Raw genomic sequence first — 71,201 nt, 5'->3', positions numbered from 1 at the left:
TCGCTGTCACCTGCGCCGTCCTCCAAAGACCATTCCTCATCTTCCCCATCGGCAAACATCGAGGAGGAACTGTCCCGGTACACTATTCCGTCCTCGGAGTCCACCGTCACTGGTGGGGCAGTGGTGGCAGACCCACCTAGAATGGCATGCAGTGCCTCGTAGAAGCGGCATGTCTGGGGCTTGGCTCCGGAGTGTCCGTTTGCCGCTCTGACTTTTTGATACCCTTGTCTTAGGTCCTTGACTTTCACGCGGCACTGCATCGCATCCCGGCTGTATCCTTTGTCTTTCATGGCTTTCGAGACCTTCTCGAAGGTCTTTGCATTCCGCTTGCTGGAGCGCAGCTCCGAGAGCACAGACTCCTCGCCCCACACAGCGATCAGATCCATGACTTCCCGATCAGTCCATGCTGGGGACCTCTTTCTATTCTGGGATTGCCCGGACTCCTCTGCTGGAGAGCTCTGCATCGTGGCAGGTGCTGCGGAGCTCGCCCCGATGTCCAGCCAGGACGTCAGATTCAAAGTGCCCAGACAGGAAAATGAATTCAAATTTTCCCGGGTCATTTCCTGTGTGGCTGGTCAGAGAATCCAAGCTCCGACTGCTGTCCAGAGCGTCAACAGAGTGGTGCACTGTGGGATAGCTCCCGGAGCTACTAAGTTCGATTTGCATCCACACCTAGCCTAATTCGAGCTAGCCATGTCGACTTTAGCGTTACTCCACCTGCCGGGGTGGAGTACCAAATTCGAACTAAAGAGCCCTCTAGTTCGAATTAAATGGCTTCCTGGTGTGGACGGTTGAGCGGTTAGTTCGAATTAACGCTGCTAAATTCGAATTAAAGTCCTAGTGTAGACCAGGCCACAGACTTTTTCTCCCGGCTGGGTGAGGAGGAGGGTACCATCTTCGGGTTCCCGGAGATGGACTTGCGGGCGGGGGGGGGGGTTAGTGAGGCTGAGGGGCCTCCCTCCAAGCGGGAGAGCAAGGGATGCTTACATGCCCCTTGGAGGGTGGAGCCTAGATTGCCCTCTCCCCTTTGACAGAAGTATCGGGGCAAGGCCAGAAGTATAAAAGGCTGGCCCTGCAGCACAGTTGGCGAAGAGCCGGCAAAGAAGGAGGACGCTCGGCCTGTTCTCCTGAGATCCCAAGAGGAACCCGTGCCTGGCTGTTCCCGATTCCTAGATGGAGACAAGGACTAGCCAAGAGTACCTGCTGCGGTTTACCCCAAAGCGCCGGAAGAGGCCTGGAGGCCTGTGGACGGGTTGGACTCACCCCTGCGGTGCCTCCTGCTGGTGACTCCGGGAATTAGCTCTGTTCAGCGCTGGAGCGCCCTCTGCAGGCCGGTGATCCGCCTGTTCTCTGGCCCCCATGTCCCTCCCTGGACCTGATGCACTTTTACATGGGGTGCTGCCCCCTGGCAGTAACCCCTTTCTCTCTGGGTCTCCCCTCCTTGGGGAACCCTCACCCTCTATCCCCACCTTGCCTCAGTATTGGCTACTGCCAGTCATTGTCTAGCCCCACACTCTGGGGCAGACTGCAGTATCAGCCTACTCATCACAGGCAAAGTTGGGTTTGGGCCTGCTGCCTTGGCCTACACCTGGGCTGCCCTCTGCAACTCCCAGTACCTGTTAGCCCAATGCTAGGCTGCAGCCTGAGGCTTTCCAGGCTGGAGCTCCCCCAGCTCCTCAGCCTTTCCCCAGCCCTGCTTCACCCTAGGTACCTTATCTCGGTTCCCTGCAGCCAGGCCCTTCTCCCTCTGAATGCAGAGAGAGACTGTCTGCCTCTGGCCTCCCTGGCCTTTTATAGGGGCCAGCTGTGGCTCAGTTTGGGGCGTGGCCTCACCTGGAGCCACTTCCTAACTCAGCCCAGCCTTGAGAGCCGACGCTCACAAGCCCTGCCAGGCCACTTTCAAACCCCTCAGGGCAGGAGCAGGGGCCGCCCTGCTACAAGGCCACAGGTACCAAACCCCGGGGAGGCAGGAAGTAGCCTGGGGCAGCCATGGAGCTGCAGAGCCTGGCGTGGCTCAGTCGGCGTGTTGTGACTGGATCCCTGCCAACGCAGGGGCAGCCAATCCCGCCCCTGCCAGGGCCCTGGGCCGGGACGTGGTGGAATAGGTGGGCCTGCGTCCCCCTGCCACCTCACCCCAGGTGGCTGACCCCCTGCACGGTGCAAGAAGGCTGTAGCCCAGGACAGGAGCTCCCTTATCACTCACTTGGAGAGACTGTTTGCTGGCTGCCTAAGCCCCGCCCAGGCTAAAGCCTGCCCCTGTAAAGACTGTTTGTTTGCTGGCTGCCTGAGCCCTACTCCGGCGAGAGCCAGCCCTGTGAAGACTGTTTGCTCACGGGTTGCTTGGGCTCCACCCAGGCCAGAGCCAGCACTTAAAGAGTGTTTGGTTGTTGGTGGCTTGGGCCCTGCCCAGGCCAGAGCCACCCTGATAGACTGTGCTGATGGGCTGACTACTTGAGCTACCCCAGCCCAGGCCGAAGCCTGGTAGTGATGGTTGGTCGCCCAGCCCTATTGTGGGCTCCGGCTACCCCGCAAACTCTGGTGCTGACCAGTCTGGGCCAACCTGAGTGGCCTCCCTCTGAGCGGGAGAGCGAGGGACGTCTACACCTGTACGAGGGCTGGTCAGGAATATGGACTTTTACAATCTATGACAATTCCCATGCTGCTGAGAGAAGACTAAGCCAACCATGTGAGGCTAACAAAAAGGGTGGGGACGGTCACCCGCAGCCAGGCTAAACAGGCCTCCATGCCTAACTCCAATCCTGAGCCTCCTATAAGGACGTAGTCTGTGCCCCCTGATACCACGGGCCAGGGGACCCAGCCAGAGGTGGTGGAACCAGACTCCAAACTAGAGTCTATGGCAGCAGTTTTAGATCCAGTTCCTGGGACCCAGCTAGAACCAGCCCAAGGATCAAAACTGGACGAGCAGTCAGCACCAGAGCCCGTGCAAGCAAACCCATCGGAGTCAGGGGAACAAGCACCAAAGGGCTCCACAGAGCCTGCACCTGTAGCAGCAGCTAAACTGACGCAAGAAGCTCAACTGGAGCCTGGAATACAACCTGGTGCACCAGCAGAGAGCGGTTCACAGTCACCCCCATCACCTGCATCGCTTCCAGTGGAACGAAGCCCAAGTCCACAACCCAGCGAGGCACTAATGTCTCCAGCATCAAGGGAGCAGTTCCAGGCAGAGCAGGAAGTGGATGAAAGCCTCAAGGGAGCTTGGACGGTGGCACGGAGCAACCCACTGCTTCTCAGCTCTTTATAGGTTCAGGTTTGTTGTAGAAGGAGGACTCTTATACAAGGAAACCCTTTCTGGTGGGCACAAGGAGGACTGGCATCCTCAGAGACAGTTTGTAGTTCCCACTAAGTATAGGGAAAAGCTCTTGAGATGAACCCACGATCACCCTAGTGGCCATGCTGGGGTGAATAGGACCAAAGACCATCTGGGAAAGTTATTCCACCGGGAGAGAATGGGCACGGCCATTTCTACCTATGTCCGGTCTTGTGGGGTGAGTGATCTCCCATGAGAGCGTAAACTGCAGCGTAGGGACTGTCTGATTCCCTGTTGCCCTGTGAGGGCACCCAGCACACTGCAGGAGTTACAGAAGATAATAAATAATAAAGGGCCCATCTCCTTAGTGGGATCGGTTACTGACTTCAGTGAGGTGAACATGGCCCAAAAACTCTGTTTCCAGAGACCGGAGACAAAGAGTCTAAAGGGGAAGATGCTGTGGCTGGATGTGGGTCGGTTTTGCTTTTGATCTTGTTTCTGGTTAACAAGGAAGCTACAAGGGTCAGAATCCCAGAGCTTGTCTTCTGAGCAGTCATGAGACGCCGAGGCTTCGCATTTCCTCCAAGTAAGTTGTGACGGTGCTGCCCGTGGGAGCCAGCTGAGGTCACTCAATCAGGGTGAACTGCAAACCAAATGGGGCAGACAAACCCCAAACGCTGGTGGTTATTCCAATACTTAGATTTACCAACCAGCACAAAACAGCTTCTCTAGTACCTCACTGGTCACTTAGAAGTCCAAACCACGCAGTTCCCTTAAAGTGCCCAGCCTCAGGCCTCCGTCCAGACACACCTGTCAGATATGATGATGATTCCTAAAAATCTGATCTCATCATATAAAAGAAAAGGTTCTTCCAATCCCAAAGGATCAGCCACATACCCAGGTCCAATTATAACTTAGATCTTACCCAAAATACACGCTACAGCCAATTCTTATTAACTAAGCTAAAATTTATTAAAAAAGAAAAGAGAGAGACTGTTGGTTAAAAGATCAATATACAGACAGACTTGAATTAAATTCTTGAGGTTCAGATGCATAGCAGAGATGAGTTTGTAGTTGCCAAAAGTCCTTTTAGAAATAGTCCATAGGTTATAGTCCAATTTCCATATTCAGGGTGGCTCCAGTCAATGACTGGGGATCTCAATCCTTATGGCTTAAGGTTTCCCCCTCTTGAAACCCAAAGCAGATCTGAGATGAAGCAGGATCAAGTCCCAGGCTTCTTATACATTTCCAGCAGCCTTTCGGCCTGAGAAAACAATAGGCTTAACTCCTTCTCCCAAACATCCTGGCAATTAGCACAGAGTAATTTACCCATTAAACAGTTCAGATACAGGTTAGCACAACCTTCAAAGAGACACATAGACAATAATACTATTTCACTCAAGTATCATTCTAAATGTTAATATTCCTTTTTTGATCTTTGAATTAAAACTATAGCAATAGACAAGACTTGTTTGCTGACATCACAAGACCTGAGCAAACATCTCCCCTTCTACCTCTAACAATGCAGACTTGCATTTCAAAGCTCTAGTCATTTACATATCTTCCTAACCAGTCCTCAGGGTTCACCCATGGGTCAGGTCAGTTTATGAGTTAATTAACTCTTTCTGGCCCTGCCACCTTTCAATGAGATATTATATCACACTCATAACGTCACACATAGAACCGAGTTAGTGATGACAGAGCCATGATGTATGGGAGAGTGTGGCAGGCAAGCCGCTATCCTCTGAATAGCTGGGAGTAGCCAGCTGGCAACTTATTGGAGATGCAGAAGTTCCCTGGCCTATCCAGAGGATTCAGGGTGCCTGGGGCAAAGCAATTTCGGGGCCCCTTCCATTAAAAAAAAGTTGCAATACTATAGAATACTATATTCTTGTGGGGGCCCCTGTGGGGCCCAGGGCCTGGGGCAAATTGCCCCACTTGCCCCCCCACTCTGGGCAGCCCTGGGCCTATCAGGGGGCATCTACACAGCTGCAGTAGTAAAAATTTATGTTTGTATTTTGTATACTTTAAAATAAAAAATAGAGAATAATAATGTAGCATGCATTAAATGTACTGGTGTGTGATTTGACAATATCCTGCCAGCCACCTTTTCTGAAAGCAGAAAGGAATGGCCTAATGGGCCATCGGTAAAGATGCATGAGCCAAAATCTGTGTCTGAAGCTGATTTCAAGGCTGTGACAGACCTTTAGAGTCACCACTTTGTTGTAGGTTTAGCATTTTAAAATAAGTAAAGGATGCAATAATTGTTTTCTCCTGCATTGCAATTTGATGTTCTGTTCCAATGCTCTATGTAAATCAATCCTGTTTTGTGTGTAAATAAGGAATGTGTGTGTTAAAAAATAAGTGTAAAGGCCATCAGCGGACCAAGTGTTCTAGGAAAGAACCAAGGACAAATGTAAGAGCGCCAGGAGATTGCAACAGGCCCCTATTAAAATGTCAGAGGAGGGGGAATTAATTACTCTAAAAAGAAGACAGGCACCTAGCAATAAAGACAAAGTTATGGTGATCAAAAGCAGCATAAAATAATGCCCTAAAAATTAATTAAAAAAAAATACAACCTCCCCAAAAAACCCCAATTTAAAAAAAACCAAGCACTTGTCAAAGAACAATTATAGCATAAGGGTGCAAAATTCATTGGTCCCAATGAAAAAAATCACTATTTAAACAGGGTTCATCCTGCCAAGACTTCCCCAGAGCATTGTGTCGCAACCAACAGAACCTGGCTCCTCTCTACCTGTGATCAACCTGGCTGGGCACTAGATTGATCCGGACTCTAAACTTATAAAACATCGACTGGCAGGACTCTGGGTGTGCGTGTGTGTGTGTGTGTGTAATTAAATGCATATGCTAATTGTTGTATTTCCAATTAATGCGGCATATTGCCTTTTCCCCTGAAAAAGATCCCGTGTGCTTCTTATAAGCATAACATTTTTGGTGGAGAATTGTGAAAAGAAGAAGACATTCACCATAATTGTTAAAAATACTGCTAAAAGACATACCATACGTATAAAGTGATCAATCATTCAGGTGTGCACACTCCCGGTCGTAGAGATACCGGGCAATAGGAGGAGAATTAGAGTCCTCGCTGCTCCTACCCATCTGTCCGGGAAAAATTGCATTGGCGAATATACCGTCAGTCGTGCAGGATCAAACCCAAAAGGTAGGGAGCTTAGCATTCCCCACTCCTGCTCTGTCAGTCAGGGTTTTGAGTGAGTATAGACTTTTTGTGTCGTGTATGTCCCAGCACAAGCGTGGGCATGAAAAAGTTATAAGGGTAAAAAAAAATATCCAAGCGAAAGGAGTCCCCTAAAAACAATGCTCAAAAAACCCCCCAAAAATTACCATTCATACAAAAAAACTATTCTAAATTTTTTTTGCAAAAGTTTGGGCACAGCCCCTGAACTAAACAAGCATTAGCCTAGGGATCGACAACCTTTGGCATTCCACTCTCTAGGGTAAGCCCTCTGGTGGGCCGGGCCGGTTTGTTTACCTGCCGTGTCTGCAGGTTCGGCTGATTGCAGCTCCCACTGGCCATGGTTTGCCGCTCCAGGGCAATGGGGGCTGTGGGAAGCGGCGTGGGCTGAGGGATGTGCTGGTCACCGCTTCTCGCAGCCCCCAGTGGCCTGGAGCGGCGAACCGTGGCCAGTGGGAGCTGTGATTGGCCGAACTTGCGGACATGGCCAGTAAATAAACCGGCCCTACCTGCCAGGGGACTGACTCTGGTGTGCCACATGCCAAAGGTTGCCGATCCCTGCATTAGCCAATGTCCCTACTACAGCTAACATACAAAAATTAAAAAAGCCCCTCAGTGCCTCCTTATCAAAATTAGTAATAAAACAACAATTATTTTCAAAATACTGCCAGTAAAGCAACAGCAAAAAAGGCAAAATCAGGCCCAAACAAGCAAACAGGCAACAAAACAAGTTGGGAGCCCTAAGGGGCATAGTGGCAAACGTAAAAAAAAAGCAGTAAGTAAGCACAGGCATGGAGAGTTCAGATCCCTGGGCCAATATCTGAAATGGGAATAACTGGGCTAATAAAAGTGTCATTTAGAAAAATAAGCAAGTAATTAAAAAATAAAATAAAAAGTTAACTCTGCAAAAGCTGGAGGGAATTAAGCAGTTAAACGTTGTAAAAATATATATTTTTAAAAGGGTTATAAAAATATTTCTTGGTTTCTTTGCAGCCATTCTGTAAATAATCCACACACAAAAAAAAACAATCTAAGTTAAATAATTTGACTATGAACAATTTAGTCAAATTTGCTAAAAAAAGGGATTTTTATTAAAACTTAACTGCCCAAAATATATTAAAACAAAGTAATCTATGTACAGCTGTGTAAAAATTATTAAAGCAATATAAATATGCAATATACAAATATTTAAGTGTGTGTGTGTGTGTGTGTGTGTGTGTGTAAAATATATTGTGTAAATACAGTAACTCCTCACTTAAAGTCATCCCGGTTAATGTTGTTTCTTGCTGACCAATTAGAGAAAATGCTTGTTTAAATTTGCGCAATGCTCCCTTCTAACGTTGTTTGGCAGTCGCCTGATTTGTCCACTGCTTGCAGAAAGAGCAGCCTGTTGGAACTAGCTGGTGGGGGCTTGGAACCAGGGTGGCCCGGCAGCCCCCAGATCAGCTCCCCGCTCTCCTAAGCTCCCTGTGCAGCAGCCGCTCAGAAGGCTATCAATTGCCTGGCAGTTCATCTGTCCCTTCCTCCACTGCCATGTGCTGCTCCCGGGAGCCTCCTGCTTGCTGTGCAGAGGTGGTGGTGGGGGGAAAGGGGTGCTAATGTCAATGTGTCCCCCACCCCCTGCTCCTGCCTCCCCCGCTTCTGTACCTTATCTCCACAGAGCGGGCCGGGGGGGAAATGACAGGCCTCAGGACTGAGGGAGCTTGCTGGCAGCAGCTGCTGTCTCAACTTGCTGATCTACTTAAAAAGGCAATGTACTTAGAGTTGGGTCAGCATACTTAAAGGGGAAATGCACGTCTCTCTCACACACCTGGTGTGTGTCTGTCTTTTTGGTGACCAGATGTCCCAATTTTATAGGGACAGTCCCGATTTTGGGGGCTTTTTCTTATATAGGCACCTATTACTCTCCACCCCCTGTCCCAATTTTTCACACTTGCCGTCTGGTCACCCTACTCTGTCTCTCTCTGCCATGCTGTCTCCCCTCCCTCCATTCGTGCTGCTTTGTAGAGTGAGTCTACATTAACAACAATGTGTTAACCCTTGAGGGCTCAGCCAAGTGCTAGTTCATCATTTAGCAGTAAGGCATTCCCTGAGAAATATCCCACCCTCTTCCATCCTGTGACTTCACCACCTCTACCAAGCTTCACAATCATTAAATTGTTTGTTTAAAACTTATTTTCTCTCTCTCTCTCTGTGTATATATATATATATGTGTGTGTATATATATATATATATATATATATATATTAGTCTTGTCTGGTGAAAAATTTTTTCCTGGAACCTAACCCCCTCATTTACATTAATTCTGATGGGGAAATTGGATTTACTTAACATTGTTTCGCTTAGAATAGCATTTTTCAGGAACATAACTACAGCATTAACCGAGAAGTTACTGTATGTAAGGTTTTAAAGACCTAAATTAATACTCCTACTTTGTAAAACTCTTGTTTTGTAAGTTTAAAATAAATTGGTTTTGTTTTATTTTTAAATAATACCACTAAAATCCATTTGAATCTTTCATTCAAAACTGCAAAACTAACTCATACTTTTTGCCAAACACAAATAATTAGTGTTGTTTGGCTTTGGTATTTAGCATTTAACCCTTAAGGAACAGTACCTCAATGCTTTATAAAGTTCAATATCTTTTTAAAGACCAAAGTCGTGGCTGCAGCAAGGCAGTCAACCCCCCAAAAATAAAATAAAAATCTAAATTTGTTTTTTGGTAACAAAATAGCAAATAAAAGCTATTATAATTTAAAAAAAAAATAGTATACCCTTCTGCAGCAACAGCAGTGTAAGGTGCACAAAACAAAAAAAGCAACATTACAAACACTGAGTCTTAAGGTGGCTCTTTGTAATCAAACTCTCACTTTAATAAAAGTACATAAAAACTCGGTAAGCACAAAAACCCCCAAACAACAACAAAAAAACCCAGTTACACCTTAAGTAAAAATTAATATGGCTAATATAATGTTAAAAAAGTTAAACTATAAAAAATGTGCATTTTGCCCAGAACATGTACAGGGTATATTGTAAAAAAAAGTTTAAAAAAAATGCAAACAAGCATACTACTTAATTAAAATACTATGAAGGCCCCAAACGTTGTATGTTCTTTTTCAAATCGCTATGTATTATAAAAGCAAAAGTTAAAAATAAAAAGTAATCAAAACTCTAGTGGAAGTTGGCTGTGTCCCTTTTAAAACAAAGTCTCTAAACTCTGCTAATGGCTTTAAATCCAAAAGCAAGCCAAACAAAAGCGTCTGTGTTAATGCAACAAAAACCGCTCCCAAAAACTCCAAATTATAACCCGCCAAAAAAACCTAAAAAAATCAAACCTAAAAATAAAAACAAACAAATCAACCCTAAATATAATTAAAAATACTTTGTGTGTATGCAATGCTTAAATTTAAAAACAAATACAAAAAATCTGCTTATATGTATAACCCCCCTACCTTTTAGTTAACCAACCCCCGCCCCAGATATAATTAAATTAAAAAGCCTATTCAAAAATTTCAAAAAACCCATTAAGTACACTGGACTCTAAAACAAAATAGTTTAAATAAAAAGCATAGTACACCTCTACCCGGATATAACGTGACCCAATATAACACGAATTCAGATATAACGCAGTAAAGCAGCACTCCGGGGGGGGGCGGGGCACGGCTGCGCACTCCAGTAGATCAAAGCAAGTTCGATATAACGCGGTTTCACCTATAAAGCGGTAAGATTTTTTTGGCTCCCGAGGACAGCGTTATATTGGGCTAGAGGTGTATAACAAAGTACTTTTAATACATTTATTCTTAATATTAAACATTAGGATAAATTTAATGTTAATAAGTACCCCATAATAATGTATAGTATGTATGATTTTTTAAAAAAACCTTTAAAGTCAGATATCTGAGGGGTAGCCATGTTAGTCTGGATCTATAAAAGCAGCAAAGAATCCTGTGGCACCTTATAGACTAACATATAGGCACTTTATTGGCCTATATGGTTTCAGGCACTTTATTGGTTTGCCAAAGTCTCCTCGTACAAAAAGGGGTAAAAACATGTTCTTTTTGTCTTTCAAAAAAATCAAAAAAGCTCATACCAGCTAAAAAGCAACCCAAAATAGTACAAATTTACTGTCACAACAAAAATTGTTGCAAAAGCATCATATTGCAACCAACAATATCGCAATCTCATCCCTACCCATAATCAACCCAGCTAGCCATGGAACTAATTCAAACTCTAAACTAGTAACTATAACATGTGGCAGGGACCTCCGAGCCCACCTTGACAGACTCGGGTTTGTGCTACCGTGATAAAAATAGGTGTGTAGACAGCACTTTTAAGTTGTGGTTTGGACCAGCTGAGGCCCATCCCCCGCCCTACATTCAGAGCCTGACCTCCCGTCCAAGCCACAACTTAGAAGCTCTGTGTACGCAGCTACTTTTAGCACAGTCGCATGAGCCCGAGTGTGTCGAGCTGGGTTCTGAGCCTTGCTGCTGCAGTCTGCTGCGCGGTCAGGGCCGGCTCTACAGTTTTCGCCGCCCCAAGCAGCGCGCCGAATTGCCCCCGCGGGTGGGGGGGGGGTGCGGCAGTCCCTGTGCCCTTAGGGCGGCAGGCGCGTTTCCGCGGAGGCGGCAATTCGGCGGCAGCTTCTATGTTTAGCTGAAGCCTCCCCGGACAGCTAAACATAGAAGCTGCGGCAGAATTGCCCTCACTGCAGAAACGCGCCTGCCGCCCTAAGGGCACACGGACTGCCCCCCCTGCCCGCGGTGGCAATTCGGCGCGCTACTTGCGGGCAAAATAACAGGGACTGCCGCCCCTTGCAGAATGCCGCCCCAAGCACCAGCTTGGCATGCTGGTGCCTGGAGCCGGCCCTGTGCGCGGTGTAGATGGACATTCTGTTACCTGTTGAGCTTCACAGGCCAGCAGAGAGCAGCTGCAGCACCAACTGTTGGCTAAAGAGATTAGCAAGATACATGCTCTCCTGCAAACCTACTGTGCATGTTGCCCCTCTCTAGGGCATGTGTTTGCTTCCTTGCTTAGCATTAGACTTGCTGACCCATGAGGAACAGATGCGAGAAGTTTATATCTGACAGAACCCAAAATTACAAGGGCCCTGTATGGTGATTGTGTGAATTTTGGTAAAGATTTATGATTCCTGTGGATGCTTCAGTTTCCCTCTGGCCTTTGCAGTTCTGTGCATTGAGCGTAAAGGGATATGATGTGGTATTTGACTCAGCAGTGTGGTTGGAGACCAGAGTTATTAACAAACTAAGTAAAGAAAATCTACACATGTGAATGGAGGGTCTGGAAGAGACAATGGAAACCCCAGTGGCCGGGACATTCACTCCTAGCGACCAACAGCTGAGAGGAAGGAGATTTCCCGGCCCCTTGCAGGGCAGCAAACCAAACACCCTGAGTGGGAGAACAAAGGGGAAAGGTGACAGGTGGCTGGGTTTAGAGCTGAGCTTTCAGAGACACAGGAAACACGCCTGGAACTAAAGGAACAGAGCCAGCGAGAGAGAGCCAAGATGGTTTGTTCCTACAGCAGCCTGGCTCATGCGAGCCCTGGCACTGGTCAGCAGGGACCATGTCCTAACCTATGCCCCTCTATGTTAAAGTAAGGTCTGTCAGATTCTGGAGGCCAAGTGACTATACGTGTGCGTCCAGACTACACGCCCTATCGGCGGGTAGCGATCGATTTATCGGGGATTGATATATCGTGTCTTGTCTAGATGCAATATATAGATCCCTAAACACGCTCCTCGTCGACCTTGAAACTCCACCACAGTGAGCGGTGGTAGCGGAGACGACGGGGGAGCTGCAGCCGTCGATCCTGCGTTGTGAGGATAGGAGGTAAGTCAGAAGGAGATACGTTGACTTCAGCTACGGTATTCCCATAGCTGAAGTTGCGTATCTTATATTGCCACCCCCTCCCCCCCAGTGTAGACTAGGCCAAATACCTTGTTTTGAAAAGACTGCCTGGCATTACTGCAAATACTCACTAAGTGCATTGTTCCCTGAAGGAGTAAAGAACAAACCTCCCACTGGAGTTTGGCTTTGCTGGACTTACTACCGGGAGCCTGGAAAATGACGGGGGTTGCTGGCACCCAAAGGCCTAGTTTTGGAGGCCAAGGGTCTGCCCCTGTGGAACTGTGTAGCTCTTTGGGGCCCAGCAACTACAGGGATGTCTCCAAAGGGACTGGTTACAGGCTGCGGCATAGACCAGACCCTGTGAATCCATGACACCTGCCCCAGGGCACTGAGAAGCCACTCAGACTCCGGCCTCCCAGGTGCCTACCACCAGCAAGCGCCCAGAGGACAAACAGAATTGGTAAGTTCTCCGGTTAGTGAAACATAATGCCTTGTGTAACGTTTCTGTGCCCATAATAAGTGAGTCCCATGAAGAGTGTCTGCAATGAAGCTGGTATTGGCTTGGCAGCTCTCAGCAGCACTATCTGGACTCTAATGTGGGGGTTCACTGCATCTGAGTCACTAGGAGAAGCGGAATGTCCAAAGGGGTGGGTACAGCTCAGAGTCTAAACAGGCCCTGAAGGGAAAACCCAGAATTTTAAGAAGAAGAAAGTTTGGGTGTCAGGGATAATTCCTCCTTCTCTGTGTTTGTTTATTCATTCACTCCCTCTTTCTCCCTCTGTCACTCCTCAGGGTGTTCTGGTTTTCGTCTGCTCACACTCTGTCCCATGGTGGACAAGAACCTCTTTCTGCTGCCATGTCCCACTGAGAGGTCTTTTAATAGTGTCACTAGGCCACACTGAAAAGCCAGAGGTGGGCTCAGAAAGCAATAGCTTGGACTGCAGTACCTGGAGGTCTGTCAGAGGAGCGAGGGAAAATGAAGTAGCAGTAACTCTGGGTCTGTCTTTTTGGCAGCTTTCCCCTTAAGAAGCTGTTAGCATTACAGAATTGCAAATGAAAATTGAGATCATGATCAATTTAATGTAGAAACTAGAAGCACTGGGAAATCCTACAAATGGAACTAAATCCTGAGAGGCGCTGAGGACCGGCAGCCAGGGCCGGCCCTAGACCAAATGGTGCACCCTCCCCTCCTCCATTTGTTAAACATTTAAATACCTTATTTTTTTTATTGCATTTGTATCCCATTTCATGACTTTGATGCATGATTTATCCCTGTCTCATAAGACTAACTGGTGATACTAGGGTTCCCAGGCATCAGGTTTTTGACCGGAACGCCCAGTCGAAAAGGGACCCTGGCGGCTCTGCATAGCCATTAAAAGTCTGGTTGGTGGCGCAGTGGGGCTAAGGCAGGCTCCCTGCCTGCCCTGGCTCTGCTCAGCTCCCCGGAAACAGCTGGCACGTCCGGCCCCTAGGTGCAGCGGCAATTAGCAAAGCTCCGAGTTCTGCTGCCACTCCCAGTGCCAGCTCCGCAGCTCCCGTTGGCCTGGCACTGTGGCCAATGTGAGCTTTGGTGCCAGCAGCTGCAGGCACGGGCAGCGCACACCGTGCAGAGTCACATGACTCTGCCTAGGGGCCAAACATGCCGGCTACTTCTGGGAGCAGCGCAGAGCCAGGGCAGGCAGGGAGCCTGCCTTAGCCCCACTGCACCACTGACTGGGAACAGCCTGAGGTAAACGCCACCCGGCAAGAGCCCCACCCTGAACCCCCTTCCCCAGTCCGGAGCCCCTCCTGCACCTTGAACCTCTGGAGCCCCCACCCTCAGCTGGAGCCAAATAAGTATCAGGGAGGGAGAGGAATTATTTAAGCTTAGTACTGATGTGGACACAAGAACAAACGGGTATAAACTGGACACTAGGAAGTTTAGACTCGAAATTAGATGAAGGTTTCTAACCATCAGAGGAGTGAAGTTCTGGAACAGCCTTCCAAGGGGAGTAATGGGGGCAAAAGACATATCTGGCTTTAAGACTAAGCTTGATAAATTTATGGAGGGGATGGTATGATGGGATAGCCTAATTTTGGCAATTAATTTGGCAATTGATCTTTGATTATCAGCAGGTAAGTATGCCCAGTGGTCTGTGATGGGATGTTAGATGGGGTGAGATCTGAGTTACTAGAAAGAATTCTTTTCTGAGTGCTGGCTGGTGAGTCTTGCCCACATGCTGAGGGTTTAGCTGATCGCCATATTTTGGGTCGGGAAGGAATTTTCGTCCAGGGCAGATTGGCAGAGGCCCTGGAGGTTTTTCGCCTTCCTCTGCAGCTTGGGGCATGGGTCACTTGCTGGAGGATTCTCTGCAGCTTGAGGTCTTCAAACCGCAATTTGGGGATTTCGATAACTCAGACATAGGTTAGGGGTTTGTTATAGAAGTGGATGGGTGGGATTCTGTGGTCTGCATTGTGCAGGAGATCAGAGTGGATGATCATAATGGTCCCTTCTGACCTTAAAGTCTATGAGTCTATTAGCCTTCAACCCCTCCTGCTCCCAACCCCCCTGCCCCAGCCCAGTGAAAGTGAGTGAGTGTGGGGGAGAACGAGCAACAGAGGGAGGAGGGCTAGAATGAGTAGGGGCGGGGCCTTGGGGAAGGGGTGAGGCCTTGGGGAAGGGGCGGTGCCAGAGTCTTCGGTTTTGTGCAATTAGAAAGGTGCCAACCCTAGGTGATTCCTTGCTCTTTATATAGTTGCGAGGGCATAGCTGACAACATTCTTAGAGGCTGGAGGAAAATGTAGTTCTCAGAAAATCTGGAAGGTGCCATGAGATCCTATAAAGGTCCAGAACATTCTAGGAGGCTAGTGAAAAATGAATCCACATATGGATTCTCCCTTCTGTCCCATTACTTCCACTGACTTCAGCGGGCTTTGGAACAGACTGCAACTGTCATCTCAGTATCCATCCAGGGACCAACATGATGCACATGGCAGAAAAGTATGTCCCATGATGATCCTTTACTGCCGTAGACCTCTCCTCTCTCCTAATCTGAACCTTCAATTGCCATCCTGGCTGTGCTGTGTCTAATTTAAGGTCCGATACAGCATACCCTTATTCATGCAAATTGTCCTTATTTTGGCTGATGGTCCCATGATGTGAGTTAGGGTTTCTCAGCTCCTTGGGTCGTGAGACTATTACTCTCTTATCAAGCAGAAGGTCGGCAAGATAACCTGGAAACCCTATAGTGCTCAGCTGTATGGTAGCAGCATGGCATGTATGGCATGTGCTCAGTTGTATGGTAGCAGCACTCTGTGCAGAATCCCACAGGAATTCCCCATACAGGAGGCTCACTGGACCCTTCTAGTAGATTTAGTGCTGTCGTACCTGGTATCTTTAAGAGTGGACACATCTTCATTAAGGGGGAGAGTTTGTCTCTCAGGATCCAGAGGGTTACAAGAAAAAAAGATAAATGTATCTGTGGAAACAGCATGAAAGATTCCTTGTAAAACATGCCAGCCAAGGCCAGTCTGGCTGCAGAACAGTGACTGCTCGTCAATGTGGCCCATATTGCATTCTCTGCCAGATCTTTGTCCCAGGCCATGCAGGGAACTGTTGGCATAAAATCATAGAATATCAGGGTTGGAATATCAGGAGGTCATCTAGTCCGACCCCCTGCTCAAAGCAGGACCAATCCCCAACTAAATTATCCCAGCCAGAGCTTTGTCAAGCCTGACCTTAAAAACCTCTAAGGAAGGAGAGGTTTCAGAGTAGCAGCCGTGTTAGTCTGTATCCGCAAAAAGAACAGGAGTACTTGTGGCACCTTAAAGACTAACAAATTTGTTAGTCTTTAAGGTGCCACAAGTACTCCTGTTCTTTTTAAGGAAGGAGAGTCCACCACCTCCCTAGGTAACCCATTCCAGTGCTTCACCACCCTCCTAGTGAAAAAGTTTTTCCTCATATCCAACCTAAACCTCCCCCACTGCAACTTGAGACCATTACTCCTTGTTCTGTCATCAGCTACCACTGAGAACAGTCTAGATCCATCCTTTTTGGAACCCCCTTTCAGGTAGCTGAAAGCAGCTATCAAATCCCCCCTCATTCTTCTCTTCTGCAGACAAAAGGTGAAGAAAGAGCCAGCCAGGTGCAGCTAGCAGGGGAATTTCAGAGAGCACAGCTGCAGAGCCTACACTTGGAGGTAGAGGGACTTGGCGAGTTGTTTGGTGGTGGTTTGTTTGTTTCCATGTAGCTGGAGTTTGGGGCCCCTGGACAGGTCAGGTGAGAGAAGTCTGCTTATGTCTCTCTGGGGGGCAAAACAAGAACCAACATATAGAAGCTGAAGCCAGAAAATGAAACTGGAAATAAGACACCACAGCCAGAGCGATTAACCAGTGGAACAAACTCCCAAGGGAAGCAGTGGATTCTCCAGTGTTACCATATTTGCCCCTTACTTTGGGGTACGCTCATTTATTAGGGTTACTCTTTTTGGGGGGGGGTCTGTAATTTTATCAATGTGCTGCTTGTGTCTCTTGTGTGTTCATATGGAGCTCTACTTCTCCCTTCTGCAAGTCCCCTCCCAGGAGCTATCCTGGTTCCCCAGGGCTGGGTTCTTCCAGATGAATGAACACACACACACACACACACACAGAGCAAGTCTGAGTGGGCCGGATCAATCAGCACTCTCAAGCTGAAACCTTATATGCCCCTGGACCCAATAGGCTGGTCCAAGCAGCACTTCCAAGCTGCCACCCTTATATGCCACAGGTACCGCACCGGAATACAGTAAGCCTGAGCAGGCTGGGTCAAACAGTCCTTCCAGACTGCCACCCTTATATGCCCCTGGACTCAGTAGTCTGGGTCGAGCAGCACTTCCAAGCTGCCACCCTCATATGTCATAGGTTCAGCATGTGTCCGTATCCCCACTTTCACATTGCAATTGTATTGTTAGTAACCCACTCGATGAGCAAACCTCACAGCATTTTTGGGCACTACAGGGAGCTTTAGCTTAGGTAAGAATCATAGAATCATAGAATCTCAGGGTTGGAAGGGACCTCAGGAGGTCATCTAGTCCAACCCCCTGCTCAAAGCAGGACCAAACCCAACTAAACCATCCCAGCCAGGGCTTTGTCAAGCCTGACCTTAAAAACCTCTAAGGAAGGAGATTCCACTACCTCCCTAGGTAACCCATTCCAGTTCTTTACCACCCTACTAGTGAAAAAGTTTTTCCTAATGTCCAACCTAAACCTCCCCCTCTGCAACTTGAGACCATTACTCCTTGTTCTGTCATCTTCTACCACTGAGAACAGTCTAGATCCATCCTCTTTGGAACCCCCTTTCAGGTAGTTGAAAGCAGCTATCAAATCCCCCCTCATTCTTCTCTTCTGCAGACTAAACAATCCCAGTTCCCTCAGTCTCTCCTCATAAGTCATGTGCTCCAGCCCCCTAATCATTTTTGTTGCCCTCCGCTGGAGGGCATTGCTGCAGAATAAATGGGGAAGCTAAGAACACAAAAGAGTAAAGTTCAGAGAGAGAGAGAGAGAGAGAGAGAAGCAACCAGCTGAACCATAAAAGTTATTTATTGAATCATAGTGATAACCACACAAGGAGGGCTAAACAAACATAACAGTTACACTGTTAATGATTACAAAAAGTCAGATACAGAAAACTAAACCTGATCAAACAAGTCAGGGTTAAAAAGTTATACCCGAAGTAGAAAAGAAAAGAGAGAGAGAGAGAGAGCTGGGGTCTCACCACTCCATGAAGCTTGAACTGGTCGGAGTTCCCAGGTGATGGTGGTAGCTCAGGATCCTGAGTGCTGGAGACAGGCAGAGCCCCCAGCACAATCAGTCAGGAGAAGATGAAGTCCCAGTGGAACTGATGCAGAGTTTGGATCCATGCATCAGAACACTTACTTGGGCATAGGTAGGGTTTTTTTGTAGGGAAACAACAATGGTTCCAGGGAGAACACTAGATTTGTTTATGGGTAAAACTGATGACTCAAGGGTTTTCTTTAGGCTAGACAATAGGAACTGATCATTCCTGGCTATGGATGGGTGGTGTTCCTTCAAGGGAGCTCACAATGCAATTAGGCAGCTTCAGTGTTTTGGATATCAATCAAGGATTCAGTACTAGAATTGGTCTGATAACTGCTGAGCTGGGTGTCGGCAGGCATAGGTTCATTAACATCTGGAGCAGAGATCCCCCATGATGCAATGCATCCCTGCTTCTCTGGTCCCAGAGTTCAGTGCAGTTCTTGCCTCGGAATCTCTGTTCTCCATTCTGTGTGCTAATGGAGATGCCTCCCTGTCCCAACTTTGATGCAGACGAGGCGAGGGGAGTTGCCTTAATCCTGTCACCCTTGTCAGGAGGGGTTTAGGTGCATCTCCCACTGCCTTTTATTGCTTTCTGTAAGTCTTTCTTCTGATCGGTTTTGGTTCAAGCAGAGGCTGGGTATGTGTGTGGTGGTGGGGGTGTCCTTCTTGAGTCAGACAGGCTGGATACTGGTTCCCCAAGAACACGGAGCTGACTGGTATCACCAGCCCATGCTGTCTTCAAATCCAGACCAACTGCCCTTCTGGAAGGCACCAGGCAATTTAGACAAGCACAAGTTATTGGGCTCTGTACATGGGGCCTGTTCTATACAGAAGGTCAGACCAGATGATCGAATGGTTCCTTCTGGCCTTAAACTCTATGAGACACCGAATGGCCAGCGAGACTGTGGCAGAACTGGGTATCAAACTCAGGAGTCCTGGTTAACCATTGAACCAGGCTACTTCCCCCCTCTGAGGCCAGAGAAACATTCCATCTTGGAAACATTAAGCTGCAGGAAGCTGAGGGGAAGACATAACTTTTCTTAGTGAAGACAAGCAGAGGAGTTGGCCAGGGAGGAGCTTTCCCTGGTGCTGGAGGATTCGGGAGCAGTATCAGGACTTCTCTACACTGCAAGTAGCTGTGCTGCAAGCGAAGTGGAGAATCTATGGCGCACCAGCTTGCTGCGCAATAACATCCCTTGTGGGCACTGCAGTAGCACACTGAACTGCAGCAACACTCACAGGGGATTTTACTGAGCCACAAGCTGGCGTGCTGGAGATTCACAACCTGGCTTGCAGAGCAGTATCTTGCCATGGAGACAAACTCTCAGTTAGGTCATATCTGCCCGAAAGTGGGAGTTGAGGGGAAATGTTATTCTGGTTCCCACCCAGGGAGATGCTCACCTCCAGCCTGGGGTTTAGCTGGGCTAAGAATTCCCTCCCGTTTCCATTCTCTGGGCCCACTTCATACCACGGAGGCCCTCTGCTGAGCCATCTCCCCTCTGAGCCCCCGCCTCTGTGAGACAACCAGAAATGAAGGTGTCTGCACAGTCCCATGGCCGACAGCCTGAGAACCACTGGCTCAGTCAGCAAGGTCCACACTAGTTCTGGAGCCAGAGACGAGGGTCCTGACCTGGGGATCCTGGGGACAGAGCAAGGATAGAACCAGGACTGGAGTTTCTGGGAATCACTCTGTACTGCAGTTTGGTCCCTGGGCATCTCCAGGTACCTTGTGTGGTTGCCATGGTGACCCGTATCACAGTGAATGTCCATCATCTCCTCCTGAGCTCTCAGCCTGACGGCCTCGCTGTCTGCACTGCAGTTCTCTGTGATGAGCTGAGTCTTGGTACCTGGGAGGGGGGAAGTGACAGAGCTTCCCATTGTGAAACCACTTCCCGGGGAATTCATCCATTCTGGCCGAGATCCTCTCCCAGCAGATGTCAGGGTGATTGAAGTCCCCCATTAGAACAGGGCCTGTGATCTGGAAACTTCTGTTAGTTGTCTGAAGAAAGCCTCGTCTACCTCATCCTTCTGATCCAGTGGTCTATAGCACATGCCCACCACGACATCACGCTTGTTGCTCTCGCCTCTAAACTTAACCTAAAGACTCTCAGCAGGCTCTTCTCCAGTTTCAAACTGGAGCTCTGAGCAATCATACCTCATTCTCACGTACAATGCAACTCCTCCACCTTTCCTTCCATACCTGTCTTTCCTGAACTGTTTATACCCATCCATGACATTGCTCCAGTCATGTGAACTACCGCACCAAGTTTCTGTTTTTCCAATCACATTGTAGTTCCTTGACTGTGCCAGGACTTCCAATTCTTCCTTCTTGTTTCCCAGGCTTCTTGCGTTCGTGTACATGCACCTAAGAAAACTAGCCAATTGCCCTACTTTCTCAGCATGAATCAGGAGGCTTCCCATCTTGTACACTCCTCCTTGTGTTTCCTCCCGGTATCCCACTCCCTCACTGAACTCTGGGCTTAGGTCACCATCCCCCGGTGAATCTAGTTTAAACCCCTCCTCACTAGGTTAGCAAGCCTGCCTGCAAAGATGCTCTTCCCTCTCTTCGTTAGGTGGATCCCATCTCTTCCTAGCAATCCTTCTTCCTGGAACAACATCCCATGGTCAAAAAAATCCAAAGTCCTCTCTCCGACACCACCTGCGTAACCACACATTCACCTCCACAATGCAACGGTCCCTACCTGGGTCTTTTCTGCAACAGGGAGGATGGACGGGAACACGACTTGTGCCTCAAACTCCTTTATCCTTCTTTACAGAGCCATGTAGTCTGCAGTGATCTGCTCAAGGTCATTCTTGGCAGTATCACTGGTGCTGACATGGAGAAGTAGGAAGGGGTAGCTGTCCGAGGTCTTGATCAGTCTCTGCAAACACTCCATCACATCCTGGATTCTAGCTCTGGGCAAGCAGCACACTTCTCGAGTCTCCCGGTCTAGTCGGCAGATGGATGACTCGGTCCCCCAAGGAGGGAGTCTCCGACCACCACCACCCATCTTCTCCTCTTGGGAGTGGTGGTCACGGAATCACCATCTTGGTTATGCTGGTGTAAATCTGGTGTGACTCCATAGAAGCCAACAGACTTACACCTCCACAGAAGAGCCCCATGGTACGAAGTGGAGTGAGGGCGAGCTGATTATGGGGCTACTGTGATTAAAATCCCCTCAATGGATATAACAGGCATTTGCCTTGTAGCAAATTGCATGGGTCCATTACTAGATGGAAATGGTAGAATTATCGGTAGTAATGCAGAAAAGGCAGAAGTTTTAAATAAATATTTCTGTTCTGTGTTAGGGAAAAAAGGAGATGACGTAGTGTCATCATATAATGATAGCACTCTTTCCATTCCACTAGTATCTTTGGAGATGTAAAGCAGCGACTCCTCAAATTAGGCATTTTAAAATCAGTACATCCAGATTACTTTCAGCTAAGATTTTTAGAAGAGCTGGCTGAGGATCTTGCTGGAACATTAATGCTGATTTTCAGTAAGGTCTGGAATACTGGGGAGGTTCCAAAAGACAGGAAGAAAGATAATATTGTGCCAATATTTAAAAAGGGTAAATAATATGTGTGACATTTATCCTGGGAAAAATAATGGAGTGGGTGATTCAGGACTCAATTAATAAAGAATTAAAGGAGGGTGATATAATTAATGCCAATCGAGATAGGTTTATGGGAAATAGATCTTGTCAAACTAATGATATCTTTTTTGATGAGATTACAAGTTTGGTTGATAAAGGTGTTTGATCTAGCACTGCAGAACATTTTGATTAAAAAAATAGAATGAAATAAATAAAATTAACCTGGCATAAATTAAAAGCTAGATATCAGATAGGTCTTAAAATGTTATAAATGAGGAATCATCATCAAACAGGTGCGTTTCTAGGGGATCCTGTAGGAATCTGTTCTTGGCCTTATGCAATTTACCATTTTGATCAATGGCCTGAAAAAAAACAAAATCATCACTGATAAAATTTGCAGCTGACAATAAAATGGGGGAGTGACAAATAATGAAGAGGACAGGTGGCTAATACAGAGTAATCTGGAATACTAGTCCTGTGGCACCTTATAGACTAACAGACGTATTAGAGCATGAGCTTTCGTGGGCGAATACCCACTTCGTGCATGCATCTGACGAAGTGGGTATTCACCCACGAAAGCTCATGCTCCAATACATCTGTTAGTCTATAAGGTGCCACAGGACTCTTTGCTGCTTTTACAGATCCAGACTAACACGGCTACCCCTCTGATACTGGAATACCAGGTAAACTGAGCTCGAACAAACAATACAGGAACTCCTCACTTCAATTCATCCCAGTTAATGTTGTTTCGTTGTTACATTACTGATCAATTAGGGAACATGCTCGTTTAAAGTTGTGCAATGCTCCCGTATAACATTGCTTGGCAGTTGCCTGCCTTGTCCACTGCTTGCAGAAAGAGCAACCGATTGGAACTAGCTGGTGGGGGCTTGGCACCAGGGTGGGCCGGCAGCCCCGCTAAGTTCCCTGTGTGGCAGCCGCCCAGCAGGCTACCAATTGCCGGGCAGTTCAGCTGTCCCTCCCCAACTGCTCTGTGCTGCTCCTGGGAGCCTCCTGCTTGCTGTGCAGAGGTGTGGGGAAGAGGGGTGCTAATATCAGGGTTTCCCCCTCCCCCCGCTCCTTATTTCCACAGAGCGGGGGAGGGGGATATGACAGGGCTCAGGACGCAGGGAGCTTGCTGGCAGCAGCTGCTCTCTCAATTTACTAATCTACTGAAAAAGGCAATGTACTTAGAGTGGGATCAGCGTATTTAAAGGGGCAATGTGTGTGTGTCTCTCTCTCTGTGCCATGCTGTCTCCCCTCCCTCCATTCATACTGCCTTGTAGAGTGTGAGGCTACATTAACAACAATGTGTTAACCCTTGAGGGCTCAGCCAAGTGCTAGTTCATCATTTAGCAGCAAGGCATTCCCTGGGAAATATTCCACCCTCTGACTCAAGCACCGCAACCAAGATTCACAATCATCATTGCTGTGTACAGTATTACATTGTTTGTTAAAAACTTATACTGTAGGGGAGGGATAGCTCAGTGGTTTGAGCTAAACCCAGGGTTGTGAGTTCAGTCCTTGAGGGGGCCATTTAGGGAACTGAGGTAAAAATCTGTCTGGGGATTGGTCCTGCTTCAAAGCCAGGGGTTGGACTAGATGACCTCCTGAGGTCCCTTCCAACCCTGATATTCTATGATGTGTGTGTATATAATATAGTCTTTTGTCTGGCAAAAAAATAAATAAATAATCCCTGGAACCTATCCCCCTCCCCCTTACATGAATTCTTATGGGGAAATTGGATTTGCTTAACATCATTTCGCTTAAAGTCGCATTTTTCAGGAACATAACTACAACGTTAAGTGAGGAGTTACTATAAATCTGACCTGTCCTGTTTCTCACGACTGGGATGGGAGACTGTCTTGTCCTGAACCTTGCCTTGTTTCAGGGTTATTTAAAGATAAAGAAGGAGGGAATCTTACAAAGAAACACCAGCTCATGTATAGGATTTGAGAGTATTAAAAATGTATGGAGTGAGGAGGCACGATCTTGTGGTTAAGGCACTAGACCAGGACTCAATTCCCAGCTCTGCCATTGACTCCCTGTGTGGACAAGTCACTTTACTTCTCTGTGTCTCAGTTCCCCATCTGTAAAATGGGGATAACAACCCATACTTTCTGTGTCTTATCTCTTTACATTGTAAGCTCTTGGGCAGGGACTGTTTCTTATTACTTGTGTACAGCACCCAGCACAACAGGGTCCAGATCGCTGGAAATTTCTACGTTGCTGGAATACAAATAACAGGGTTTTTTTTATTTTTTGTTAAGCCTCTTATCCCACTGTGACCATTATGGCTGATGAGGAAATAATCTGAGAGAAGGACTACATATAGGGTTGCCAGGCATTCGGTTTTTAACCAGAACATCCAGTTGAAAAGAAAACCCGGTGGCGCCAGTCAGCACCACTGACCCAGTCCCTAAAAGTCCAGGTGACAGCGCAGCGTTAAGACAGGCTACCTGTCCAGATCCACGAGGTTTCCCAGAAGTGGCCGAAATGTTCCTCAGCTCCTAGTGAACTGCGGCCAATCGGAGCTGTGGGGGCAGCACCTGTGGGCAAAGGCAGTGTGCAGAGCCACCTGGTTGTGCCTCTGCCTAGGAGCCGTAGAAACATATCGCTGCTTCCCTGGAGCCACCTGAGGTAAGCGCCGCCCGGAGCCTGCACTCCTCACCCTCTCCCAAATGTAACCCCTTGCCCCAGCCCTGAGCCCCCCCCAATCCAAACTTCTTCCTGGAGCCCACATACCGCACCTTCTCCCACACCCCAACTGCCTGCCCCAGCCCTGTTCCCCTCCTGCACCCAAACTCCCTCCTGGAGCCGGCATCCATACTCCTCCCATACCTCAACCCTCTGCCCCAGCTCAGAATTCCCTCCTGCACTCTGAACTCCTCAGCCCCAGCTCGGATCCCCCTCCTGCACCCCAGAGCCTGCACCCCCAGCCAGAGCTCTCAGCCTCCAGCCCACCCCAAAACTCCCTCCTTCACCCCAAACCACTCATCCCTGGCCCCACCCCAGAGCCTGCATCTCCAGCTGGAGTTCCCACCAAGTCCCGCCTCCAACCCCTTGGCCCAGCCTGGAGCTCCCTCCCGCACCCTGAACCCCTCATTTCTGGCCCTGCCCCAGAGCCCACACCCCCAGCTGGAGCCCTCATCCCCTCCTCCACTCCAACTCCCTGTCCCAGCCTGGTGAAAATGAGTGAGTGAGGGTGGGGGAGAGCGAGTGACAGAGTGAGGGGGCATGGAGTGAATGAGAGGCAGGGCCTTGGAGAAGGGGCAGGAAAGGGGCAGGGCCTCAGGGCAGGGGCGGGGCAGTGGGTGGGGCTAGGGTGTTCGGTTTTGTGCTATTAGAACATTGGCAGCCCTAGCTACATACTATGGGTACCATTCTAAGGAGTCTCACAGATTCCTTAAAATAGTTATACCAGCAAATCCTTCCTCGTGTAGACAAGGCCTTAGTTCCAATCAGTTAGATTTAGGCAAAACTTCTGAAGACAATGGGGTTGCTCTGGTGTCACTGAGGTCATTCAGATTTATACCAGTGTAAATAAGAGCAGGAGTGTTTCCAGTAAAAGCCCGATGTAAATGACAGGAGACTAAAGCCCAGACACTGGATTTTTTTCATTCAGGTCTCATCCTCTGGTATTGCTTAGGGGCCTGGATCTGAGTGGTTTTTCATTCTCCTAGCACTGCATGTTTTGAGGCTGAGACAGGTCTTTCCCTGTGTGCCCTTGTTAGTTTGGGCTCTGGTTATACAGGACTCGCCCATCCACTCCTCATTGCTCAGTGGTGGAGCAGAAAGATTTCTATTAGGGATCTGGAAGACATCCTACCTCTAGTGGTCTTCAATGGGGAAAGAAGACCTTAAAACTCTTCTCTCCTTGTATTTTCAGGAGATGACTGCTTGCCCACTCCCAAGTTTGCAACTTCTGGTCTTCTGCCCTACCCATACCGTGAGTCTTTGTGAGGCCAACTCTCCTTCAAACCCTCCTGCCTGCACCCCTCTTTCTATAAGAACATAGCTAGAAACACACCCAGGTCCTGCTACTGCTGCATATGGGTCCTGTGACACTTGGGGAATGTCTACACTGCAGTCAGGAGGCAGGAATAGTGGTCTATCTGTCACCCCTTTCAGACAACAAAAATTACTACATGATCCCAGGAACAGGGACCGGAGCCTGAGCCAACCTGAGCCCCACTGCCCTGGGTGCAGGGGCCAAAGCCCAAGGGCTTCAGCCCCGGGCAGAGGGCCCATAACTTGAGCTCTGCCACCCAGGGCTTTGCCTGTGGGCCCCAGGCAGTGGGGCTCGGGGTTTACCTGTGGGCCCCTGATGGCAGCAACTCTAATGCCAGCCCTGGTGACCCCATTAAAATGGGGTCGCAACCCACTTTGGGGTCCCGACCCACAGTTTGAGAACCGCTGATCTAGCTAGACTTTGTAGCTTTGATCTAGCTAAATCTTGAAGTTAACATAGCTAGAAACACACCCAGGTCCTGCTACTGCTGAACATGGGCCCTGTGACATTCAGGGAATGTCTATACTGCATTGAGGAGATGAAAGCTAGCTTGAGTAACAATAGCAGTGTCAGAGTAGCAGCCGTGTTAGTCTATATCCGCAAAAAGAACAGGACTACTTGTGGCACCTTAGAGACTAACAAATTTATTTCAGCATAAGCTTTCGTGGGCTACAGCTCACTTCATCGGATGCATAGAATGGAGCACACAGACAGGAGATATTTATACATACAGAGAACATGAAAAGGTGGAAGTATGCATACCAACTGAAAGAGTCCAATCAATTGATCTATCGTCAACAGGAGAAAAAAAATCTTTGAAGTGATAATTGAGATGACCCATAGAAGGTGTGAGGAGAACTTAACATACGGACATAGATTCAACTAGTGTAATGACCCAACCATTCCCAGTCTCTGTTTAAACCTAAGTTAATTGTATCTAATTTGCATATTAATTCGAGTTCAGCAGTCTCTCTTTGCAGTCTGTTTTTGACTTTTTTTGTTGCACAATTGCCACCTTCAAGTCTGTCACTGAGTGGTTAGAAAGGTTGAAGTGTTCTCCCACTGCTTTTGGAATGTTATGATTCCTGATGTCAGATTTGTGTCCATTTATTCTTTTGCATAGAGACTGTCCAGTTTGGCCAATACTCACCAGCAACCGTACACCATACAACATAAACACTAACCCAGGAACCCATCCTTGCAATAAAGACCGATGCCAACTCTGTCCACATACCTATTCATCATAGGACCTAATCACATCAGCCATGCCATCAGGAGCTCATTCACCTGCACATCTACCAACATGATATATGCCATCATATGCCAGCAATGCCCCTCTGCCATGTACATTGGCCAAACCGGACAGTCTCTACGCAAAAGAATAAATGGACACAAATCTGACATGAGGAATCATAACATTAAAAAACCAGTAGGAGAACACTTCAACCTCTCTAACCACTCAGTGACAGACTTGAAGGTGACAATTTTGAACATCAGCAGACAATAGAGCTGGTTGACTTTTTTCAAAGTTTTGACAAAAATGCTGTCAAGGCTAATTCCACACTTTGGCACTTCGCGTGCAGAACTTGGGAGCCCACTAGGATTTACAAAATTAATACTGGCCACTCCAGGCTTGTATTAAACTCCCAAGGTTACAGCTTCTCTCTGACCTTGGCTTGGTAAACACTTCCAGCACCCAAATGCAAAACACCTTTTGGAACCCAGGAAGACACACTTGGGAATTCCTTCCTGTGAGATACCCTCAAGCCCTTTCACCCCCTCCCCCCTCCAGGAAGAGCTGAGAAAGAAAACAAAGGAAATTAACTATTGCCACCAGCGAATTAAACAACATATGCACAAACCTCTTGGGACACCAAAAATCCAATCCTGTTCTTAAAAAAGGGTAAATTATTAAAAACAACAACAAAAAATAAAAATACATCTGGAACTTAGGCTTTTGCTAGATTCCAAAAATTAAGCACCCAAACTAGCTTTCTTGGAGGTTCAGCTTAAAGGTTACAAGCAAACAAAAACATCTGGGGTTAGCATAGAAGGGTCCATTAGCCATAAGAAATAAACAGAAATAACCCGAACTGCATCTTTCTAAACATTCCTAATCTACTTATGCATTTGGGAGTTTCAAATAAGTAGTTCTAGGTATGATCTGATGATTTATGATCATACCTGGCTTAAAGCGTCTCATAGTATAACTGCTCCCTGTTCCTCTCTTTCCGGGAGAGCAACAACAGACACACAAAGGGGAAGTTTTTCCCTATTTTAAAAAGTTCTAGCCTTCCCATTGGCTCTTTTGGTCAGGTGCCCACTCCCTTTCCTTCACCTGGGGGACTTTGTTAACCCTTGACAGGGAAAGCGAGCAGAACAGCCACCAAAAGGGACTTTATAGCTAACTGGATGGCTGGGTGTCCATAAAAGAGAGCTACCCCCGTTCATTTATCACAAATGCATTGAAATGCATTTAACCAAAAAAAAGGGAGTTGGGGAAGAATCAAGAACATTTTGAATCTCAACAAACGGGGGAGGGGGAATGTAGGGAGGAAAAATGTCAAAGTTTTTATAGTTTTTGAGCAACTATGTAGCTGGCTGAAATTTTTTATATTTCAAAATTTCATTGAATAAGTACAGAAAATTTTTCAACAATTTTGTTGTTGCATCTCCCCCACCCTGCACAGCTTTAGTGGGAAGTGAGTATCAAAATAGTAACTGTAAGGGACTTAGGCACCAGAATTTAAGAGTTCGAAATAAAACTAGGTGATTTAAGCAACCAATTAAAACAGCTTGAGAACTGAACATTGAGCAAAATTATTCCATGGATAATGTTGAACGATGAATATATTCAAGGGAATTGATTTCAGAGGGGTAGCTGTGTTAGTCTGTATCAGCAAAAACAAGGAAGAGTCCTTGTGGAACTTTACAGACTAACAAATTTATTTGGGCATAAGATTTCGTGGGCTATAACCCACTCCATCAGATGCATCAGATACATCTGATGAAGTGGGTTATAGCTCACGAAAGCTTATGCCCAACTAAATTCATTAGCCCCTGAAGTGACACAAGGACTCCTCATTGTTTTTATTAAAGGGAATTGCAATCCATCTGGGGAAAATTTGCAAGCAGGCTGAGATAACATAGAGGCAGATTCTATAACACATGTTTAGGCTCCCAAACCCCTTCTTTCTTCCCAGGGGCAAAATGCAATCCTCCCCTCCCCCCAGTTTTAAACCCTTCTTTCTATGGCCTTCCCTCAATAGATGCCTGAGTCTGTTCAAAGGCATCAGCTAAAAAAGCCATCTCATCCACAGACTTTATATCTTTGTCCCATACACTCTGCTTTACATCAGCCTTACATATGCTTAGAAAGTACTCTTGAGCAATAAGATCAAAGCATTCCTTCAAAACTTGCCACCTCTTTACCCCTCACTCATTTCCCCAACAAATCTTTCATTTTGTTTACATATTCCCCATTACTCATACCAATAGCCCCCTTAAGATTCCTAAAATGTAACTCTATATGTTTCAGGAGTAATCTGAAAATTTCGCAAAACAGTATCTTTAAATTTACAATAGTCTAAAGCATCTTCAACAGGCATTCTGTTGAATATATTTTGAGCTTTACCAGTTAATTTTGTAATCAGGGTAGGAACTCTCTTATCATCAGGTATTTCATGTATTACACACAGCCTTTCGAAGGCGGTGAGATATTCAGCAATATCATCCTCTTCACTGTATGCAGGACATAAGTGTTCCCATTTGTGGATTTTTGGAGTGATGAGAGTTGTTGGGGTCGGGGAGTTCTGGTTCTGCTTCTCTAACAGGTTCAGTTGGTGGTTTTGTGCTCTCTCTCTCTCTCTTTTTCTCTTTCTTCCTGCTCTTTCTCTTTTTCTATCATGGCCCTTCTGTGTGCAGCCTCCTCTCTGGCTGCCTCCCTGGCAGCCTCTGCCTCCATAGTTTCCCTGGCCGCAGCTGCTTCTTTGAGCCTCATTTCTGCCTGCCACATTTGAAACTTGCGGTCCTTTGTCTTCTCTGCTGCTTCCAGTCTTGCTAGCTCTAGTTTCGTAGCTGCCTCACTGGTATCATTTTTCTGCTTTCTTGTGCTTATTTCCTCACCCGAAATAAACAGAAAATAACAAAGCTGTCACCTCCTCCTGATTGTTTTTAGCAACTTCATTTAAGACTCAGTTAAAATCACAAATATCAGTGCTTAAAGTGTGAACTTCGCTTGTACATACAAGCTGTACATACAACGCTGCTCACTGCACCACTGTGATGTTTCTCCGGTGTTATCAAGACTGGTCTGCTAGGTCACTCCAATCCTCGACTCTGGGAGCCAGCCTCACTCTGCTCTGCTGTGAGAACCCCCACTTCTGGGCTGTTCACGCACAGCCTCTGGCATCTAAGCTGCTCCTTGGATTGTGCAACTGAATCACACTAGCCAGTATCTCCGGTCCCTGACACAACCCTAGGAACCTCCGTCTTGCAGTGTCCAGTTATGCTCACTGGATGCTGCAAGCTTATATAAGTTCATCAGTGTAACAAAGAAATTGATATGTACAAGGCTGGTTATTCCAAGGAGAATCTCTGACATGCTTCAAACCAAACACACTGCTTCAGGTAAAATAAACAAACAGATTTATTAACTACAAAGATAGATTTTAAGAGATTATAAGTCAAAGCAAAACAATTTGGAGTTGGTCAAATGCAATAAAAGCAAAACACATTCTAAGCTGATCTTAGCACTTTCAATGCCCTTACAAACTTAGATGCTCCTCACCACAGGCTGGCTGGTTGCCCTTCAGCCAGACTCTCCCCTTTGTTCAGTGCTTCAGCCGCTTGGTGGTGGTGTGTGTTGATGGAGGTGGAAGAGAGAGGAAGAGCCTGGCAAACGTCTCTCCCTTTTATCATGTTCTTTCTTCCCTCTTGGCTTTGCCCCCCACTTCAGAGTCAGGTGAGCATTACCTCATCGCAGTCCCAAACTGGCCAAAGGAAGGGGGGTGACTCACTCGAGAGTCCAACAGATTCTTTGTTGCTACCTAGGCCAGTGTTGTTTGTTCCTGTGAGGCTGGGCTGGGTTTGTCCCATACATGCCCTGATGAGGTGTGAACTGCCCCTCTGCTCTTGGAGAGTTTTGCCTGGGCTTCTTTTAAGCCATGAGGACACATTTTCAGCCTCATGACTATATACATTAAATTACAGCCTATAAAATTACTATAACATTACTGTAACAACAATTACTGTAACCCCCAGATCGTTTTCTGTAGAAAAGGCAGTCATTCATCCTTTGTAGGCACTCATTTTCCATTCTGTACATGTGAAATGACACTCCTGCTGAGGTGTGTGTGTGTGTGTGTGTGTGTGTGTGTGTGAGAGAGAGAGAGAGGTGGCTGTTGGGCTGCAGTATGGAGTGAATTTAGCGATTTATCCACTGTGGGTCATCAGCAGGGATCATACCTAGAATCTTCTGCACTAAAAGCCTGAGCCTTGTAGCCCTTTAGCTAAAGGATATGCTTCTCTAGTGTGCAGCAGTAGTAGAATCTTATTCTCTTATGTGAAAGTAACTAGAGAGCTGCATTGTCCTAGTGTGGGTTACTTGAGTGGTTGGAGTGTGGGGGGACTCTGAAAGAGCTGGGCAGGAAGTGGACACGTGTTACAGATAAGAAACCATAAGATCTTAGTTTTGTAACCCTTGTTTACTTAGCTTATTTCAGCACCAATTATATACAGCTCTCACCTGGTGTGTCAGATCTCCCAGGAGAGTGTAAACTGCAGCATAAGGACTGACTGATTCCCTGTTGCCCTGTGAGGGCACCCAGCACACTGCAGAGGTGAGGGAAGATCATAAATATTAAAGGGCCCATCCCCTTCGTGGGATCAGTTACTGACTCCAGTGAGGTGAACTTGGCCCAAAGACTCTGTTTCAAGACACCAGAGATAAAGAGACTAAAAGGGAAGACGCTGTGGCTGGATGTCTGTCGGTTTTGCTTTTGATCTTGTTTCTGGTTAATAAAGAAGCTGCCAGGGTAAGAATCCCAGAGCTTGTCTTCTGAGCAGCCATGGGACGCCGAGGCTTCACATTTCCTCCAAGTAAGTAGAACTGAGTTAGTGATGGCAGAGCCACGATGTATGGGAGAGTGTGGCAGGCAAGCCGCTATCCTCTAGATGGTGTGGACTGCACCCTTAGCAAGTTTGCAGATGACACTAAACTGGGAGGAGTGGTTGATACGCTGGAGGGTAGGGACAGGATACAGAGGGACCTAGACAAATTAGAGGATTGGGCCAAAAGAAATATGATGAAGTTCAACAAGGACAAGTGCAGAGTCCTGCACTTAGGACGGAAGAATCCCATGCACTGCTACAGACTAGGGACCGAATGGCTGGGCAGCAGTTCTGCAGAAAAGGACCTAGGGGTTACAGTGGACGAAAAGCTGAATATGAGTCAACAGTGTGCCCTTGTTGCCAAGAAGGCTAAAGGCATTTTGGGTTGTATAAGTAGGGGCATTTCCAGCAGATCAAGGGAAGTGATCATTCCCCTCTATTCAGCACTGGTGAGGCCTCATCTGGAGTACTGTGTCCAGTTTTGAGAGAGTCCAGCAGAGGGCAACAAAAATGATTAGGGGGTTGGAACACATGACTTACGAGGAGAGGCTGAGGGAACTGGGATTGTTTAGTCTGCAGAAGAGAAGAATGAGGGGGGATTTGATAGCTGCTTTCAACTACCTGAAAGGGGGTTCCAAAGAGGATGGATCTAGACTGTTCTCAGTGGTAGAAGATGACAGAACAAGGAGTAATGGTCTCAAGTTGCAGAGGGGGAGGTTTAGGTTGGATATTAGGAAAAACTTTTTCACTAGTAGGGTGGTGAAGCACTGGAATGGGTTACCTAGGGAGGTGGTGGAATCTCCTTCCTTAGAGGTTTTTAAGGTCAGGCTTGACAAAGCCCTGGCTGGGATGATTTAGTTGGGTTTGGTCCTGCTTTGAGCAGGGGGTTGGACTAGATGACCTCCTGAGGTCCCTTCCAACCCTGAGATTCTATGATTCTCTGATTAGCTGGGAGTAGCCAGCTGGCAACTTACTGGAGATGCCAGGGAGGGGAAGCTAGAAGGGTTCTGTCCTCAGGCCCTTTGGAGGTTCCCTGGCCTATCAGGGGACATCTATACAGCCTGTGGCAGAGACCCTCTAAGCCCAGCTTGACAGACTCGGGTTTGTGATACCATGATAAAAATAGGTGTGTAGACAGTTTAAAGCTGTGGTTTGGACCAGCCGAGGCCCATCCCCCTCCATAGATTTCAGAGCCTGACCTCCCGTCCAAGCCACAACTTAGAAGCTCTGTGTATGCAGCTACTTTTAGCGCAGTGCCCCGAGTCTGTCGAGCTGGGTTCTGAGCCTTGCTGCTGCTGCTGCTGCGCGGTGTAGATGGACATTCTGTTATTTGTTCGGCTTCACAGGCAGGCAGAGAGCAGCTGCAGCACCAACTGTTGGCTAAAGAGATTAGCAAGATACATGCTCTCCTGCAAACTTACTGTACATCTTGCCCCTCTCTAGGGCATGTGTATGCTTCCTTGCTAGCACTGGGCTTGCTGACCCACGAGGAACAGATGCGAGAAGGTTCTATCTGACAGAACCCAAAATGACAAGGGCAAAGGGAGAAACCCCTGTGTGGTAATTGTGTGAATTTTGCTAATGGTTTATGATTCCTGTGAATGCTTCAGTTTCCGTCTGGTCTTTGCATTTCTGTGCATTGAGTGTAAAGGGACGTGATGTGGTATTTGACTCAGCAGTCTGGTTGGAGACCAGAGTCATTAACAAACTAGGTAAAGAAAATCTACATATGTGAATGGAGGGTCTGGAAGAGACAACGGAAAACCCAGTGGCCGGGACATTCATTCCTAGCAACCAACATCTGAGAGAAAGGAGATTTTCTGGCCCCTTGCAGGGCAGCAAACCAAACGCCCTGATGAGAACAAAGAGGAAAGGTGACAGGCATCTGGATTTAGAGCTGAGCTTTCAGAGACACAGGAGACACACTTGGAACTAAACAAACAGAGATGGCGAGAGAGAGCCAAGATGGTTTGTTCCTACAGCAGCCTGGCTCATGCGAGCCTTGGCATTGGTCAGCATGGACCATGTCCTAACCTGTGCCTCTCTATGCTAAAGTAAGGACTGTGAGATTCTGTAGGCCAGATGACTAATACATTCTTACCTCGTTTTGAAAAGGCTGCCTGGCATTACTGCAAATACTCACTGAAAACGTTGTTCCCTGAAGGAGTAAAGAACAAACTGGAGTCTGGCTCTGCTGGACTTACTACAGGGAGCCATGGAAAATGACGGGGGTTGCTGGCACCCAAAGGCCTAGTTTTGGAGCCACGGGTCTGCCCCTGTGGAACTGTGTAGCTCCTTGGGGCCCAGCATCCTACAGGGATCTCTCCAAACGGACTGATTACAGGCTGCCGCATAGACCAGACCCTATGAATCCATGACACTCTTTCCCAGGACATTGGAAAAGCCACTCAGACGCCAGCCTCCCAGCTGCCCCCTACAGAGCATCAGAGGATGAGACTAGAATGGAAAAATCCAGTGTCTAGCTTCCATTCTCCCCACATCAATGAGGTCCAATGCCCTGATCCTAATTCCGATGTCCTAAGTCCCAGGATAAATCCAGGGTAACTCCAATCAAAGTAAACCAATGGAGTCATTCCAAATTTACACCAGTGTAACTGAGATTAGGGTCAGACTCAGACACAGGTGCTTAGACTCCTTTATTTAGTAACCTCTCCCTGTGTTGTTTATTGCCATATCTTAGATTTTAAACAAGTTTTTTTCATCTTCTCTTAAGTGTTTTTCCTCCTTGGACTGTTCTGGTTTCTACCACCAGCGAGTGCCCAGGGGACAAACAGAATTGGTAAGTTCTCTGGTTAGTGAAGCATAATGCCTTGTGTAAAGTTTCTGTGCCCATAATAAGTGAGTCCCATAGAGTGTCTGCAATGAAGCTGGTATTGGCTTGGCAGCTCTCAGCAGCGTTATCTGACTCTGTGGGGGTTCAGTGCATCCGGTCACGAGGAGTAGTGGAATGCCCAAAGGGGTGGGTGCAGCTCAGGTTCTAAACAGGCCCTGAAGGGAAAACCCAGAACATTGAGAAGAGGGAAGTTTGGGTGTCAGGGATAATTCCTCCTTCTCTGTGTTTGTTTATTCATTCACTCCCTCTTTCTCCCTCTGTCACTCCTCAGGGTGTTCTAGTTTTAGTCTGCTCACACTCTGTCCCATGGTGGAGAAGAACCTCTTTCTGCTGCCATGTCCCACTGAGGGGGTCTTTTAATATGGTCACTAGGCCACACTGAAAAGCTGGAGACTTCCTATACTGGACTGCAGTACCTGGAGGTCTGTCAGAGGAGCGAGGGAGAATGAAGTAGCAGTAACTCTGGGTCTGTCTTTTTGGCAGCTTCCCCTTTAAGAAGTTGTTAATTTTCATTAGCAATTCTGTAATACTGGGATTATGATCAATTTCATGTAGAAACTAGAAGCACTGGGAAATCCTACAAATGGAGCTAAATCCTGAGAGGCTGGCCCTAGACCAAATGACACGCCCCCTCACTCTATTTGTTAAAATTTTAAATACCTTATTTTTTTTATTTATTTTTTATTTATTTTGTAGACCATTTCATGAATTTGATGCATGATTTATCCCTGTCTCATAAGACTAACTGGTGATACTAGGGTTGCCAGGCCTTCATTTTTTTACCAGAACGCCCAGTCGAAAAGGGACCCTGTCAGCTCTGGACTGCATCACTGACCGGGCATATAAAATGTCTGGTTGGTGGCACAGTGGGGCTAAGGCAGGCTCCCTGCCTGCCCTGGATCTGCGCAGCTCCCCAGAAGCAGCCGGCATGTCCGTCCCCTAGGCACAGCGGCGATCAGCAAAGCTCCGAGTGCTGCCACCGCTCCCTGCACCAGCTCTTCAGCTCCCATTGGCTGGGAACTGTGGCCAATGGGAGCTGTGGGGGTGGTGTCTGTGGGCGCGGTCAGCACACAACGTGCAGAACCACCTGGCTGCGACTCTTTCTAGGGGCCGAAAATGCCGGCCACTTCCGGGAGCAGCGTGGAGCCAGGGCAGGCAGGGAGCCTGCTTTAGTCCTGCCGCGCCAACGAACGGGAACGGCCTGAGGTAAGCGCCTCCCAGCCAGAGCCCTCACCCTGAACCCCCTGGCCCAGGTTGGAACCCTCTCCCGCACCCTAACTCCCTCCCAGACCCCACACCCTCACCTGCATCCCAATCCCCTGCCCCAGGTTAGAATCCCCTTTTGCATCCTAATTCCCTCCCAGATCCTGCACGCTCACCCACATCCCAACCCACTGCCCCAGGTCGGAATTCCCTCTCGCACTCAAATTCCCTCCTGGAGCCTACACTCCTCATTCCCCTCCCACACGCCAATGCCCTGCCTTAGCCCTGAGCCTCCTCACCCACTCCAACCCCTTGGCCCCAAACTGGAACCCACTCCTGCATCCCAAACCCCTCATCCCAGGCCTCAACATGAGCCCACAACCTCAGCCGGAGCCTGCACCAACTCCTGGACCCCAACCCCTGGCTCAGCCCTGAGGCTGCTCCTGCATCCCAAACCCCTCACCCCCAGCCCCACCCCAGAGCCTGCACCCCCAGCTGGAGACCTCACCCTCTCCTGCACTACAATCCCCTGCCCCAGCCCAGTGAAAGTGAGTGAGGGTGGGGGAGAGCGAGCGATGGAGGGAGGGGGACTTGAGTGAGTGGGGCCCGTCGGGGACAGGATGTTCAGTTTTGTGCAGTTAGAAAGTTGCCAACCCTAGGTGATGCCCTGTACCATATATGCTAGCGACGGCATGGCTGACAACATTCTAGGAGGCTGGAGGAAAATGTAGTTCTCAGAAAATCTGGAAGGTTCCATGAGATCCTGTAAAGGTCCAGAACATTCTAGGAGGCTGGTGAAAAATGAATCCACATGCAGAATACCTGAAACATTTTACTTCAAACATTTTGGTTTCCCCTTTGACGCTAACAACAATAACAGCACCCTGAGCCTGGCACCCCCCAAGCCTGGCACCCCAGGTGGTTACCAGGGTCACCTGCACCTAAATCCAGCCCTGCCGCCAGCTCCCATTGAGCCTAAGAATGATGGGCCTGATTCTCATCTCACATACATCAATGTAAATCAGGAGAAATGCAGTGAAATCAATGTCAGTCATATGGTGTAAGGGACAGGAGAAGGAGGCCCAGCATTTCACAATATCTCCCCTCATTGATTGTATTAAAGGGCCTGAAGCTAGACAGCCAGATTCTCAGCTTGTGGAAATTTGAGAAGCTGTATTACATTTGGCCTTAATTTTCTTTCCACTCAGGGCAGCTCTGGGAGTGAGGACAAAATGTTTATTGGGAGATAGGACGTTTCTGGATCTCTCTATAAAGAGCCAAGTGGGATGTCAGCTGTGGGTAATGGGCAGAATCCTCATCTGTTGTAAATCGGCAAAGGTCTGTTGTAGTCAGTGGTGCTACCCTGATTTACACTAGCTGAGGATCTGGCCCTATATAACTAAAAGGGAAATAAAGGAAACTTACTACATGAAAGTTTTATTTAACTTTATAAATTGTAATTTTATTGATCTGTTTCTTGTGTGTGTTTAATAAAAGGTTCTCTCTCTCTCTCTCTCTCTCTCTCTCTTTCTTTCTGTATATACATATTTAATGGTGGTGGTTGCAACAGGAGAAGGTGCCAGAGATAACTTGACACAAGACCCCAAACCACCCTTATGTGTTTAATGTTGTAACAGTACAAAAGGGTTTTATTATCACCTCAGCCCAATAGGCCCAAGGCGTCTACTCTTATCAACACACCAGACTAAGGTTCTATTCCCAATGCTGGGAAGGATTGTAGGTTTTAATGGTTATTGCACAAGAGACTGAGAGTCAGGAAACCAGAGTTCTATTCTTAGTTCTTCTGCTGATTTGTGGGGTTACTTTGAACAAGCTCCTAACCCTCTCTGTGCCTTGTTTTGAGCTTAGACAGGAGTGCTAGGGAAGAGCAAACAATTATTCTTACAGCTGAAACCAAATAATTAAATGTGCATCTGGATCTGAAGTTTTTCTGTGTTTCCATGAGTGTTTGGATCCAGGATTCTGGTTCTAAACTATTATAGAGATCAGGGACAGTCATGGAGTTCTGATCCAGATTGGAACATTCCCCGAAGTCGTGTTTGGTTCCAAAGCCTTTGTTGGGTTCTAAGATATCTAAGTTGTGCTTGTTCATTATTTAAAATGTTTACCATTGATAAAATTATTTTCATTTAGAGTAAAAATATAATGGGGAAAATTTCTAGCTGCATTAAGATTTTCAAGCACCGTTTCTTTTTTACTGGGCCTTAATTTTTGGCCTGAACAAAGTTGATCCAGTCCCTTTTACTCTATCCACCTTTTGCCAGTATCTCTCTCCACCTCCAATGTTTAACTGCTATTTTTCCTTGCAGGCACATGTCAGACTGAGACTTTGGGAAGAGAATTCATCACCTCCTACATGGAGCACTGTGGGAACTCTAGTCAATTTGAAGTGCAAATTAGTGGCTACTTTGCCTTCACTTCAGTGTCTGTTTCCATCTCTAATTACACGGGTGATGGGGCAAAGTTTGAGAAGAAGATTATGGTAAATCGGGGAGAGATACAGTGGGTCACGGTACCAGAGTCAGTGGGAGTTAAGGGCGTCACCAAGTTCTCCAAGGTGGTCCTAGTCAAGGCTGACAAAGATATCTCAGTAGTGTCTGTCAGCAACAAACATATGAATCCTGAGACCACTGTGCTGTATCCTGTCTCCAGCTTGGGAAATGAACACTACATAGTGACTCCCTCTACACAATCCTTAGATAGTTACCCAGAGTTCTCTGTTATGACATATGAAGACCGCAACCTCGTGGAGGTCCATGTGAAAGGCAAGTTACGTTACGAAACAGGGGTCTACTCCACTGGCAACACACTGAATATTACACTCTTTGCTTTCCAAGGCTACCAGTTTCAAGGCATAGCCGATCTGTCTGGCACCAGGATTGTCTCAGAAAAGCCAGTGGCTGTCTTGGTTGGCCAGGTGTGTTTTTGTAATAACACAAAATGCAACCATGTCTTTGAGCAGCTCCTACCAGTTTGCAGCTGGGGTACAACATACATCATTCCTCCCTTACCCTGGCAGATAGTAGATGAAATAGTCTACATCACTGCTTCCCAGAGCACAACTGTGTTGTATCAACGAGGGGAACAGCCAGAGACTGTTACTCTAGCCGGAGGCAGTGTACTCCAGCGTCCTGTCAAGCCCTGGATCCCAGTCTCCATCTCTGCTAATGTGGGCATCCAGGTGGTGTTCTACAGCGTGGGCGCAGCTGTCCCTAATTCCTCCCACGCCTTCCTGATGAATGTTCCAAATGTTGCCTGTTACTGCCGGATGTATTCTATAAATGCCCAGAAGGGCTTTGAGAACTTTGCCTTGATGGTGGCCAATACATCAGAGACTGGCACCATCATTCTAGACAATCAGCCTCTAAGGGATGTGGTGTGGAACCGAATCGCTGGCACTGAGTTCGTTTGGGGCATGCGTCCGCTTGGACCTGCCAACAGCTCCCATGCTGTGGAACATCCCAGCTCTCCATTTGCGCTCCTGAGTGTTGGCAATGCCACCATGGACAGCTATGGGATTCCGGGTTCCTGCAGGAAGAGTGAGTAACATGGGTTTTAAATCTACTTTGACTGCAGTTTGTGTCCATGCTGCAAAGAAAACAGTGTCACAACTAGGGAAGCAACCATGGGCCTCGTGTAAAGTCTGTTGATTTTGATGGGGCTCCATTGAGTTACACCAGCTGAGAATTTGGCCCAACATGCCATCCTAGGCCATCCCTAGCCACAGTTACTCAGGCTATGTCCATACTACAGAAGCTGCAGCAGCACAGCTACGGCGCTGCAGCTGTGCCTCTGTAGCACTGTAGTGTAGACACTTGGTACAGCGATGGAAGGGGTTTTTCTATCATTGTAGTTAATCCACCCCACCAAGAGGTGGTATCTAGGCTGAGGGAAGAATTCTTCTGTCAACCTAGTAGTGTCAACACTGGGCGTAGGACACCTTAACTACGTCTCTCAGGGGTGTGAGAGGGTTTCAGAAGATCATCTACTTTTTATTCTGGTAGGAAGAAAAGATGGCCCTTTTGTTGCCTAACCTGAGACCTTTAAGGGGCCTGATTTTCAGAGGTGGAGTGCTCAGCACTTTTGAAAGTCAGGGCCCTTTAAAGATGTCTCAGATCACAAGAAACCTGAGCCCTGCAGATGTAGACCTGATGTAATTGTCCTGCCTCTCTTTCTGTTGCTAGATGTTACCTTTAAATGCCAGACTGAGACTCTACAGATAAAAGAGCAGTTGGAGATGTGCAAAGATGTCTTTCTGCAGGTATGTTGAAGGGATTTATTTGGACTTTGAGGGTTTTAACAAAGAGTACATAGAAAACTTTGAGCCTGAGGATTCTCTGTTAATCCAGGATTTACCACTGACTTCAGTGGGAGCAGAATCAGTCCAACAGAAAGTGCTTTTGAAAACTCGACTGTATCATGCTTAGGTGTGTGAAGCCCCCACTGTACATCAGAGTTCTGCAGTTAAGGCACCAGCCAGAGATATAGGAAGTCAGAGTTTGGTTCCCATCTCTGCCCCAGACTCACTGTGTGACTTTGGCCAATTTGTTCCCCACTTGTAGAAGGAGGATAATAATCCTTACAAAACCCCTGTGAGGAAGGGAAGGAGAAATTCATCAATATGCATGAAAGCTTCAAAACTATGTGAAATATCAGCATGTCTGTGGGCTTCACCACACTGAACCTTCACATGTCTTAATCTGTGGGCATTCCAGTGGGACGGCCAGCCAGCCATAGGTCAAAGCAAGATCACTCTGCAGAACCATTAACCTTAATTTTGGGTGGACTTTCCATGCTTCTAGAAATAACCCATTTCCTCTGATTTCTCCTCTGATTGTTCTGCAGGGCAACAACAGTGAATTTTGCTCCTCTGTGAATTCAATGATAGTGATTTTGGAGACCATGTGTGCAGAGGACAGAGCAGTATCACTGCAGGTCAGAGGTTCTGCCCCTACGGGTGTGGGCGCTCTATGGGCAAATGCCCTGAGCACTGGAATAGCAGTCTCACTTTGGGGGGAACTGTAGCTGCTTTTCAGAACAGGGGTGTGTGCGTGCATGTGCATGCTCTCTAGCTGAAGTGGCAGGGGATCTGGGTTCTGTCCCCAATGGTCCTAGGAAGATCCAAATTCCTTCGGGGGGCAACACAGAGAAAACCTAGATGCCTGCTGGTTTGCTGCAATGTTCTCTGGCACCTACACTGAAGGGACCAGGGATGAGGAGGGAATGACACAGGGTGTTAGCCCGACCCTGGCTTCAGCTTACTGTGGAGTCATGAGCAAGCCTCAGTAGCCTCACTCGCTCCGTAAAGGGCTCCCTCTTTGATAATGCTGCAGTCCTGCTGAGTGGGGAAGGTCACTATGAACCTGTATGTTCCTAAGAGGGTCATTGTTCCCCTGGGAGTCTGAAGAATGTGTCTCATGAACCACTGAAATCCTCCCTCCTTCTCAGGGTGTTTCCTTTCCCAATCCCAGGAAGCTTCTCGTTCCTTTGGTTCCTTCCTGAATAACTCCACCCTCAGTGCTGGTGGGAAGGAGAGCGAGGAGGAGGTGGCCTCTGCCGTGACGTTCCTCCTGCAGAGTGTGGAATTGGCTGCACTGACAGCTGCTTTGAAGTCTCCGGAGATGAAGAAACAGAATGCGACAACAGAGTCTATGGGTGAGGAGGATGGGAGGCTCCCACATCACCTGGTGGTGTCTGTTGGATGCGGGTTATACTCTTAATACAGAACACCACTGCAGCCTCGATGCCCCTCTCTCAGGGTTTATAACAAAGCCATGGGCGGCAGGTGAACGAGCCATTGAGAGAGACAAGCCCCTGGCCCCTCCCTCTCTGCCCAAGGCCCTGCCCCTCCCATTTCACCCCATCTCTTCCGCTGGAGCCAAGAGCAACCCACTCCCCCAGCCCCATTGCGCCAAGCGGGCAGCGCAGCGGGAACACCCCTAGCGCAGGGGTGCTGATCAGCCAGATCATCCCCACCTTCAGCGCCAGGTGGATGGGCAGGCAGCATGATGCGGCATGGCCCTGGCCCCAGGGCCCCCAGCCCTGGGCCTTGTGAGCCGGCCAGCCCCAGCCCCTCAGCCACGGAAGAGCGGGAAGGGAACTGGAAGCAGGCAGGAGGGGATCTGGGGGCAGAACATGGGCGAGGCCACGCCAGGCTGTTTGGGGAGGCACAGCCTTCCCCGGCCTGTGCTCCCCACCACCCATAAGCCCAGCCCTGGGGCTTTGCAGCAATGGCAGCTGCCTGAGAGGGTTTTAAAAGCGATGCCAATCTCCTGTCACTACAGACAGCTGCCATTGCGTCCTCCTTTCACTCCCTGCCCCAGCAATACCCCTTCTTGCTGCTTCCCCTGCTAAAGCGCAGAGGTGAGGCAGCAGGGAGAAGTTGCCTTCTGCCTCTTGGCACAGTGACATCTTCATGGGGACACAGGGACGATGGATCATTGAAGGTCAGCCAGAGGGGCTCAGGGAAACACAGAGAAATGGAGGTGAGGAGAAAGGGGGAGGGGCTGGTGGGATTCAGAGAGAGTGGAGCTCCAAACCTGCCTTGCCCTTGCAGCAAGAGGCTTTGCCATTTCCCTCCCCAGCTATCGAGACTCTCGTTGTGCCGGCTGCAGGTCCCTGTGGTAAGGTCAGTCTGAGAGCTCAGGAGGAGACAATGGACATTCACTGCGATACGGTCACCAGAGCAGCGACAGAAGGTATCATCCTGGTGCTTCCCAGGCACTCGCCCCTGTAACTAGACACCAAACCCCAGCCCTAGTTCTCCCCTTCACCTCGTCCCAGGCTGGTTCGCTCACCTCTGTTATCCTGACACTAGTGTGGACCTTGTTGGCTGAGCCAGTGTTTCTCAGGCCGTTGAGCTCTCAGAGCCCTTCATTCCTGGTTGTCCCTCAGCATGAAAACCAAGCAATGGGGTGGGGGGTGGGCAGGGAGGAGAGAGAAGCTTTGGTGGGCATATGAATTGGTCCAGAGAATGGAAATATCGGAGATCCATTGGCCCAACACATGATATCCTGATGATGAGCCCAGCTAGGCCCCCGGTTGACATGTGTGACTTCCTGGATAATATTTACCAATTTTACTCAGATTTTCAGGCCAATATGACATAACTGGGACTGGTTCTTAATTCTTTAGCACCAGGGAAAACTCTTCAGTAACCAACCCCTCTGCTTCTCATAACCCAGAAAAACTATGGCTTCACCTCAGTGCCTTTCACCTGGGACTGTCTACCTGGCTGGATAATGTGCAGTGTGGGGGGATGATTTCTAAAGAGCACTAACATACTGTGCATTAATTGGTCTGCATAGACCCTACTCGTGTGCACTAAAGGTTCCCTAGTGGGTTTTAATGTATGTTAGTGCACTTTAGGTCTCACACTCCCATAGTGCACACGGACGTTTCCAACACAGAAGGGCTTCTGTGGAAGAGGAGGGAGGAGACAACATACTCCAGTGGTTAAAGCTCAAACTGCTAGCCAGGACTCCTGGGTTCTATTCCCAGCTCTGCCCTAGACTTGCTGTGACCTTTGGCCCCTGTCTTTGTCTCAGTGTCCCTGTCTCTATGATGAGGCATCATTTCATGTTTTCAGATTTTTTGGCTGTTGCTTTTATTTCTTACTCCACCCTGGACTCCATCATTAACAAGAGATTTCTCGACGAGGGAAATCTAACGGCTGATGAGAAATTGAGGAATTTTCACCTGAATTCCAGGGTGGTGAGTGGGGCTGTCAGCAATAGGAGGCTCATAAACATCTCCAAAGCTGTGAACTTCACCCTGCGCCATAGACAGGTGAGTGTTGATCCTTTTACTTTGCTCTGTGCCCGGGGCTCCAGCTGGTCAGTTAAAAGGTGCGTTTCCTGCAGGGCATTTGAGTTCTGTTGCCTTTCTGGACTGAGAAACAGTTATCTGAGAAAGAGAGGGAGCTTCTTCAGTCCTGACACGGGGGCTGTTTTGGTGGAGGACGTTACATAGGGTTCACCCCAGGCCTGACTGGGTTATGATTCATCCTGTAAAATGCTCTGGAGTAACAACTGTCCCAGACTCACCCCTTAGAGCAGGAACAACTGGAAAGCAACTCCCTATAGCAGTGGTCCCCAAACTTTTGAGGGTCTCTCCCCCAACCCGTTCATGCCCCTGCCCTGAGCCAGGGCCAGGAGCGGGGCCGCGGCTTGGGTGGATTGGGAAGGACATGGACAGGGGTAAGGGGGCTGAGGCTGGGGCTACAGCTGGGTTGGGGCTGGGGATGGGAGTGGAGCATCAGTCGGGCTGTGGTGTGGGCTAGCAGCCAAGTCCATGCCCAGGTGCAGCTCCACTCCCAGCCCTGCCCCTGCCCCCAGCCTGAGCCGGGAATGGAGCTGCAAGGGGCTGTGGCTGGGAATGGAGCCATGCTGAGGCTGGGGACGCTGCCAGACATGGGGCTGGAAGTCAGGGTTGCGGCTACTGGTGGGACCAGAGCAGAGGTCAGGGTGGGGAGGGGCTGGGTGATGCTTCCTCTCTGCCCTCCATGGGGACTGACCCAGGACCTGTCATGTCTCTCTGAAGGTTCCACCGTGTTCCCCTAGGGGGGTGCACCCCAGAGTTGGGGACCTCTCCCATATAGATAGCAGAGTTCAGGAAAACAGTATGAGATGGTGCCTTCTTTGATAAAGTAATGAACTCGCTAGAGTGCATGTGGGTATTTGTGGGCGGGTGTGTGAATGCCTTTTATTGGCACAAATCAGAACTGCACAATTGTGTGTCATAGACCCTACAGAACTGAGAGTTAAGGGAATTACCACTTTAGCTCTGTTCTCAGGGGTTTGTGCTATTGGAGCTGGAGGATCTTGCTTATATTTCTACTGCCAATTGGAAGTCTCAAATGGCTGTTACGTGCAGCACAATGAGAGCCATGAAGCCATTGGTGATTTCAGGTTTATGATGGTCTATTAGAAATGTGTGACAAAAGAAACAGTGTTCTCCCCAGGATCCAGTGAGGATGATGATAGAGTGTTTTTTTTTTCCAGGCAAAGAAAGAGGAGGAAGAGACTCGCTGCGTTCACTGGAAATTCATCGATGGGAAAGGCACCTGGGCTGAGGATGGCTGCACTGTTCTCGAGACGAACAGCGCTTACACCATCTGCAGCTGTGACCATCTCTCGAGCTTCGCACTCCTTATGGATCACACCGGAGCAGCGGTATCTCATTGTCAGACTCAGATCAAAGGGCTGGACTCTGAGCTCCTGACTGGGCAAAATCAGTGGGAATTTTGCTGAATGAACGCTGAGTCAGAACGTCAGGGTATAATCTGTGGCCATACAGGATGGATCAGGGTCAAGGGGGCTGGGCTGGGGTTGTGATCTGAGGTGCCTGGAGTAGCCCACACTGACAATGTCAAGGCCAGGGTAGGCTGAAAAAAGGAGAACAGGCTGCAAAAAGGCTGCAAAAAAACCCTGGTGATCATGTTTTCTAGAGCTTTAATCATTTTTGTTGCTCTTCTTTGGACTTTCTCCAATTTGCCCACGTCCTTCCTGAAATGTGGCACCCAGAACTGGACACAATACTCCAGTTGAGGCCTAATCAGCACAGAGTAGAGTGGAAGAATTACTTCTCGTGTCTTGCTTGCCATACTGCTGCTAATACGTCCCAGAATGATGTTTGCTTTTTTTGCAACAGTGTTACACTCTTGACTCATATTTAGCTTGTGATCCACTCAGAGCCGTCCTTAGGTATATGCAGCTGCATACACGGCAGTGTAGGACATCTGAAAATTTGGGGCACCCCTGGGTCCTAGTGTCGACCCTCCCACCTCTTCCTATTCCTGTTCTGACCCTTCCTACAGGCTCCCACAGCTCTGAGTGCGGCAAGCTTCAGCATTGTAAAGCACCATTGTAAACAGTGCACCAGGTAGCTATACGCCTCTTGTGGAGGTGGAGTTTTTTAGAGCGCCGGGCAGTGTAGGCTAGTCCTTACTAAAGTCAAGATATACCACATCTACCGCCCCCCCCCATCCACATGGCTTGTTACCTTGTCAAAGAAAACTATTGAGCTGGCTTGACACGATTTGTTCTTGACAAATCCATGCTGACTGTTATTTATCACCTTATTATCTTCTAGGTGTTTATAAATTGGTTGCTTAATTATCTGCTCCATTATCTTTCCCGGGACAGAAGTTAAGTTGACTGGTCTGTAATTCCCCAGGGTGTCCTTACTTCCCTTTATTTACTATATAGCATCACACGGCTTACTGGCGAGTCTCCCTTTGCTTTGTTACAGGACAGTTACACACTGACCATCATCAGCCACGTGGGACTGACCCTCTCCCTGCTGTGCCTCTTCCTCGCCATCCTCACCTTCCTCCTGTGCCGCTCCATCCGCAATGTCAGCACCTCCCTCCACCTGCAGCTCTGCCTCTGCCTCTTCCTGGCCGACCTGCTCTTCCTCACCGCGGTGACCCGCACTGGCAGTCAGGTCTGTTATCCACTTTTATTCTTGGTTTAAAATTGAGCTGTGTCCAGATCCTCTGTCAGCATTTCTACAGCTCCCCTCACCCCAGCACCTTTTTATACCCTCAGCTGGACGGTAACATTTATTCCATGCTCTTTAGTCTTTCAGAAGTAATTATTTATTCCCCTCCAAAAGAAATCTCTATGGGTGAAACCAGTCCTTCCCTTTTCCTTGTGGGCCCCATCCTTCATCATTCAGACAAAGGAACCCTGGTTTCCAGAGTCACAGCCCCTGCCTGTCCTCTCTGCCCCCAGACTAATGGGCAGATGCAAGGCACCTATACCCTGAAGCAGATATACAGAAGAGAACCTACACTCTCCAGGTCTCTCCCTGTTATGAGGACTGGGAACTTGTTTATGTCCCTGATCCCTTTCCTAGGATTCCTCACAGTATCCAACTCTTTTCTGAGTGGAGATCAGGACTGGGCTGGACTCTGAATGATTGAAAGGGCCAGCCAGCTTGCCCTTAGACAAGCCCCTGTAGACTGAAGAATGTATTGTCTCTGGGAGAGCGTCATAACAAGAGAGATGTGTTAATAAAAAGCCCTATGTGATCCTCACAAAAGTCCCCCCACCTCCAGATTCAGTATTTTCTTTCCTGGAAGCAGTGTCCCAGAGCTCTGTCTCATCCTGTCCTCAGGTGGTCTGTGCTGTCATTGCTGGCTTCCTACACTACCTCTTCCTGGCCTGCTTCAGCTGGATGTTCCTGGAGGGGCTGCACCTCTTCCTCACCGTCAGGAACCTGAAGGTCGTGAATTACACCAGCGCCAGCCGGTTCAAGAAGAGATTCATGTACACGTTCGGTTACGGATTCCCAGCCCTGGTGGTGGCTATTTCTGCAGCAGTGAATCCTGGTGGCTATGGAACACCCACACAGTACGTGCAGCGCCCATCCCGAAGGGGAGCTGGGATGTGGCTTCCATGCAATTGTTCGGCTCACCCCAGGTCTGACTTGAACCTAGATTTCCTGGCTCACCCTGCCGGGGAGCTGAATGTCCCCCTGGGACCCTTCCCATTCACAGGGACACTAAGCTGCCCCGAGCGCTGCAGTTGAGTTGCCCCCTGTCAGACATCTACACTCCTCACCCCACTAATGATGCAGATGAACAAGCCAGAATGATCCCAGCTTGACTCCCAGCTCCCAGGCTGGGTTTGTGGGGCTGGTGGGTAGGAAACAAATGCACCTTCTTCCTGTGTGCAAATCCCTGAGCATCCCCTCTCTAAAGTGAGCGATGCCAGTAAAACAGGGTGTGGCGTGTTCTAGACACCCCAGGCGAGATCCTCAGCTGGTGTAAATCAGGGCAGCTCCACTTCCTTCAGTGCAGCTAGGCCAATGTCCATCCGCTGCATGTCTGGCCCTCCATCAATACTGCGCCCATCCACCAGAAAGGGTCATGGGAAGAGGTGGAAGAGGAAGTGATGGCTGGAAGCAGGAGATGCCGAGGTAGATGGGCTGGCTGAGATCCATCTCGCTTTTGAGAGCCAGCTGCCCTGTGACACCCCACCTCTGCCCCGGGGTCTGAAAAAGGGCAGTATCATAGAATCATAGAATCTCAGGGTTGGAAGGGACCTCAGGAGGTCATCTAGTCCAACCCCCTGCTCAAAGCAGGACCAAACCCAACTAAATCATCCCAGCCAGGGCTTTGTCAAGCCTGACCTTAAAAACCTCTAAGGAAGGAGATTCCACCACCTCCCTAGGGAACCCATTCCAGTTCTTCACCACCCTACTAGTGAAAAAGCTTTTCCTAATGTCCAACCTAAACCTCCCCCTCTGCAACTTGAGACCATTACTCCTTGTTCTGTCATCTTCTACCACTGAGAACAGTCTAGATCCATCCTCTTTGGAACCCCCTTTCAGGTAGTTGAAAGCAGCTATCAAATCCCCCCTCATTCTTCTCTTCTGCAGACTAAACAATCCCAGTTCCCTCAGCCTCTCCTCATAAGTCATGTGCTCCAGCCCCCTAATCATTTTTGTTGCCCTCCGCTGGACTCTCTCCAATTTATCCACATCCTTCTTGTAGTGTGGGGCCCAAAACTGGACACAGTACTCCAAATGAGGCCTCACCAGTGCTGAATAGAGGGGAATGATCACATCCCTCGATCTGCTGGAAATGCCCTTACTTATACAACCCAAAATGCCATTAGCCTTCTTGGCAACAAGGGCACACTGTTGACTCATATTCAGCTTTTCGTCCACCGTAACCCCTAGGTCCTTTCCTGCAGAACTGCTGCCCAGCCATTCGGTCCCTAGTCTATAGCAGTGCATGGGATTCTTCCGTCCTAAGTGCAGGACTCTGCACTTGTCCTTGTTGAACCTCATCATATTTCTTTTGGCCCAACCCTCTAATTTGTCTAGGTCCCTCTGTATCCTATCCCTACCCTCCAGCGTATCAACCACTCCTCCCAGGTTAGTGTCATCTGCAAACTTGCTAAGGGTGGAGTCCACACCATCCTCCAGATCGTTAATGAAGATATTGAACAAAACCGGCCCCAGCACCGACCCTTGGGGCACTCCACTTGATACCGGCTGCCAACTAGACATGCAACCATTGATCACTACCCGTTGAGCCTGACAATCTAGCCAGTTTTCTATCCACCTTACCGTCCATTCATCCAGCCCATAGCAGTAATCCCATTAAAGTCACCTTCTTCTTCCTCCCTCCCTGTAGCTGCTGGCTCTGCCTGGAGAGAGGCTTTCGTTGGAGCTTCCTGGGACCAGTCTGTGCCATAATCCTGGTAGGTACCTCACAGAACCACGAGGCCCCATTCTCCTTGCACCTCTGTCACCCTGTGGATTCCAGTGGAGCCAAGAGAAGAATATCTCCCAGAGAATTTAAGTTGAAAGAGTCCTATAAGATTCCATTTCATCCACCCCTCTTTGGCCAGTGCAGGATTTCCCCCTAACACAACAACCTACATTCTATGGAGTCAGTCAGGGCAAATGGGTTGTGAGTCAGGAGCCCTGACTCTTCCACTGGCCTGCTGTGTTAGCTTGGGAAGTAGCTTCCCCTCGCTGTGCCTCTGTTTCTCCTCCCACACGTTGCTCTGCCCCCATTTCTTCAAGCCCCTGCCTATGCCAACAGTTCCCCTTAGGCACGGAAAAAAAATTAGTGGATGTTCAGCACACACTGGCAGCCACCTCCCCTACTCAGGCCCCTGTGCCTCTCGTCCACTGGCAGCCGCACCACTCAACTCCACCCCCTCCATCCCATCACCTCTGGTTTGCCACAGTCAGCTGTTCTGTGGTGTGCAGGAGGCACTGGGAGGAAGGGGGCAGAACTGTGTGGGAAGAGGTTGGGCAGGGGTGGGAAGAGGCAGGGGCTTGAAGAAAGAGGGGCCAGAGCTTGGAGCCAAGCGGGGATGGGAAGAGGTGGGGTGGGGGCTTGGGAGAAGGGGTCGGGTGGGGGCGGGATCTGGGGTGGAGTGGGGGGTTGTGTGGCCTGGGGGAAGCTGGCGCCTGTGGTCTTGCCTAGTTGCTTTGTAAACAAATACTCAGAACAGGGGTTTCCCCTTTCTATGTGTGTGTACAGAACCGACTTCAGTCTCAGCTGGAGCCTGTAGGTGCTACCATCATATGATTAATTATAATATGTCATTACTCATGCAATGCTGCCGTGGAAGCAAGTGGAACCTCTGCTAGAATGACGAGAGTTTTGTCCCTTACCTGGTCCAGCCTGGCTAGTAAATAACCCAAGTGATGGGGGAAGGGAAGGTGGCTGCATCGTCAGGAGTTTGAGGATGGAAGGGTACATGCATTGCAAGAGATAAAGGTAGCAAATGTCCTTGCAGATTCCTGCCAATCTCAGGAAGCAGGTTAAGAATTAATTTCAGCCTCAGAATTGAAGGGAACACTCTATAGACAGGACAAATCACACGGCTCTAAATCTGTTATTACTGCAGATCCCATTGGAATCAGTGGAGTCCCTCCAGATTGAGATAAGAGCAGAATGTGGTCCTCAGGCTGTATGGTCACATGTGATGCATTGCAGCCCTGCCTATGCCAACAGTTCCCTGCAGGGCCTGGGACCAGAATCTGGCAGGGAATGGTGTATGACCCACTTGACGAGCAGTCACTGCTCTGCAGCCGTCTGATCCCATAGGATTGTTCTGTGCCTCAGCCAGAGAGCCTGGCCTTGGCTGGCATGTTTTACAAGGAATATTTCATGCTGTTTCCACAGATAAATTTAACATTTTTTCTTGTAACCCTCTGGATCCTGAGAGACAAACTCTCCTCCCTTAATGAAGATGTGTCCACTCTCAAAGACACCAGGTAGGACAGCACTACATCTAGTAGAACAGGGGTGGGCAAACTTTTTGTCTTGAGGGCCACATCTGGGTGGGGAAATTGCATGCAGGGCCATGAATGTAGGGCTGGGGCAGGGGGTTGGTGCAGGAGGGAGTGCGGGATGTGGGAGGGGGTGCGGTGTGCAGGAAGGGGCTCAGGGCAAGGGGTTGGGGTGGAGGAGGGGTGCGGGATGTACAAGGGGGCTCAGGGTAGGGGGGCTGGGGTGCAGGAGGGAGTGCGGGGTGTGGGATCGGGCTCACGGCAGGGGTGCAGGGAAGGGTGCGTAGTGCGGGAGGGCTCAGGGAAGGAGGTTGAGGTACGGGATGCAGGAGGGGTTTGGGGTGCAGGGACTGGCCCAGCACCACTTACCTAGAGTGGCTCCGGGGTAGCAGCGGCTTGCAGCGGGACTCAGACAGGCTGCCTGCCTGCCTGCCCTGGCCCTGCACCGCTCCTGGAAGCGGCCGGCACCATGTCCCTGCGACCCCGAAGGGGGCAGAGGGCAGTGTGAGCTGTCCTCGCCTGCGTGTACTTCTCCACAAGCTCCCATTGGATGTGGTTCCTCATTCCGGCCAATGTGAGCTGGGGAGGAGGGAGTGGAGGGCAGTGCCTGCAGGTGAGGGCAGCATGCAGAGACCTCTGCTCTCCCCTTCCCTCAGGGACGTGGTGCCGGCTGCTTCTGGGAGCTGTGCAGGGCCCACGGCGCCATGGGGGCGGCAATTCTGTGGGCCAGATCCAAAGCCCTGATGGGCCGGATCTGGCCCGTGGGCCATAGTTTGCCCACCCCTGTACAAGAAGGGTCCAGTGAGCCTCCTGTATGGAAATTCCTGTTGGATTCTGCACAGATTGCTGCTACCATACAGCTGAGCACATGCCTCTGTAGGGTTTCCAGGTTATCTTGGCGACCTTTGGCTTGATGAGAGAGTAACAGTCTCGTTGTCCAAGGAGCTGATAAACCCTAAGTCAATCAGGAGTCCCTTACTCATGAGTCCTAAAGTTGTCCATTGGAACATCTGCCAAAATAAGGACAATTTGCATGAATAGGGGTATGCTGTATCGGATCTTAAATTAGACACAGCACAGCCAGGGTGGCAATTGAAGGGTCAGGTTAGGAGAGAGGAGAGGTCTACGGCAGTAAAGGATCATCATGGGACATACTTTTCTGCCATGTGCATCATGTTGGTCCCTGGATGGATATTGAGATGACAGTTGCAGTCTGTTCCAAAGCCCGCTGAAGTCAGTGGAAGTAATGGGACAGAAGAGGCTGCTTGATCAGTGAGGCTCTTGCAGTAAGTCCTGTGGTACATTCAGATTGTGGAATGCAAATAGTCTTTAAAGCAGCTCATTATGAAATCTGTTTGGGAGGAACAAGATCAGAGCTGCCAGCTGGGAGTGCTGGATGGAGACATGAGAGGGGAAAAAGATTTTGGAACCAGATCAAAATGTTGAGACTTCAAAAAGCCATGGTGTTATTTACTGCATGTGCCTAGAGCTGTGTAAGGAGAAATACAAGTCTGTGCTGATATTCAGAGCGGGGCCATGTGCTATGTAGGGAGGAAACTCATCTCTTTTCCCTGGGGCTGTGGATACTGTCGAGGTAAAGTGCCATCCATTGAGGAGGAAGGCAAGTGTGGGTCACCTTTGCTCTGTAGCAACCTCTCTGTCTATTTATGGAACAACATAGATGGGTTCCCGAGAGCCCAATATCCTGTTCCCACTTGATTGTCACATTGCCAGGGCCTGATGTGAAGGGATTAGAAACAAAACCGTAATGAGAGGTTGAACCATTTGCTTTGGAAGAGCCACCTGTAGGAGGGGAAGGTGTGTGTGTAGGCGGGGAAGATGGTTGGGCATAATATTGTATTTCGGATTCATAGGCGTAAGTTGCCGTTGTGTTCGTCTTGACAGTAACCCTAAGACACAGTAAAGCGGGTGCCAGCTGTTTCGCCCCACACTACCCAGAGCCCCTGACTCAGTCACTCACCATCGGGTCATTATAACGGGATCTCTCCATCTGCCTTTACCCAGGTTACTGACCTTTAAAGCCATCGCCCAGCTCTTCATTCTGGGCTGCACATGGAGCCTTGGTCTCCTCCAAGTCGGCCCAGTAGCCACGGCCATGGGGTATTTATTCACCATCGTCAACAGCCTGCAGGGAGCCTTCATCTTCCTGGTGCACTGTCTCCTCAATCGCCAGGTAATGCCCATGGCGGATCATCAGCCACCCACTGACTTCACAGGCCTAGCAATGGCCTGGCCTGAGGGTGTTAGTTACATGATGTAGTGACCATGTCTCTTATTCTCCAGGTGAGAGAGGAGTACAGGAGATGGATTACAGGCATAAGAAAACCCAGCCCCACAACTCAAACTTTTAGTCCATCTGGGTCCACTGTCACTACCAGCACCAAGATGGTAAGAGATCCTCTATTGTGTTCCAATACCAGCTCCAAAAGTCCCATCTATCTGGGTCATAGAATCATAGAATCTCAGGGTTGGAAGGGACCTCAGGAGGTCATCTAGTCCAACCCCCTGCTCAAAGCAGGACCAAACCCAACTAAATCATCCCAGCCAGGGCTTTGTCAAGCCTGACCTTAAAAACCTCTAAGGAAGGAGATTCCACCACCTCCCTAGGTAACCCATTCCAGTGCTTCACCACCCTACTAGTGAAAAAGTTTTTCCTAATGTCCAACCTAAACCTCCCCCTCTGCAACTTGAGACCATTACTCCTTGTTCTGTCATCTTCTACCACTGAGAACAGTCTAGATCCATCCTCTTTGGAACCCCCTTTCAGGTAGTTGAAAGCAGCTATCAAATCCCCCCATATTCTTCTCTTCTGCAGACTAAACAATCCCAGTTCCCTCAGCCTCTCCTCATAAGTCATGTGCTCCAGCCCCCTAATCATTTTTGTTGCCCTCTGCTGGACTCTCTCCAGTTTATCCACATCCTTCTTGTAGTGTGGGGCCCAAAACTGGACACAGTACTCCAAATGAGGCCTCACCAGTGCTGAATAGAGGGGAATGATCACATCCCTCGATCTGCTGGAAATGCCCCTACTTATACAACCCAAAATGCCATTAGCCTTCTTGGCAACAAGGGCACACTGACTCATATTCAGCTTTTCATCCACCGTAACCCCTAGGTCCTTTTCTGCAGAACTGCTGCCCAGCCATTCGGTCCCTAGTCTGTAGCAGTACATGGGATTCTTCCGTCCTAAGTGCAGGACTCTGCACTTGTCCTTGTTGAACCTCATCATATTTCTTTTGGCCCAATCCTCTAATTTGTCTAGGTCCCTCTGTATCCTAGCCCTACCCTCCAGCGTATCAACCACTCCTCCCAGTTTAGTGTCATCTGCAAACTTGCTAAGGGTGCAGTCCACACCATCCTCCAGATCGTTAATGAAGACATTGAATAAAACCGGCCCCAGGACCGACCCTTGGGGCACTCCACTTGATACTGGCTGCCAACTAGACATGGAACCATTGATCACTACCCGTTGAGCCTGACCATCTAGCCAGTTTTCTATCCACCTTACCGTCCATTCATCCAGCCCAGACTTCTTTAACTTGCTGGGAAGAATACTGTGGGAGACTGTATCAAAAGCTCTGCTAAAGTCCAGAAATAGCACATCCACTGCTTTCCCCTCATCCACAGAGCCGGTTATCTCATCATAGAAGGCAATTGGGTTAGTCAGGCATGATTTGCCCTTGGTGAATCCATGCTGACTGTTCCTGATCACTTTCCCCTCCTTTAAGTGGTTCAGAGTTGATTCCTTGAGGACCTGTTCCGTGATTTTTCCAGGGACTGAGGTGAGACTGACTGGCCTGTAGTTCCCTGGATCTTCCTTCTTCCCTTTTTTAAAGATGGGCACTACATTAGCTTTTTTCCAGTCATCCGGGACCTCCCCCGATCACCATGATTTCTCAAAGATAATGGCCAATGGCTCTGCAATCTCATTGGCCAACTCCTTTAGCACCCTCGGATGCAGTGCATCCGGCCCCATGGACTTGTGCTCGTTCAGTTTTTCTAAATAGTCCCGAACTACTTCTTTCTCCACAGAGAGCTGGTCACCTCCTCCCCATACTGTGCCGCAGAGTGCAGCTGTCTGGGAGCTGACCTTGTCTGTGAAGACAGAGGCAAAAAAAGCATTGAATACACTAGCTTTCTCCACATCCTCTGTCACTAGGTTCCCTCCCTAATTCAGAAAGGGGCCCACACTTTCCTTGACTTTCTTCTTGTTGCTAACATACCTGAAAAAACCCTTCTTGTTACTCCTAACATCTCCGGATAGCTGCAACTCCAAGTGTGATTTGGCCTTCGTAATTTCACTCCTGCATGCCTGAGCAATACTTTTATACTCCTCCCTGGTCATTTGTCCAATCTTCCACTTCTTGTAAGCTGTTTTTTTGTGTTTAAGACGAGCAAGGATTTCACTGTTAAGCCAAGCTGGTCGCCTGCCATATTTACTTTTCTTCCTACACATCGGGATGGTTTGTTCCTGCAACCTCAATAAGGATTCTTTAAAATACAGCCAGCTTTCCTCGACTCCTTTCCCCGTCATGTTATTCTCCCAGGGGACCTTGCCCATCAGTTCCCTGAGGGAGTCGAAGTCTGCTTTTCTGAAGTCCAGGGTCTCTGTTCTACTGCTCTCCTTTCTTCCTTGTGTCAGGATCCTGAACTCGACCATCTCATGGTCACTGCCTCCCAGGTTCCCATCCACTATTGCTTCCTCTACTATTTCTTCCCTGTTTGTGAGCAGCAGGTCAAGAAGAGCTTTTCCCCTAGTTGGTTCCTCCAGCACTTGCACCAGGAAATTGTCCCCTGCACTTTCCAGAAACTTCCTGGATTGTCTGTGTACTGCTGTATTGCTCTCCCAGCAGATATCGGGGTGATTAAAGTTACCCATGAGAACCAGGGTCTGTGATCTAGCAACTTCTGTTAGTTGCTGGAAGAAAGCCTCGTCCTCCTCATCCCCCTGGTCTGGTGGTCTGTAGCAGACTCCCACCACGACATTACCCTTGTTGTTCATATTTCTAAATTTAATCCAGAGACTCTCAGGTTTTTCGGCAGTTTCATACTGGAGCTCTGAGCAGTCATACTGCTCTCTTACATACAACGCAACTCCCCCACCTTTTCTGCCCTGCCTATCTTTCCTGAACAGTTTATATCCATCCATGACAGTACTGCAGTCATGTGAGTTATCCCACCAAGTCTCTGTTATTCCAATTACATCATAATTCCTTGACTGTGCCAGGACTTCTAGTTCTCCCTGCTTGTTCCCCAGGCTTCTTGCATTTGTGTATAGGCATGTAAGATAACTCACTGATCGTCCTGGTGTCCCAGTATGGGGCAGGAGCCCTCCCCTCTTGCACTCACCTACTTGTGCTTTCTCCCGATATCCCACTTCCCCACTTACCTCGGGGCTTTGGTCTCCTTCCCCCGGTGAACCTAGTTTAAAGTCCTCCTCACTAGGTTAGCCTGTTGTAGCTCCTGAGGTGCCTTGTCCCCTGAGTGACACATGCTTGTTTTAATCCAGGGGTAGGCAACCTATGGCACGGGTGCCGAAGGCGGCACGCGAGCTGATTTTCAGTGGCACTCACACTGCCCGGGTCCTGACCACCAGCCTGGGCGGCTCTGCATTTTAATTTAATTTTAAATGAAGCTTCTTAAACAGTTTAAAAACCTTATTTACTTTACATACAACAACAGTTTAGTTATATATTATAGACTTAGAGAAAGAGACCTTCTAAAAACGTTAAAATGTATTACTGGCACGCGAAACCTTAAATTAGAGTGAATAAATGAAGACTTGGCACACCACTTCTGAAAGGTTGCTGACCCCTGTTTTAATCCATCTGAGAACGGCATTGGGTGTCTTAGTGAGATTCAATTTCATCCAAATCAAGGGGGAATCCCAGGTCTTCTAGAACCCAGCACAGAACTCCTCCTTTCTTGTGCACCTCCATGTTCCCTTCCCTTTGCTTCTTTGCAGGCTCCATGCACCACTCGCTCTGGAATGGGCTGGGAAGATGTTGGATTTGACACAAATTCAGGTAATTTTCCAGTTGGGGAGGCTTGCAAACCAAAACCGGGGTGGAAATCTTGTCAGTGCAGATGGGCCATCCCCAACAAAGAGTTAGCACTGCATGGAATTTCCTCTGGCTCCATTACCTCTACTGGGAAAGGATCCAGAAGCTTTGTCTGGAGGGAAAAGTGGAGCCTTATGTCTGGAAAAACCTCTCTGCTCCAGTCCCAGCATGAGAGGCCACAACCTTTGCCTGGAAGTGGACATTTCTGGTTTATTTAGAGCAGCCTATATTGACTGCTACTTTATGGCTTACCTGTGCGTGGCTCGGGGAAGGGAGTGGGCTTTGTCTACACTTAAGTTATTTTCCTGCACATGATGTCACTTCAGTGGAAGCTGGCTGCATTTTGCAGACTCTGCACTATTCCTGAATGAGGACCCAGTCCTGATCCCATTAAAGTTGACTGGAGTTTTCCCATGGGATTGGCACTCAATGTATATTTGTTTTACTGGCAGTGAATTGCGGAGAGCCCTCCACTTCATCCCTGTGAAACAGTCACCTCTCCAACCAACGATGTTTATCATGCAGCCGGCTTTGCTGTGCCAGTGGGGCAGGTGCTTCAGCTGCCATTCTTCAACGACTACATACAAAACCTGGAAGGGGAAGTGGGATTTGACCAAATCCTCTCTCTGATCCAAATCCACAACTCCTACTGAATTCAAAGGCCACCCTACGGTTGTATCTGGGTGTCTCTCCCAGATTTAAAGAGCCAGATCCCAGATCAGAGAGCAGTTATTTCTTAGGGAAAGCACACCGTGCGAGGGGCAAGGAGTGGGGATGGGGCAATTTGCAAAGCCGTCGCGTGCTATGTGTGTGAGCTAGCTCTGCTGTTTCACTGTAATGTGTAAAGAATAAAAAACCTGCTTATGGACCTTGGTTGCTTCTTTGGTTTGAGGGTTTGCTATCACGTTCTGTGTATCCTGGAAACCTAGGGCCCAATTCTAAAGCCTCTTTATGCCAATCTGGCAGTGTAAAGGGACTTTAAAGTGGGCAGAAATGGCCCTGTGATTAGCCCTCCAGTGCAGGAGTCCTTCCTGGCTTCTGTAGAGCTGGCATAAAATCTCTACATTAGCCCTGCTCCCAGCCCCGGCATGTGGGTTGTGAGTGGTGGGGTGGAGGTGCTGCTGAGGGCATGGCTGAAGACATGGCTTCATGGCTATTGTTATTGAGTATTAATCATTTTTATGTGTTTTTTTGTGATTTCATAGGTATATATATCCCCTTTTAGGCCCCAAACCAAGCCAGCAGAAAGGTATATAAGATCTCGAGCACCAAGGCCGAGCTAATTAAAACTATCCTCCCTGTATCTCTCTGTGAAACGTTTACAAGGACAACTTGCTAATTGTACTTGCACATCCACAGAGAGAGAGTCTGTTCGAGGAGGTGATAAGAGCTGTTAAAACAACTGTGCTCTGGAATTGGTCTTGCAGAACCCCCCTCCTTCATTTAGTGTCCTGCTTGTTTTCTAATTCTGAATCAGAGACGTTACATAGATTGATGGGACTCTGTCACCTCTGAAAAATAAAATTGTAAAATAAGGATGTCAAGGAAGAGGAGGTAGTAAAACAAAAGTGCAAGATGTGACTGAAAGATAAAGAATGAATGTGAATAAATGCGTGTGATGCGAATAAATAATTACCAAATCAAAGGTGCCAGCCTAAGTGTTATAACTGTGATATCCCATGCCGAAGAATGCATAGCACGGAGATAACCGGATGACCCCGCAGGGCAAGCCAGAATCCACCCAAGTGCCCCCACCCCCCGGATGGAGGGCTGAAGACTCAAAGAACAAGATAACACTCAACCGTCAGGGATGTGCCATCTGCTGATTGATTATCACTTCACACAAACATAACTATAACAACTTCAGTTTGCAGACCGTGTGTGCATGTATGGATGTATGGATAGAGGGTTGTCTTTATAAATGATTGAATTTTGCTTCCTTTCATAAATGAACTACTGTTTTGTATTAACAATAAATACAGCGCTTTTGCCTTATCCCTCTTACAAGATCCTGTTGGTCTTTATTGGTATAACACAGTCTGCTTCCAAAGGCCCAGAAGGATCCTTGAAAATGCACTAGTTTACACCAGCTGAGGACATGGCCTGTAATCGATTTTCAGCTCCAGTGCTGTCACTGCACCACTAAATGCTCTTCCACTTTTTTTGTTTTCAAACCGTGCTGTCCACACAAGACTATGAAATTCGCTGATGTCATGTTTCCGTAATAAATTTCTCCAAACTGAGAGCAATGACTGTCAGCCCACTTCTGTTCACCAGTACTTATTTATATTATCTTGCTACGTACAGTCCCACTATGCTTGGTGCTGTACATACACACAGTAAGAGGCAATCCCTCTCCCAAAGAGCTTACAAGCTAAGTAGACTATGGAAAGAAGGTAGGAGAGCAAAAGGATTATTACCCCTTGTGATAAATGAAAGGGGGAGGGAGCTCCCTTTTATGGGATCCAGCCACCAGGTGCTATAAAATCCCTCTTAGAATCATAGAATATCAGGGTTGGCAGGGACCTCAGGAGGTATCTAGTCCAACCCTCTGCTCAAAGCAAGACCAATCCCCAACTAAATCATCCCAGCCAGGGCTTTGTCAAGCCTGACGATAAAAACCTCTAAAGAAGGAGATTCCACCACCTCCCTAGGTAACCCATTCCAGTGCTTCACCACCCACCTAGTGAAAAAGTTTTTCCTAATATCCAACCTAAACGTCCCCCACTGCAACTTGAGGCAATTATTCCTTGTTCTGTCATCTGGTACCACTGTGTACTGTCTAGATACAGCCTCTTCAGGTAGTTAAAAGCAGCTATCAAATCCCCCCTCATTCTTCTCTTCTGCAGACTAAACAATCCCAGTTCCCTCAGCATCTCCTCATTAAGTCATGTGCTCCAGCCCCCTAATCATTTTTGTTGCCCTCCGCTGGACTCTTCCCAATTTTTCCACATCCTTCTTGTGGTGTGTGGCCCAAAACTGGACACAGTACTCCAGATGAGGCCTCACCTCACCAATGTTGAATTGAAGGGAATGATCATGTCCCTTGATCAGCTGGCTTATACAGCCCAAAATGCCGTTGGCCTTCTTGGCAACAAGGGCACACTGTTGACTCATATCCAGCTTCTTGTCCACTGTAACCCCTAAGTCGTTTTCTGCAGAACTGCTTCTTAGCCATTCAGTCCCTAGTCTGTAGCGGTGAATGGGATACTTCTTTCCTAAGTGCAAGACTCTGCACTTGTCCTGGTTGAACCTCATCAGGTTTCTTTTGGCCCAATCCTCTAATTTGTCTAGGTCCCTCTGTATCCTTTCTCTACCCTCCAGCATTATCTACCACTCCTCCCAGTTTAGTGTCATCTGCAAACTTGCTGAGGGTGCAGTCCACGCCACCCTCCAGATCATTAGTGAAGATATTGAACAAAAAAATGACTTTATTGTCTTCAAGTTCTCCTTTTGTATCTCGATCGTCCAGGGGCCACACTGGTTGTTTAGCAGGCTTCCTGCTTTTGATGTACTTAAAGACATTTTGTTGTTTTCTTTTGAATTTTTGGCTAGCTGTTCTTCAAACGCCATTTGGGCTTTTCTTATTCAATTTTTACACTTAATTTGGCAGTGTTTATGCTCCTTTCTATTGACCTCACTAGGATTTGACTTCCACTTTTTAAAAGATGCCTTTTTATCTCTCACTGCTTCTTTTACATGGTTGTTAAGCCACAGTGGCTCTTTTTTAGTTCTTTTACTGTGTTTTTTAATTGGGGTATACATTTAAGTTGAGCCTCTAGTATGGTGTCTTTGAAAAGTGTCCATGCAGCTTGCAGGGATGTCACTCTAGTCACTCTATTTAACTAACCTTCTCATTTTTGCATAGTTCCCCTTTCTGAAACTAAATGCCACAGTATTGGGCTGTTGAGGTGTTCTTCCCACCACAGGAATGTTAAATGTCATTATATTATGGTCACTATTTCCAAGAGGTCCTGTTATAGTTACCTTTTGGACCAGATCCTTCTCAGGACTAAATTGAGAATTGCCTCTCCCTTGTGGGTTCCTGTACCACTGCTCCAAGAAGCAGTCATTTAAAGTATAGAGAAATTTTGTCTCTGCATTTTGTCCTGAGGTAACATATACCCAGTCAATATGGGGATAATTGAAATCCCTCACTATTATTGAGTTCTTAATGTTTATAGCTTCTCTAATTTCTTTTAGGATTTCATTGTCACTATCGCTGTCCTGGTCAGGTGGTTGATAATAGATCCCTACTGTTATATTCTTATTAGAGCATGGAATTACTATCCATAGAGATGCTGTGGAACATGTGGAATCATTTAAGATTTTTACTTCATTTGAATCTACATTTTCTTTCACATATAGTGCTATTCCCCCACTCCTCCGTCCCACATGATGTCCTTCCGATATATTATGTACCCCAGAATGCCTGTGTCCCATTGATTATCCCCACTCCACCAGGTTTCTGTGATGCCTATTATATCAATATCCTTCTTTATCACAAGGCACTCTAGTTCACCCATCTTATTATTTATACTTCTAGCATTTGTGTACAAGCGCTTTAAGAACTTATCCCTGTTTATTTGTCTGCCCTTTTCTGATGTGTCAGATTCTTTTTTATGTGAATGCTTTATCCTCTTCCATCCTCTCCTCCTCACTAGAACCTAGAGAATCTCTATCAATAGATTCTCCTCTAAGAGAAGTCTCTGTCCAATCCACATTCTCTGCTGCAGCAATCAGCTGTCCCGCACCTCTTAGTTTAAAAACTGCTCTGCAACCTTTTTAATGTTAAGTGCCAGCAGTCTGGATCCACTTTGGTTTAGGTGGAGCCCATCCTTCCTGTATAGACTTCCCCTATCTCAAAAGTTTCCCTGGCTCCTAATAAATCTATCCCCCTCCTCTCTACATCATCATCTCAGTCATGCATTGAGACTCTGAAGCTCTGCCTGCCTACATGGCCCTGCGCGTGGAACTGGCAGCATTTCTAAGACTGCTACCATAGAGGTCCTGGATTTCAGTTTCTTTCCTAGCAGCCTAAATTTGTCCTCCAGGACATCTCTCCTACCCTTCCCTATGTCATTGGTACCTACATGTACCATGACCACCGGCTTCTCCCCAGCGCTACACCTAAGTCTATGTAGATGCTTCGAGGGATCCGCAACCTTCGCACCAGGCAGGCAAGTCACCGTGCAATTCTCCCGATCATCACAAACCCAGCTATCTATGTTTCCAATGATTGAATCTCCCATTACTAACACCTGCCTTTTCCTAATGACTGGAGTTCCCTCCCCTGGAGAGATAACCTCAGTGTGAGAGGATACCCCAACATCATCTGGAAGGAGGGTCCCAACTATGGGAAGGGTTCCCTCTGCTCCCGTTGGCTGCTTTCCTTCCCCGAGCCTTTCATCCTCCTCAACAGCGCAGGGGCTGAGTGGAGGTGGGCCAAATCTACAGTGTCCTGGAAAGCCTTATCAACATAGCTCTCTGCTTCCCTTAGCTTCTCCAGTTCCACCACCCTGGCCTCCAAAGCCTGTACTCAGTCTCTGAGGGCCAGGAGCTCCTTGCACCGAATGCAGGTAATCATACATGCTGCACTTGGTGCAATAAACTGGATAGCCCCCAATCTGTAAAAGGGGAAACTCGGACCCTGATGGTCGGGCTAGACCCAAAGCTGGCATACCCAGTCCAGTGGCGGCTCTAGGCAGCAGCACAGCAAGTGCGTGCCTGGGGCGGCAAGCCACAGGGGGTGGCCTGCTGGTCACTGTGAGGGCAGCAGTCAGGCAGCCTTTGGTGGCACGCCTGTGGGAGGTCCACCAGTCCCGTGGCTTCGGCGGTAATTCAGCGGCGGGTACGCCGAAGGCATGGGACTGGCAGATCACCCGCAGAAACACCACCGAGTCTGCGGGACCAGTGGACCGCCCGCAGGTGTGCTGCCGAAGGCCGCCTGACTGCTGTGCTTGGGGCGGCAAAAAACATAGAGCCGCCCCTGACCCAGTCATCCTGAGCCTAGACTGGAAGAGTTTGGCGGGGCTCCTGCGAACAATGGCTGATAGGGCCTCACCTGTGGAGGCCGCCCTTGAAGCTGAACCTTTACAAGGAGCTGACCAAGCTCTGGAGGACCCTGACAGGGAGGACCAGTCTGCTGACCCCTCAAACCCTGACATCCTGGAAGGAGGGGAACCCGGACTGAAAGAGGCCCCAACATTGGGCACGGACTTCAGTCATGAACAATGGGAAGACCCCTCCCTTAGGTGGGCATACGAACAACTAGTGAGGGTTAATGGGACCCTGAACCTGCCCCATCAGGCCACCACATACCCCCGTTTTGAGTTGGTGGGGGAATCACCTGTACCGGGTTACCCGTGAGATCCAGACCAATGAAACTTGGATGCAACTGGTGGTTCCTCCCTGCCACCGATAGGCGGTCCTACAGCTGGCTCATGACGTCCCTGCAATGGGCCACCTGGGCCATGAGAAAACCCTGGCCCAGATCCTGGCCCAATCCTATTGGCCAGGAGTACACAAGGAAGTTTGAGACTTTTGCAACTCTTGCCCAGACTGCCAACGAGCTGTCCCAAAGGGAATTCCGAAAGCGCCTCTTCTCCCCTTTCCCATTGTGGGCACCCCGTTTGAGAAGATCGCCATGGACCTCATGGGACCCCTGCCTAAAAGTGTTGCAGGGTTCCAGTACATCCTTGTGGTCCTGGACTATGCGACCCGGTTCCCCAAAGCCATCCCCCTGCAAAGTATCATGGCCTGGACGATCGCCAGCGAGATCATGAAAATCTTCACCTGGGTTGGCCTCACATGAGAACTCCTGACCGATCAAGGCACCAATTTTACATCATAGCTCCTACGCCAAGTCTGCAACTTCTTGGGGATAAAGAAATTATAAACCTCCGTCTACCACTCCCAGATGGATGGGCTAGTGGAGCGCTTTAATCATACACTGAAGGACATGTTACGGAGGTTTCCCCCCAAAAGAGATGCACCAGTGGGACCAGCTGATTTCCCCCCCACTGTTATTGGCCCTCCGGGAAGTCCCTCAAACTTCAACTAAGTTCTCCCCCTTCGAGGTGCTGTATGGTCGACAGCTGAAGGGGCTACTCGACCTCATGCGGGAGAACTGGCAACAGACCGATTCCCCATCGCACAACCTCCTCCAGTATGTCCTGCAGCTTCAGGAATGACTGACCCGGGTGGGGGACTTGACAAGAGAAAATTTACAGAAAGCACAGAAAGCCCAAGAGCAAACTTACAATAAGGGGTCCCGTGGAAGGATCTTTGCACCAGGTGAGAGGGCATTGCCTCTCCTCCCGTCAGAGGAGTCGAAGTTGCTCGCCTGGTAGCAGGGGCCTTATGAGGTTATTCATCAGGTTGGGCCAGTCATAGAATCATAGAATCATAGAATATCAGGGTTGGAAGGGACCTCAGGATGTCATCTAGTCCAACCCCCTGCTCAAAGCAGGACCAAACCCAACTAAATCATCCCAGCCAGGGCTTTGTCACCTATGAAGTGTCCCAACCCGACCGAAAGAAGAAAAAGCAAATCTATCATGTCAACCTGTTGAAGGCCTGGTGTGAGGGGGAAGGGCTTTTGATCATACCATAGTCCCCTGAGCCTGAACTTGGACCTGAACTACCAGTCTCCACCGACCCCAAAGAGCCGCAATTGGGAGATATCTTGACCAAGGAACAACTGAAGCAGGCCAAGGGGCTGGTAAAGTCCTTCCCTAAGACATTTACAGCGAGACCCAGACAAACCATCCTGGTGCAGCATAAGATACTAACTGACCCAGGGGAGGTCATACGAGAGACCACCAGGCCATTGCCACGCCACATGCGGGAAATAGTCGAAAAGGAGGTGCAGACCATGCTAGAGTTGGGGGTAACTGAGAAGTCGCAAAGTGACTGGTGCAGCTCCATCGTCTTGGTCCCAAAACCGGATGGTACGATCCGCTTCTGCATCAACTTTAGGAGAGTAAATAACATTTCAAAATTTGATGCCTACCCCATGCTGCAGATTGACAAGCTACTCGACTGCCTGGGGGACGCTTAGTACATCAGTACCCTCAACCTTACAAAGGGGTACTGGCAAATCTCCCTAGGTCCGAGCGCTCGGGAGAAGACCACCTTTGCAACCCCCACCGGGTTGTATCAATTCACCCAAATGCCTTTCGGCCTTCATGGGGCACCCGTTACCCTCCAGAGGCTGATGGATCGAGTCCTGCAGCCACATCAAGCCTATGCGGTGGCACACCTTGATGATGTAGTGATTTACAGCTGCCACTGGGAGGACCACCTCAACGAGGTCGCTGCCGTCCTACGGGCCCTGTGGGATGCCGGGTTGATGGCCAACCCCAAGAAATTTAAAATTGGCTATCAAGAGACCACCTACTTGAGATACACCTTCGGGCGAGAGCAAGTACAACCTTTGGTGGGGACGGTCCACGAATTACAGGCCTATGAGGCCCCCACTGTGAAGAGACAGGTGTGGCAATTCCTGGGGCTAGCGGGCTACTATCGCCACTTTGTCCCTGGGTTCACCTCAATGGCAGCCTCCCTGACAGAGCTCCTAAGGAAGGAGAGCCCTCGGCGCATGTGGTGGACAAAAGAATGCCAGCAGGCCTTCCAAACCCTCAAGGACCATCTATGCGAGGAGCCAGTACTCTTCAGCCCTGATTTTGACAGGAGTTCTGCTGCAGACTGATTCGACGGAGGTGGGCCCGGGGGAAGTCCTGTTGCAAGAGGTCAATGGGGAAGAACAACCTATAGTATATATCAGCTGTAAACTGTTCCCCCGAGAACGAAATTATGCAGTGGTCAAGAAGGAGGCACTGGCCGTCAAGTGGGCGGTGGACACCTTAAGATATTATCTTGTAGGCGGCCCCTTTGTACTAGTGACTGACCACACACCTCTGAAGTGGTTACAAATGGCAGAAGAGACAAACCCCTGGATTATGCGCTGGTACCTAACCCTGCAGCCTTATGCCTTCATGCTTCGACATTGAGCAGGCAAGGACCATGTCAACACAGACTTTTTCTCCTGGCTGGGTGAGGAGGAGGGTACCATCTTCTGGTTCCCGGAGATGGACTTGGGGGTGGGGGGTGTTTAGTGAGGCTGAGGGGCCTCCCTCCGAGCGGAAGAGTGAGGGATGCTTACATGCCCCTTGGAGGGTGGAGCTTAGATCGCCCTCTCCCCTTTGACAGAAGTACCGGGGCATGGCCAGAAGTATAAAAGGCTGGCCCTGCAGCACAGTTGGGGAAGAGCCAGCAAAGAAGGAGGATGCTCGGCCTGTTCTCCTGAGATCCCAAGAGGAACCTGTGCCTGGCTGTTCCCGATTCCTAGATGGAGACAAGGACTAGCCAAGAGTACCTGCTGCGGTTTACCCCAAAGCAAGGGAAGAGGCCTGGAGGCCACAGGTACCAAACCCCGGGGAGGCAGGAAGTAGCCTGGGGCAGCCATGGAGCTGCAGAGCCTGGTGTGGCTCAGTTGGCGTGTTGTGACTGGATCCCTGCCAACGCAGGGGCAGCCAATCCTGCCCCTGCCAGGGCCCTGGGTTGGGACGCAGTGGAGTAGGATGGGCCTGCGTCCCCCTGCCACCTCACCCCAGGTGGCTGACCCCCCTGCACGGTGCAAGGAGGCTCTTGCCCAGGACAGGAACTCCCTTATCACTCACTTGGAGAGACTGTTTGTTTGCTGGCTGCCTGAGCCCTACTCCGGCTAGAGCCAGCCCTGTGAAGACTGTTTGCTCATGGGTTGCCTGGGCTCCACCCAGGCCAGAGCCGGCCCTTAAAGAGTGTGTGGTTGTTGGCGGCTTGGGCCCCACCCAGGCCAGAGCCACCCCTGATAGACTGTGACGGGCTGACTACTTGAGCTACCCCAGCCCAGGATGAAGCCTGGTAGTGATGGTTGGTCGCCCAGCCCTATTGTGGGCTCTGGCTATCCCGCAAACTCTGGTGCTGACCAGACTGGGCCAACCTGAGTGGCCTCCCTCCGAGCGGGAGAGTGAGGGACGTTTACACCTGTACGAGGGCTGGTCCGGAATATGGACTTTTACAATCTATGACAATTCCCATGCTGCTGAGAGAAGACTAAGCCAACCATGTGAGGCTAACGAAAAGGGTGGGAATGGTCACCCGCAGCCAGGCTAAACAGGCCTCCATGCTTAACTCCATTCCTGAGCCTCCTATAAGGACATGGTCTGTGCCCCCTGATACCACGGGCCTGGGGACCCAGCCAGAGGTGGTGGAACCAGATTCCAAACTAGAGTCTATGGCAGCAGTTTTAGATCCAGTTCCTGGGACCCAGCTAGAACCAGCCCAAGGATCAACACTGGAGGAGCAGTCAGCACCAGAGCCCGTGCAAGCAAACCCATCGGAGTCAGGGGAACAAGCACCAAAGGGCTCCACAGAGCCTGCACCTGTAGCAGCAGCTAAACTGATGCAAGAAGCTCAACTGGAGCCTGGAATAGAACCTGGTGCACCAGCAGAGAGCGGTTCACAGTCAATGGAGACACCCCCCATCACCTGCATCGCTTCCAGTGGGACGAAGCCCAAGTCCACAACCCAGCGAGGCACTAATGTCTCCAGCATCAAGGGAGCAGTTCCAGGCAGAGCAGGAAGTGGATGAAAGCCTCAAGGGAGCTTGGACGGTGGCACTGAGCAACCCACTGCTTCTCAGCTCTTTATAGGTCCAGGTTTGTTGTAGAAGGAGGATTCTTATACAAGGAAACCCTTTCCGGTGGGCACAAGGAGGACTGGCATCCTCAGAGACAGTTTGTAGTTCCCACTAAGTATAGGGAAAAGCTCTTGAGATTAGCCCATGATCACCCTAGTGGCTATGCTGGGGTGAATAGGACCAAAGACCATTTGGGAAAGTTATTCCACCGGGAGAGAATGGGCACGGCCGTTGCAACCTATGTCCGGTCTTGTGAGGTATGTGATCTCCCACGAGAGTGTAAACGGCAGCGTAAGGACTGTCTGATTCCCTGTTGCCCTGTGAGGGCACCCAGCACGCTGCAGGGGTTACGGAAGATAATAAATAATAAAGGGCCCATCCCCTTAGTGGGATCAGTTACTGACTTCAGTGAGGTGAACATGGCCCAAAGACTCTGTTTCCAGAGACTGGAGATAAAGAGTCTAAAGTGGAAGATGATGTGGCTGGATGTGGGTCGGTTTTGCTTTTGATCTTGTTTCTGGTTTATAAGGAAGCTATAAGGGTCAGAATCCCAGAGCTTGTCTTCTGAGCAGTCATGGGACGCCGAGGCTTCGCATTTCCTCCAAGTAAGTAGAACCGAGTTAGTGATGACAGAGCCATGATGTACGGGAGAGTGTGGCAGGCAAGTCGCTATCCTCTGAATAGCTGGGAGTAGCCAGCTGGCAACTTATTGGAGATGCAGAAGTTCCCTGGTCTATCCATGGCCGCCCAGAGGATTCAGGGGGCCTGGGGCAAAGCAATTTCGGGGGCCCCTTCCATTAAAAAAAAGTTGCAATACTGTAGAATACTATATTCTTGTGGGGGCCCCTGTGGGGCCCAGGGGCTGGGACAAATTGCCCCACTTGCCCCCCCCCCCCTCTGGGCAGCCTTGGGCCTATCAGGGGACATCTACACAGCTGCAGTAGTAAAAATTTATGTTTGTATTTTGTATAATTTAAAATAAAAATTAGAGAATAATAATGTAGCATGCATTAAATGTACTGGTGTATGATTTGACCATATCCTCCAAGCCACCCTTTCTGAAAGCAGAAAGGAATGGCCTAATGGGCCATTGGTAAAGATGCATCAGCCAAAATCTGTGTCTGAAGCTGATTTCAAGGCAGTGACAGACCTTTAGGGTCACCACTTTGTTGTAGGTTTAGCATTTTTAAATAAGTAAAGGATGCAATAATTGTTTTCTTCTGCATTGCAATTTGATGTTCTGTTCCAATGCTTTATGTAAATCAATCCTTTTTTGTGTGTAAATAAGGAATGTGTGTGTTAAAAAATAAGTGTAAAGGCCATCAGCGGACCAAGTGTTCTAGGAAAGAACCAAGGACAAACATAAGGGTGCCAGGAGATTGCAACAAGCCCCTATTAATATGTCAGAGGAGGGGGAATTAATGACTCTAAAAATAAGACAGGCACCTAGCAATAAAGACAAAGTAGTTGTGATCAAAAGCAGCATAAAATAACTCCCTAAAAAAAGGAATAGAAAAAATACAAAAAACCCAATTTAAAAAAAACAAGCACTTGTCAAAGAACAATGAATTACAGCATAAGGGTGCAAAATTCATTGGTCCCAATGAAAAAAAAATCACTATATAAACAGGATGCCTTGTCATGAAACATTGGATTCATCCTGCCAAGACTTCCCCAGAGCATTGTGTCGCGACCAACAGAACCTGGCTCCTCTCTACCTGTGATCAACCTGGCTGGGCAATAGATTTATCCAGACTCTAAACTTGTAAAACATCGACTGGCAGGAGTGTGTGTGTGTGTGTGTGTAATTAAATGCATATGCTAATTGTTGTATTTCCAATTAATGCGGCGTATTGCCTTTTCCCCTGAAAAAGATCCCATGTGCTTCTCATAAGCATAATATTTTTGGTGGAGAATTGTGAAAAGAAGAAGACATTCACCGTAATTGTTAAAAATACTGCTAAAAGGTATACCATACGTATAAAGTGATCAATCATTCAGGTGTGCACACTCCCGGTCGTAGAGATACCGGGCAATAGGGGGAGAATTAGAGTCCTCGCTGCTCCTACCCATCTGTCAGGGAAAAATAACATAGGCGAATATACCCTCAGTCGTAGCAGGATCAAGCCCAAAAGGTAGGGGGCTTAGCATTCCCCCCTCCTGCTCTATCACTCAGGGGTTTGAGTGAGTATAGACTTTTTGTGTCGTGTATGTCCCAGCACAAACGTGGGCACGAAAAGGTTATAAGGGTAAAAAAAAAATATTCAAGCGAAAGGAGTCCCCTAAAAACAATGCTAAAAAAAAATAAAAAAAATACCATTCATACAAAAAACTACTCCTTTAAATTTTATTTTGCAAAAGTTTGGGCACAGCCTCTGAACTAAACAAGCATTAGCCTAGGGATCGACAACCTTTGGCATGCCACTCTCTAGGATAAGCCCTCTGGTGGGCTGGGCTGGTTTGTTTACCTGCCGTGTCTGCAGGTTCGGCTGATCGCAGCTCCCACTGGCCATGGTTTGCCGCTCCAGGGCAATGGGGGCTGTGGGAAGCGGCACGGGCTGAGGGATGTGCTGGTCACCGCTTCTCGCAGCCCCCAGTGGCCTGGAGCGGCGAACCGTGGCCAGTGGGAGCTGTGATTGGCCGAACTTGCGGACACGGCCAGTGAATAAACCGGCCCGACCCGCCAGGGGACTGACTCTGGTGTGCCACATGCCAAAGGTTGCCGATCCCTGCATTAGCCAATGTCCCTACTACAGCTAACATACAAAAATTAAAAAAGCTCCTCAGTGCCTCCTTATCAAAATTAGTAATAAAACAACAATTATTTTCTAAAATACTGCCAGTAAAGCAACAGCAAAAAAGGCAAAATCAGGCCCAAACAAGCAAACAGGCAACAAAACAAGTTGGGAGCCCTAAGGGGCATAGTGGCAAACGTAAAAAAAAAGCAGTAAGTAAGCACAGGCATGGAGAGTTCAGATCCCTGGGCCAATACCTGAAATGGGAATAACTGGGCTAATAAAAGTGTCATTTAAAAAAATAAGCAAGTAATTAAAAAATAAAATAAAAAGTTAACTCTGCAAAAGCTGGAGGGAATTAAGCAGTTAAACGTTGTAAAAATATATATTTTTAAAAGGGTTATAAAAATATTTCTTGGTTTCTTTGCAGCCATTCTGTAAATAATCCACACAAAAAAAAACAATCTAAGTTAAATAATTTGATTATGAACAATTTAGTCAAATTTGCTAAAAAAAGGGATTTTTATTAAAACTTAACTGCCCAAAATATATTAAAACAAAGTAATCTATGTACAGCTGCGTAAAAATTATTAAAGCAATATAAATATGCAATATACAAATATTTAAGTGTGTGTGTGTGTGTAAAATATATTGTGTAAATACAGTAACTCCTCACTTAAAGTCATCCCGGTTAATGTTGTTTCTTGCTGACCAATTAGAGAACATGCTTGTTTAAATTTGCGCAATGCTCCCTTCTAACGTTGTTTGGCAGTCGCCTGATTTGTCCACTGCTTGCAGAAAGAGCAGCCTGTTGGAACTAGCTGGTGGGGGCTTGGAACCAGGGTGGACCGGCAGCCCCCAGATCAGCTCCCCGCTCCCCTAAGTTCCCTGTGCAGCAGCCACTCAGCAGGCTATCAATTGCCAGGCAGTTCATCTGTCCCTTCCTCCACTGCCATGTGCTGCTCCCGGGAGCCTCCTGCTTGCTGTGCAGAGGTGGTG

General features: G+C 48.5%; 1 protein-coding gene across 1 annotated transcript; it reads left to right on the top strand.

The window, feature by feature from the left end:
• Positions 1 to 40,801: 40,801 nt before the first annotated feature.
• Positions 40,802 to 57,998, top strand: LOC123353805 (adhesion G protein-coupled receptor E3-like). The gene is made up of 13 exons (XM_044995219.1): positions 40,802 to 40,869; positions 41,406 to 41,589; positions 42,519 to 42,632; positions 43,523 to 43,722; positions 44,937 to 45,107; positions 46,186 to 46,380; positions 47,056 to 47,291; positions 49,085 to 49,151; positions 50,594 to 50,685; positions 52,726 to 52,894; positions 53,005 to 53,109; positions 56,687 to 56,747; positions 57,236 to 57,998. The coding sequence occupies exons 1-13, from the start codon at positions 40,816 to 40,818 to the stop codon at positions 57,268 to 57,270; spliced, it is 1,683 nt and encodes a 560-aa protein (XP_044851154.1). The 5' UTR covers positions 40,802 to 40,815; the 3' UTR covers positions 57,271 to 57,998.
• The last annotated feature ends 13,203 nt before the right edge of the window (positions 57,999 to 71,201 follow it).

The sequence above is a fragment of the Mauremys mutica genome, chromosome 20, assembly GCF_020497125.1.
Source record: "Mauremys mutica isolate MM-2020 ecotype Southern chromosome 20, ASM2049712v1, whole genome shotgun sequence".
Classification (NCBI taxonomy): Eukaryota; Metazoa; Chordata; order Testudines; family Geoemydidae; genus Mauremys; species Mauremys mutica.
Note: the sequence above shows the minus strand (reverse complement) of the source record. Positions and strands in the feature narration are given on the sequence as shown.

Bases quoted from the DNA above. Each gene is read 5' to 3' on its own strand.
- LOC123353805 (XM_044995219.1), top strand. From the start codon at position 40,816: ATGATAGTGATTTTGGAGACCATGTGTGCAGAGGACAGAGCAGTATCA. The intron at 40,870-41,405 runs GTCAGAGGTTCT...TCCCAATCCCAG, and splicing joins ACAGAGCAGTATCACTGCAG to GAAGCTTCTCGTTCCTTTGG. The intron at 41,590-42,518 runs GTGAGGAGGATG...TTCCCTCCCCAG, and splicing joins TGCGACAACAGAGTCTATGG to CTATCGAGACTCTCGTTGTG.